The sequence below is a fragment of the Amblyraja radiata genome, chromosome 2 (genome assembly GCF_010909765.2).
Source record: "Amblyraja radiata isolate CabotCenter1 chromosome 2, sAmbRad1.1.pri, whole genome shotgun sequence".
NCBI lineage: Eukaryota > Metazoa > Chordata > Chondrichthyes > Rajiformes > Rajidae > Amblyraja > Amblyraja radiata.
In genome coordinates, this window is record NC_045957.1 from 140,423,582 (window position 1) to 140,495,670 (window position 72,089).

General features: G+C 44.9%; 1 long non-coding RNA gene across 1 annotated transcript; it reads left to right on the top strand.

Annotated features, from left to right (window-relative positions):
• The first annotated feature begins 19,911 nt into the window (after positions 1–19,911).
• Positions 19,912–41,053, top strand: LOC116969697. Its single transcript, XR_004410903.1, has 4 exons — positions 19,912–19,965; positions 21,426–21,430; positions 23,989–23,991; positions 41,043–41,053. It is a non-coding gene; the product is annotated as an uncharacterized LOC116969697 (long non-coding RNA).
• The last annotated feature ends 31,036 nt before the right edge of the window (positions 41,054–72,089 follow it).

Genomic DNA, 72,089 nt, shown 5'->3' on the forward strand with positions numbered 1-72,089 from the left:
AATTAACCTTGTAAATTTATGCTGCACTCCCTCAATAGCAAGAATGTCCTTCCTCAAATTAGAGGACCAAAACTGCACACAATACTCCAGGTGTGGTCTCAACAGGGCCCTATACAACTGCAGAAGGATATTTTTGCACCTATACTGAACTCCTCTTGTTATACATGCCATTCGGTTTCTTCACTGCCTGCTGTACCTGTAACAAATCCTTTTTTTTATGGATTACAGATGAAAGCAGGATTGCTTATGGTTGTGATGCTGTTTGTAGACAAGTAGACTGTCAATAATAGACGTATGATAGAGGATATTGCTGCTTGTGTAGAACTCTGGGTAGCAAGTGTTCACAGACCACAGCGAACAAGCAATACATTCAGAAGGAAAGGCCATGGAAAAAAAAAAAAAAAATAGTAAATTAATATGGAAATTAGTGGATGTCTCCTGGCAGTCTTCACAGTGAGTTGTGGCATCTTTAGTTAATAATAAAAGGATAAAAAGCAACATGAGTAAACTTAATTTCCAGAACAAAGGCAATGCAGAATAGATTTATATAAAGCTGGATGTCGTGGCCTTGTCACGATCAGACACTGAGTTTAATCATAGTAGACGTATGTGCAATCGATGTAATTAAACAGAAGACACTCAAACCAAAACATGGCTTTCTCTTCTGAAAGTATTGCTTGCTTGCTATGATCTGTGATCACTTGCTGCCCAGAGTTGTACACAAGCTGCAACTCTTCCTTTGAGATCATATGGCTATTCATGAGGTGGCATGGTGGTGCAGCTGCAGAGTTACTGCCTTATAGACAATAGACAATAGACAATAGGTGCAGGAGTAGGCCATTCGGCCCTTCGAGCCAGCACCGCCATTCAGTGTCATCATGGCTGATCATCCCAATCAGTACCCCGTTCCTGCCTTCTCCCCATATCCCCTGACTCCACTATTTTTAAGAACCCTATCTAGCTCTCTCTTGAAAGCATCCAGAGAACCTGCCTCCACCGTCCTCTGAGGCAGAGAATTCCACAGACTCACAACTCTCTGTGAGAAAAGTGTTTCCTCGTCTCTGTTCTAAATGGCTTACTCTTTATTCTTAAACTGTGGCCTCTGGTTCTGGACTCCCACAACATCGGGAACATGGTTCCTGCCTCTAGCGTGTCCAAACTCTTAACAATCTTATATGTTTCAAAGAGAACCCTCTCATCCTTCTAAACTCCAGAGTGTACAAGCCCAGCTGCTCCATTCTCTCAGCATATGACATTCCCACCATCCCAGGAATTAACCTTGTCAACCTAGGCTGCACTCCCTCATTGGCAAGAATGTCCTTCCTCAAATTAGGGGACCAAAACTGCGCACAATACTCCAGGTGTGGTCTCACTAGGACTCTGTACAACAGCAGAAGGACCTCTTTGCTCATATATTCGATTCCTCTTGTTATAAAGGCCAACATGTCATTCACTTTCTTCACTGCGTGCTGTACCTGCATGCTTACTTTCATAGACTGATGATCAAGGACCCCCAGATCCCGTTATACTTCCCCTTTTCCCAATTTGACGCCTTTTAGATAGTAATCTGCCTTCCTGTTTTAGCTACTAAAGTGGATAATCTCATATTTATCTGCATTAAACTTCATCTGCCATGCATCTGCCCACTCCCCCAACCTGTCCAAGTCACTCTGGATTCTCATACCATACTCCCTTCATCCAAATCATTGATGTATATTGTAAATAGCTGCGGTCCCAGCACCGAGCCTTGTGGTACCCCACGAGTCACTGCCTGCCATTCTGAAAGGGACCCGTTAATCCCTACTCTTTGTTTCCTGTCTGCCAACCACTTCTCTATCCATGTCAGCACTCTACCCCCAATACCATGTGCCCTAATTTTGCCCACTAATTCTCCTATGTGGGACCTTATCAAATGCTTTCTGAAAGTCCAGGTACACTACATCCACTGGCTCTCCCTTGTCCATTCTCCTAGTTGCATCATTAAAAAATTCCAGAAGATTAGTCAAGCATGATTTCCCCTTCGTAAATCCATGCTGACTCGGACCGATCCTCTTACTGCTATCCAAATGTTTGGCTATTTCATCTTTTATAATTGACTCCAGCATCTTCCCCACCACCGATGTCAGGCTAACTGGTCTATAATTCCCTGTTTTCTCTCTCCCGCCTTTCTTAAAAAGTGGGATAACATTAGCTACCCTCCAATCCACAGGAACTGATCTTGAGTCAAAAGAACATTGGAAAATTATCACCAATGCATCCATGATTTCTAGAGCCACTTCCTTAAGCACCCTGGGATGCAGACCATCAGGCCCTGGAGATTAATCAGCCTTCAGTCCCATCAGTCTATCCAACACCATTTCCTGCCTAATTGTGGATTTCCTTCAGTTCCTCCGTCACCCCAGAATCTCTGGCCACTACTATATCAGGAAGATTGTTTGTGTCCTCCTTAGTGAAGACAGATCCAAAGTACCTGGTCAACTCTTCTGCCGTTTCATTGCTCCCCATAATAGATTCACCTTTTTCGGTCTTCAAGGGTCCAACTTTGGTCTTAACTAATTTTTTCCTCTTCACATACCTAAAGAAGCTTTTACTATCCTGCTTTATATTCGTGGCTAGCTTACCTTCGTACCTCATCTTTTCTCCCCGTATTGTCTTTTGAGTTATCTTCTGTTGTTCTTTAAACATTACCCAATCCTCTTGTTTCCCGCTCATCTTTGCTATGTTGTACTTCTTCGCTTTAATTTTTATACTGTCCCTGACGTCCCTTGTGAGCCATGGTCGTCCCTTTCTCCCCTTGAAATCTTTCTTCCTCCTCGGAATGAACTGATCCTGCACCTTCTGTATTATTCCTAGAAACACCAGCCATTTTTGTTCCACTGTCATCCCTGCTAGTGTATCTTTCCAGTCAACTTTGGCCAGCTCCTCCCTCATGGCCCCATAGTCCCCTTTATTCAACTGTAACACTGACACCTCCGATCTACCCTTCTTCCTCTCCAATTGTAGATTAAACCTGACCATGTTATGGTCACTACCTCCTAATGGCTCATTAACCTCGAGGTCCTTTATCAAATCCGGTTCATTACATAACACTAAATCCAGAATTGCCTTCTCCCTGGTAGGCTCCAATACAAGCTGTTCAAAGAATCCATCACAAAGGCACTCTACAAAGTCCCTTTCTTGGGGTCCAGTACCAACCTGATTTTTCCAGTCTACCTGCATGTTGAAATCTCCCATAACAACCACAGCATTACTTTTGCTACATGCCAATTTTAACTCCTGATTCAACTTGTGCCCTATGTCCAGGCTACTGGTTGGGGGCCTGTAGATTAGTCCCATTAGTGTATTTTTACCGTTACAATTCCTTAGTTCTATCCATACTGACTCCACATCTCCTGTTTCAATGTCACCCCTTGCAAGGAACTGAATTTCATTCCTCACCAACAGGGCAACCCCACCCCCTCTGCCCACCTGTCTGTCTTTTCGATAAGAGGTATATCCTTGAATATTCAGTTCCCAGCCCTGGCCCTCTTGCAGCCATGTCTCAGTAATTCCCACAACATCATACTTGCCAGTTTCTAACTGAGCCTCAAGCTCGTCCACTTTATTCCTTATACTTCGTGCATTCATATACAGCGCTTTGACCTCCGTATTCACTTTCCCCCTCGCACCGCTCCCAATTGGCCCTGACCTTACTCTGTTGTCCCTTCTCGAGCTTTCCTTCCCATTAATTCGAGAATCTTTTGTAATTTTTCCTGCAGCCACTTCCCCTTCAACTCCATCTTTATACTCCCAATTTGTCAATCCCTCCCCCCCACTATTTATTTTAGACCCACACATGTAGCTCTAGGAAACCTGCCTGCCAGAATGTCGGTCCCCCTCCAGTTGAGGTGTAACCCGTCCCTTTTGTACAGGTCACCCTAACCCAGAAGAGATCCCAGTGGTCTATACATCTAAATCCTTACACCCTGCTCCAGCCCCTCAGCCACACATTCAGATCCCCTATCTCCCTTTTCCTGTCCTCACTCGCACGAGGTACTGGAAGCAATCCAGAGATAACCACCCTAGAAGTCCGACATTTCAGTCTTCTTCCCAACTCTCTGAACTCATGTTGGAGAACTTCCTTCCTCTTCTTCCCGATGTCGTTTGTGCCCACGTGCACAACTAACGCCGACTGTTCACCTTCTCTCTCGAGGATGTTCTGAATTTGGTTCGTGACATCCTGAACCTTATAGCGCCAGAGACCCGGGTTCGACTCTGACTATGGGTGGTGTCTATACGGCTTTTGTATGTTCTCCTTGTGACCACATGGATTTTCTCCGGGTGCTCCGGTTTCCTCCCACACACCAAAGACGTGCAGGTTTGTAGGTTAGTTGGCTTTGGTAAAATTGTAAATTGTCCCTTGTGTGTAGCATAGTGTTAGTGATCACTGGTCAGCACGGGCTCAGTGGGCCGAAGAGCCTGTTACCGCGCTTAGAGTCATACAATTTGCGAACAGGCCTTTAGGCCCAACTTGCCCACACCGACCAACATGTCCCATCTACACCAGTCCCACCTGCCTGCGTTTGGCCCATATCAATCTAAACCTGTTACATCTACTTACCTGTCTAAATGGGGCCAAGGAAAGAGCGTTCACGTCGCGGCCCTGTTTCAACCAATCTTTCCAACACCACGCGCAAGAAGCACAAGAAGCGCAAGACAGACACCATTGTGCAGATGCCGAGAAGTGTGTTCAGCTCTGGCTGAACAACTTCTAATCTTGTGTGTGGACTCGATAAGAAGAAGAAGACCTGTCTAAATGTTTCTTAAAAGTTGTGATAGTACTTGCCTTAACTACCTCCTCTGGCAGCTCATTTCATACACGCACCACCCTATGTGTGAAAAAGTTACACCTCAGAATCCTATTAAATCTTTCCTCCCATCACTTTGTGAGGAAAAATAATTACATAGTGTTTGACTTGCTGTTTGATCAGTGCAGACTAGTGAATGGAGCTAATTTTGGTAATATTTTCATTAAGGAAATAGGATACCTGAGCTAATTAACAAAACTCTATAAATCAGCATCTTCAGGCCAACAAACATATCTGAGATTAGAAAAAGCAATTTTCAGAAAGATGAATCCAAACATAAAACAAGGAAACAATTATGCTCTTTGTGTTACATTAGCTATAACAATTAATAACTGCAAGCTCCACATTTGAGAAAGGGTCCCAAGACTTGTCAAAATAGCCCCATAGACAGCTGACACCACAGCAGTATGAATATTGACATCTCTAACTTCAAGTAACTTTTGCCTTATCTCTCTCTCCATCCCTGCCCCCTTCACAGTTCTCCAATGTCTGACTGTCCTCGTTAACATTTCATCTCTGTTTGCTTTGTTGTTACCTTCTGCTAGCTGACAATGATCTCTTCTACATTTTCCTTGAACTCCATCCTCTTTGTCTCATTTTCACAATTTACATTTCCTTATCTCTGTTTCTCTGATTACCCTGATTCAGAATGAAGAAGGGTCTCGACCCGAAACATCGCCCATTCCTTCTGTCCAGAAATGCAGCTTGTCCCACTGACTACTCCAGCATTTGTGTCTATCTTCGGTTTAAACCAGCATCTGCAGTTCCATCCTACATCATTTGCAAGGGTGTTTGGTGTTTAGACAGGTGCTTAAAGGGCCTGTCCCACGAGCATGCGACTCCATGCGGCAAGCGCGACCTAAGGGCCAGTCCCACCAGCATGCGCCTGCATGCGGCAAGCGCGACCAAACCAGAAGCGGGGGGCCGCGCAGAGGTCGAGTGAGTGACATGAAGTTCGAGCGAAGTCCGCGGGAAGTTCGCGCGTGACGTACGGCGTCGAGGCGGCTGTGGGCCGGCAGGCCATTGCTGCGCGGAATTTTTGAACACGGTCAATTTGTTCGGAGCCCCGCGCGATGTCGGGACCAGCTCCGCACAAACCCATACGGCTCCAGCGATCGAAGTGGACCGGCCCCACGAGGCCGTATGGCTCAAGCGACCACGTTAGGTCGCGCTTGCCGCATGCAGGCGCATGCTTGTGGGACAGGCCTTTTAGGTCACGCTTGTCGCATGGAGTCACATGCTCGTGGGACAGGCCCTATACCACTGAATATGATACTAGCGATATTGAAGATAGCCACAAAATGCTGGAGTAACGCAGAGGGCCTGTCAGCGTCTCTGGAGAAAAGGAAGAGGTGACATTTTGGATTGAGACCCTTCTTTCAACACTAAGAATTTATTAAGACTTTTGCAGTTTTTGTTTTTTATATATTTTGAATAAAGTTTATTTTTGATATTAAAAAATGTCCAACATCACCTCTGTATTCCCCCCGACATATGCGATTTCCTTCTACCAAATACAATTCACTCTTTTGTACATCTGCGTCTGCCCCAATCTAATTGAATCATGGATGAGCCCTACTTTATCATTGAATGCACTGACATCAGAGACTGAAGTAGTTGAAATTATAATGCTGGGTAAGGTGGTTGCCATGGTTTTGGAATTTGAAGAGAAGGATACAAAGAGGTTACTTTACTGTATTGGAAATAGTGAATCTGAACATATTATTACAAACAAAGGAAATTATAAATTGAAGAAAAACAAGTGGTCAAAAGGAAATGGAGGCAATGCTTATCTAACTTGAAAAAAATTGCAAATGTTGACTAATCTGTAATGGCTGAATAGCCTCTTCTGCATCTTATGTTCTTGTGTTTTACAAATCCAGTTGAAAGCCCTGGGAATAGAACACTCATAATATTTTGACATTTTGATATATTATGCTGTTTAAATTTCCCGATCACCATAATCTGCTTTTGTTCATAATGCAATAACTGTTAATTAACTGGAAAAGTAAGCCTTTTGACAATGTTAAACATACAATCTCACATAGCCCACTTTAAGTCAAAAGGTTACTAGTTTTTTTTAAGGGACAATGTAACAGTTGAAAAATTTGCTAAATGAGAATGAATGCATATTGATACATTTTTTTGTAGATTTTGTTAAATAAGCCCATTGGAAAATGTTGTTAAACTAAACACATGATCAATTTTTGCATATTTTTGCAATATGTGTAGAATATTTTGTTTAGCTTATATTCCTAGTTGCAGTTAGACATGTCTAAATTAATAAATAACCTATTAATCTGAAATAGATGCAAAATGCTGGACTAACTCAGCGAGAAAGGCAGCATCTCTGGAGTGAAGGAATGGGTCATTTTTCGGGTCAAGACCTTTCTTCAGTCTGACCCTGTCCCGCTGAGTTACTCCAGTATTTTGTGTCTATCTTCGGTTTAAACCACCATCTGCAGTTCTCTCCTACGCATCAATTAATCAGACACGTTCTTCTTCTTCACCATTCCTAACAAAATGGATGCATTGTTGCCATTTTGAGATTATGACAATTCTAACTGGAAATTCTTTGTCTGTTAATGTGTCCATATATCTAATCTAATCTAATCGCTATTCGTTGCAACTGAGCTTAATTTAGAAATTGTTTCGCATCTAGCTAAGAGAGAGAGTGAACAGTATTCTATTGTCATATGTCCCCAAATGGAACAATTAAATTACTTGCAACAGATATGAAGAAGGTCTGAAGATATGAAGAAGGTCTGAAGAAGGGTTTCGGCCCGAAACGTTGCCTATTTCCTTCTCTCCATAGATGCTGCTGCACCCGCTGAGTTTCTCCAGCATTTTTGTGCACCTTCGATTTTCCAGCATCTGCAGTTCCTTCTTAAACACAGATATGTAAACATAGTGTGTTGGAAGGAACGCAAATGCTGGTTTAAACTGAAGATAGACACAAAAAGCTGGGGTAACTCAGCAGGACAGGCAACATCCCTGGAGAAAAGGAATAGGCGACTATTCAGGTCAAGGCCCTTCTTCAGGTCTGACCCGCATAGATGCTGTCTGACCCGCAGAGTAACTCCAGCTTTTTGTGTCTATCTTCAGTTTAAACCAGCATTTGCGTTCCTTCCAACACACTATGTTTACATATCTGTGTTTAAGAAGGAACTGCAGATGCTTCTTATGTGAACGTAGTACCCTGTGAACACCACAATAAACAACGTCTATGTCCCCAACTCTATGTGGTTCAGAGCTTGATAGAAGTGTCGAGTGCTTAATAGCATGATTATTCAGAAACATCTGCTCCTGAACCTTGATGCTACGTTTTTCAAGCTCCTATACCTTCTTCCCGTTGACAGGAGTCAAATGTGAGTGTGGCCAACGTGGTGTGGGACTGATCATGCTGGCTGCCTTTTTGAGGCAGCGACTCTGATAGATTCCTTCATTGGTGGGGAGTTCATTACATGTCATGGGCCAGGTTGTATTCACCACTTTTTGCAATCTTCTTAATTCCCGGCTGTTCGAGTTGTTGAACCAGGCCATGATACAACCAGTCAATGTGCTCTCTACTGAACACCTGGAGGTTCAAGAAACTATTCGTCCACATGCTGGATCTCCTTAATTTTCTAAAGGGCCTGTCCCACGGGCATGCGACTCCATGCGGCAAGGGCGACCTAAAGGGCCAGTCCCACCAGCATGTGCCTGCATGTGGCAAGCGCAAACTAACGTGGTCACTTGAGCCGTACGGCCTCACGGGGCCGGTCCCACTTCGATCGTATGGTGTTATGCGGAGCTGGTCCCGACATCACGCGGGGCTCCGAAAAATTGACCGTGTTCAAAAATTCTGCGCAGCAACGGCCCTCCGGCCCACAGCTGACTCGACGCCGTACGTCACGCGCGAATTTTCCGCGGACTTCGCACGCACTTCATGTCACTCACTCGACCTCCGCGCGGCCCCCGCTTCTGGTTAGGTCGCGCTTGCCTGGTGGGACTGGCCCTTTAGGTCGCGCTTGCTGCATGGAGTCGCATGCCCGTGGGACAGGCCCTTAAGGCATTAGAGGCATTGATGGACTTTCGTTATGATTGCATCAATGTGCTGGGTCCCACACAGATCTTCAGAGATATGCATGTCCAGAAGTTTTTGACTCTGCACCACCATCCCCTCAAGGAAGACAGATTTATGGATGAGCAACTGTTCACATGACAAGGGTATAAAAACAAATGTTACACATAAAGGCTAAATACTATAAATGCTCCTTGTAAATCTCCTTAGTTTGAAATTGGTATTTTAGTTTGAAATTGTTATTGTATATTTCAAATTTACTGAACACAAATGACTCATATCACTGTGCTAAACTGGCAAATGGGACAGAGTTTACATTATTTATTTTACACATGCTTGTTAGAATCGGTGTCGAAACATTCCTAATGTCAAACGATCATGTTGAAATATTGAGATCTAAACCTTTTATATAATGAGGATGGACAAGAAACAAGCTACAAAATGGCACTGCTGCTTTAGTAAAGATAAATCAATTTATTTTGTGTATAACAATTTGAAAACTATCAGAACTATATCTCAATTGAAGCATCATTCATATAAGAAACATTTATTTTTTCTGACTGATCACAATTTAAGCATAGAAACATAGAAATTAGGTGCAGGAGTAGGCCATTCGGCCCTTCGAGCCTGCACCGCCATTCAATATGATCATGGCTGATCATCCAACTCAGTATCCCGTACCTGCCTTCTCTCCATACCCTCTGATCCCCTTAGCCACAAGGGCCACATCTAACTCCCTCTTAAATATAGCCAATGAACTGGCCTCGCCTACCCTCTGTGGCAGGGAGTTCCAGAGATTCACCACTCTCTGTGTGAAAAAAGTTCTTCTCATCTCGGTTTTAAAGGATTTCCCCCTTATCCTTAAGCTGTGACCCCTTGTCCTGGACTTCCCCAACATCGGGAGCAATACTTCCTGCATCTAGCCTGTCCAACCCCTTAAGAATTTTGTAAGTTTCTATAAGATCCCCTCTCAATCTGCTAAATTCTAGAGAGTATAAACCAAGTCTATCCAGTCTTTCTTCATAAGACAGTCCTGACATCCCAGGAATCAGTCTGGTGAACCTTCTCTGCACTCCCTCTATGGCAATAATGTCCTTCCTCAGATTTGGAGACCAAAACTGTACGCAATACTCCAGGTGTGGTCTCACCAAGACCCTGTACAACTGCAGTAGAACCTCCCTGCTCCTGTACTCAAATCCTTTTGCTATGAAAGCTAACATACCATTCGCTTTCTTCACTGCCTGCTGCACCTGCATGCCCACTTTCAATGACTGGTGTACCATGACACCCAGGTCTCGCTGCATCTCCCCTTTTCCTAGTCGGCCACCATTTAGATAATAGTCTGCTTTCCTGTTTTTGCCACCAAAATGGAGAACCTCACATTTATCCACATTATACTGCATCTGCCAAACATTTGCCCACTCACCCAGCCTATCCAAGTCACCTTGCAGTCTCCTAGCATCCTCCTCACAGCTAACACTGCCCCCCAGCTTAGTGTCATCCGCAAACTTGGAGATATTGCCTTCAATCCCTCATCCAGATCATTAATATATATTGTAAATAGCTGGGGTCCCAGCACTGAGCCTTAAGCATTCTAAAGCTGTTCTTAAAAAATCAAATTCAGCTGCTATCGCTTAGCCAGTTTAAGTTGAACAGAAAATCGGTACTTCCAGTCAGTGCATTAATTAGAAATTGGATATCATCATGCTTTTTATTTCTATGCAAAGGGGTCACAATTGAATTAGTAAGTGACAAAATGGCAACAACAGTGTTACTTCTATTTTCTTAATTTCAGTCTACATTTGATGTCCAAGTAAGAACTTCTAGTCATCTTCCACCTTTGGCAGATGTTGTAATCTAAGTGATTCAAGCGTTGCGACTCTTGGTAGATCCTTCTCTGGGAATAGCGAGTAACCATCTGATATGATTGCTCAACTCTCCTCAATCTCTTACCTATCTGTAAGTATAGCACCATTTGTAAATGTTCTAATGATATTTTCTTTACTATTCTGCAGGTTTGCCAATCCTACGACCCCCAGGACCGAAGGCCTTACCTGACAAACCAGTGAGGCCTACTATGACTGGCGAAGCCTGCAGCCTACACATGTCCCCAGAAGCCTCAACCTTATGTACTGATGACCCAATGGACCATGAGGCCTGACCGAGTGCCGGCCTCGATGCCATGGAAACACCATCCTGAGCCAACCTCCACGCCCAGCCGAGTGCAGGCCTTGAACTCCTGGAGCACCTGATGCCGTGCCTTAATGTCAAGGCTTAATCAGGCCAAAGGCTTGACTTGCTGGATCTAAACTAAATTAAATTTAACTCTAAGCCGCATATTCTAAAAAAGGACAAATTAGGTACTTTGCAAGGAACGGGTTTGCAGATTAGCGTAGTTTTAGTTTAGTTTACTATTATTTTCATGTCTACCAAGGCACAGCGAAAAGCTTTTGGTTGCATGCTATCCAGTCAGCAGAAAAACAATACATGATTACAATATAATGGTTATGATTACAGATACATGATTAAGGGAATGACGTTAAGTGCAAGGTAAAGCCAGATCTGAGAGGAATTTAAGAAGATCATAGTTAAAGTAAGACATTTTGCTGTAGGAATAGAGATTTAAGAGGGTGGAGTGATTGTAATATGAGTTTGCAGATTTGCTTCTATGGCTAGCACGCCAATAGTCACCTAGGATGGGCGCCATTGGAGTTAGAAGGGCAAAACATTTTAAGGATGGAAACCCAGAAATATCATCTTTAATATTGGAAATAAAAGAAGATTTAAAGCATCTTTTTTCCAACCCATAAATGCCGTAAATTGTTTTATGTACAATTAAGTATCAGTTGGCGTGTATTCAGCAGTGTAACTAAGGGGATTGCAGCCACTTTTTGCACAGTTGCTTTGCCATTAGACCAATTACATTTGGGGAAGTTCAAGAGATATGAATTGAGGAAATGTGCATATATTGCAGTGAATCATAGAACTTGAAAGGGTAGTAGGGACGTCAAACCCATGGAGGTATTTGAAAAGAAGATGAAAATAATAAAATGGAAGCATTGGATCTGTTGACTTCTAGATAAGGTCATAAGTAATAGTAGTAGAATTAAGTCATTTGGCCCATTCAGTCGACTCCGACTTCCATCATGGCTGATCTATCTCTCCCTCCTAACCCCATTCTCCTGCCTTCTCCCCATAACCTCTGACGCCTGTACTAATCAAGAATCTATCAATGTCTGCCTTAATAATATTCATTGGCTTGGCCTCCACAGTGTTCTGTGGCAAAGAATTCCACAGATTCACTGTCATCTGACTACAAAAATTCCTCCTCATCTCCTTCCTAAAGAAATGTAATTCTGAGGCAATGACCGCTGGTCCTAGACTCTCCCACTAATGGAAACAAGGGAAGTCAAGGATAGTATAACAATAAAAGAGAAGACGTACAACATGGCAAAGATGAGGGGGAAGCCAGAGATTGGGAACGTTTTAAAGATCAACAGAAGGTAACAAATAAGGCAATACGAGGAGAAAAGATGAAGTACGAAGGTAAGCTAGCCAAGAATACAAAGGAGGATAGTAAAAGCTTCTTTATCTATGTGAAGAGGAAAAAATTAGTTAAGACAAATTTGGGTCCCTTGAAGACAGAAACTGCTGAATTTATTATAGGGAACAAGGAAATGGCAGATGAGTTGAGCAGGTACTTTGGTTCTGTCTTCACTAAGGAGGACACAAACAATCTCCCACTAGGGGACAGAGGACCTGGGGCGATGGAGGAAATTAAGGAAATTCACATTATTCAGGAAATTGTGTTGGGTTGACTGATGGGACTGAAGGCTGATAAATCCCTAGGGCTTGATGGTCTGTGTGATGTATGGGTAATGTAATATGTAATGTAATATGTAATGTAAATGCCAGAGCCCCTTGAGGCCAAAAGCTGAAGCTGGCAAATGTACCTGTGCCTCGTGACTGAGGTCAATGAGCTTCTGGAGGTTTCAGTAATTGCAGATTAATCCTCAAGGGCGAAGGTGAACATCCGGAAGTGGTAGTGCATGTCGGCACAAATTATGTCGGAAAGAAGGGGATGAATATTCTGCAGCGTGACTTTAGAGAGCTCGGAAAAATGCTGAAAAGCAGGACCTCCAGGGTTGTTATCTCCGGTTTGCTTCCAGTTCCTCGTGCTGGCGAGAGCAGGAACAGGGAGATACGGGACCTGAACGTGTGGCTGAGGAACTGGTGCACGGGGCAGGGATTTAGATTCTTAGATCACTGGGATCTGTTTTGGGGTAAGGGGGAACTGTACAAAAGGGACAGATTGCATCTTAACAGGTGTGGGACCAGCATTCTGGCAGGCAGGTTTGCCACTGCTAAACGGGTGGTTTTAAACTGAATAAGGGGGGTGGGGTGTCGAATGGGATAGTGGAGGATGGAGTTAAAGGGAAAGGGTTTCTTAAATGTGTGAGCGTAGAGACAGAGGGGTGTAAAATGAGGGTAGAAGCAATAGGTAGCAAGGTGAAAAGTAAAAGTGGCAGGCCGGCAAATCCAGGGCAAAAATCAAAAAGGGCCACTTTTCAGCATAATAGTATAAGGGGTAAGAGTGTTGTAAAAACAAGCCTGAAGGCTTTGTGTCTCAATGCAAGGAGCATTCGTAATAAGGTGGATGAGTTGAATGTGCAGATAGCTATTGATGACTATAATATAATTGGGATCACGGAGACATGGCTCCAGGGTGACCAAGGCTGGGAGCTGAACATCCAGGGATTTTCAATATTCAGGAGGGATAGACAGAAAGGGAAAGGAGGTGGGGTAACGTTGCTGGTTAGAGAGCAGATTAACGCAATAGAAAGGAAGGACATTAGCTTTGAGGATGTGGAATCGATATGGGTAGAGCTGCAAAACACTAAGGGGCAGAAAACGCTAGTGGGAGTTGTGTACAGGCCACATAACAGTAGTAGTGGAGTTGGGGATGGCATCAAACAGGAAATTAGAAATGCGTGCAACAAAGTTAAAACAGTTATAATGGGTGACTTCAATCTACATATAGATTGGGTGAATCAAATTGGCAAGGGTGCTGAGGAAGAGGATTTCTTGGAATGTATGCAGGATAGTTTTCTAAACCAACATGTAGATTAGATTAGATTAGATATAATTTATTGCCACACAGCCAGGCTGGTGGAAATTTGGGTTGTCTGCAGCGATACAATAATAAAGAACACACAACCACATTAAAACTGTAACACAAACATCCACCACAGCATTCATCACTGTGGTGGAAGGCACAAAATTTGGCCAGTCCTCCTCCATTCCCCCCCCCCCCCCCCCGTGGTCAGGACCAGAGTCCAGAGTCAGTCCAGGATCGGCTCTTCCTCACCGGAGACCGCGGCTTTAAGTTGTTGTAGGCCGCAGACCGGCGGTCAAGATTTAAGTCCCCGCCGCAGCCAGAAGCACCGTAGACTGCAGGGCCGGCGGTCGAAGCTCCCCTCCAGGGGTGATGGTAAGTCCATGCCGGACCCGCGGTAGAAGTCGGCCGCGGGCCGGCAGTGATGGCTTCTTCTTCCCCCAGGTCCCCAACGTGAGATCCCGGGCTGTAGACGCTGCACCAGCTGGAGCTCTGCAGACCGCGACTTCAGGCTGCGACTTCAGGCTGCCGGCTGCCCCGGGCCAGCGAAACGGAGCGCTCCCCTCCAGCGAGCCCCAGCGAGGGCTCACCCGCTCCACGCCGAGAGTCCACGCTGCGCCCGCCGCTGAGCCCCAGGCGCGTCTCCGGGAAAGGCCGCGTCGATCCTTGATGTTAGGCCACGGGGGAGGCGACCTGGAAAAACTCGCCTCTCCGTGGAGGAGGCGACCGAAGCGGTTCCCCCTTACCCCCCCACACCACCCCCCACACAAAACACACAAAGAAACATTAGAGGAACCAACGAGAGAGCAGGCTATTCTAGACTGGGTATTGAGTAATGAGGAAGGGTTAGTTAGCAGTCTTGTTGTGCGTGGCCCCTTGGGCAAGAGTGACCATAATATGGTTGAGTTCTTCATTAGGATGGAGAGTGACATCGTTAATTCAGAAACAAGGGTCCCGAACTTAAAGAAAGGTAACTTTGAGGGTATGTGACGTGAATTGGCCAAGATAGACTGGCGATTGATTCTTAATGGGTTGACGGTGGATATGCAATGGAAGGCATTTAAAGACTGCATGGATGAACTACAACAATTGTTCATCCCAGTTTGGCAAAAAAATAAATCAGGGAAGGTAGGGCATCCGTGGATAACAAGGGAAATCAGGGACAGTATCAAAACAAAAGATGAAGCGACAAATTAGCCAGAAAAAGCAGCCTACCAGCGGACTGTGAGAAATTCAGAGACCAGCAGAGGAGGACAAAGGGCTTAACTAGGAAAGGGAAAATAGATTATGAAAGAAAACTGGCAGGGAACATAAAAACTGACTGCAAAAGCTTTTATAGATATGTGAAGAGAAAAAGATTAGTTAAAACAAATATAGGTCCCTTCCAGTCAGAAACGGGTGAATTGATCATGGGGAACAAGTGGAGAAACTGCTAGAATCAGTTATTAAAGATGGGATAGCAGCACATTTGGAAAGTGGTGAAATCATTGGACAAAGTCAGCATGGATTTATGAAAGGTAAATCATGTCTGACGAATCTTACAGAATTTTTCAAGGATGTAACTAGTAGAGTGGATAAGGGAGAACCAGTGGATGTGTTATATCTGGACTTTCAGAAGGCTTTCGACAAGGTCCCACATAAGAGATTAGTATACAAACTTAAAGCACACGGTATTGGGGGTTCAGTATTGATGTGGATAGAGAACTGGTTGGCAGACAGGAAGCAAAGAGTAGGAGTAAACGGGTCCTTTTCACAATGGCAGGCAGTGACTAGTAGGGTACCGCAAGGCTCAGTTCTGGGACCCCAGCTATTTACGATATATATTAATGATTTGGACAAGGGAATTGAAGGCAACATCTCCAAGTTTGCGGATGACACGAAGCTGGGGGGCAGTGTTAGCTGTGAGGAGGATGCTAGGAGACTGCAAGGTGACATGGATAGGCTGGGTGAGAGGGCAAATGCATGGCAGATGCAGTATAATATGGATAAATGTGAGGTTATCCACTTTGGTGGCAAAAACAGGAAAGTAGATTATTATCTGAATGGTGGCCGATTAGGAAAGGGGGAGATGCAACGAGACCTGGGTATCATGGTACACCAGTCATTAAAAGTAGGCATGCAGGTGCAGCAGGCAGTGAAGAAGGCGAATGGTATGTTAGCATTCATAGCAAAAGGATTTGAGTATAGGAGCAGGGAGGTTCTACTGCAGTTGTACAGGGTCTTGGTGAGACCACACCTGGAGTATTGCGTACAGTTTTGGTCTCCTAATCTGAGGAAAGACATTCTTGCCATAGAGGGAGTACAGAGAAGGTTCACCAGACTGATTCCTGGGATGTCTGGACGTTCATATGAAGAAAGACTGGATAGACTCGGTTTGTACTCACTAGAATTTAGAAGATTTAGGGGCGATCTTATAGAAACTTACAAAATTCTTAAGGGGTTGGACAGTCTAGATGCAGGAAGATTGTTCCCGAAGTTGTGGAAGTCCAGAACAAGGGGTCACAGTTTAAGGATAAGGGGGAAATCCTTTAGGACCGAGATGAGGAAAACTTTTTTCACACAGAGAGTGGTGAATCTCTGGAATTCTCTCCCGCAGAAGGTAGTTGAGGCCAGTTCATTGGCTATATTTAAGAGGGAGTTAGATGTGGCCCTTGTGGCTAAAGGGATCAGGGGGTATGGAGAGAAGGCAGGTACAGGATACTGAGTTGGATGATCTGCCATGATCATATTGAATGGCGGTGCAGGCTCGAAGGGCCGAATGGCCTACTCCTGCAACTATTTTCTATGTTTCTATGTTTCTAAACCTTTCCTGCTAGATGTCGGACGTGTATTCATTGTGCTAGTCATAACAAGGTCTTACAGAAGACATTACAGTCTGCATCTCAGGGTACCCAAGGAGGTGGCTCTAGAAATCGTGAACGCATTGGTGAAAATTTTCCAATGTTCTATAAATTCTGGATCAGTTCCTGTGGATTGGAGGGTAGCTAATGTTATCCCACTTTTTAAGAAAGGAGGCAGAGAGAAAGCAGGGAATTATAGATCATTTAGCCTGACATCGGTGGTGGGGAGGATGCTGGAGTCGATTATTAAAGATGTAATAGTGGCGCATTTGGATAACAGGATCGACCCAAGTCAGAATGGATTTACGAAGGGGAAATCATGCTTGACTAATCTTCTGGAATGTTTTGATGATGTAACAAGTAAAATGGACAAGGGAGAGCCAATGGATAAGGTCCCACATAAGAGAATAGTGGGCAAAATTAGAACACATGGTATTGGGAGTAGTGTATTGACATGGATAGAAAATTGGTTGGCAGACAGGAAACAGAGAATAAGGATTAACAGGTCCATTGCACAATGGCAGGCCTTGACTAGTGCGGGGCTGCAAGGCTCAGTGCTGGGACCGCAGATATTTATAACATACTTAATGATTTAGATGAAGGTATTAAAGTATAGTATTGAGTATAGAAGTTGGGATGTAATGTTAAAATTGTACAAGGCATTGGTGAGGCCAATTCTGGAGTATGGTGTACAATTTTAGTCGCCTAATTATAGGAAGGATGTCAACAAAATAGAGAGAGTACAGAGGAGATTTACTAGAATGTTGCCTGGGTTTCAGCAACTAAGTTACAGAGAAAGGTTGAACAAGTTAGGGCTTTATTCTTTGGAGCGCAGAAGGTTAAGGGGGGACTTGATAGAGGTCTTTAAAATGATGAGAGGGATAGACAGAGTTGACGTGGATAAGCTTTTCCCACTGAGAGTAGGGAAGATTCAAACAAGGGGACATGACTTGAGAATTAAGGCACAGAAGTTTAGGGGTAACATGAGGGGGAACTTCTTTACTCAGAGAGTGGTGGCTGTGTGGAATGAGCTTCCAATGAAGGTGGTGGAGGCAGGTTCGTTTTTATCATTTAAAAATAAATTGGAAAGTTATATGGACGGGAAAGGAATGGAGGGCTATGGTCTGAGCGCAGGTATATGGGACTAGGGGAGAATACGTGTTCGGCACGGACTAGAAGGGTCGAGATGGCCTGTTTCCGTGCTGTAATTGTTATATGATTATATGGTTATATGGTTAAAAGTAACATTAGCAAACTTGCAGATGAAACAAAGCTGGGTGTCAGTGTGAACGCTGAAGAGGATGGTCTGAGGATGTAAGGTGACGAACAGCTTGGGTGAGTGGGCAGATGCATGGCAGATATAATCATATAACATATAACAATTACAGCACGGAAACAGGCCATCTCGGCCCTACAAGTCCGCGCCGAACAATTTTTTTCCCTTAGTCCCACCTGCCTGCACTCATACCATAACCCTCCATTCCCTTCTCATCCATATGCCTATCCAATTTATTCTTAAATGATACCAACGAACCTGCCGCCACCACTTCCACTGGAAGCTCATTCCACACCGCTACCACTCTCTGAGTAAAGAAGTTCCCCCTCATGTTACCCCTAAACTTCTGTCCCTTAATTCTGAAGTCATGTCCTCTTGTTTGAATCTTCCCTATTCTCAAAGGGAAAAGCTTGATCACATCAACTCTGTCTATCCCTCTCATCATTTTAAAGACCTCTATCAAGTCCCCCCTTACCCTTCTGCGCTCCAGAGATTCTGTATAATGTGGATAAATGTGAGGTTATCCACTTTGGTGGCAAGAACAGCAAGGCCAATTATTATCTGAATGATGCCAGGTTAGGAAAATTGGAAGTATAACGAGCCCTGGATGTTCTTGTACATCAGTCACTGAAAGTAAGCATGCAGGCACAGCAGGCAAAGAAGAAAGCTAATGGCATGTTGGCCTTCATAACAAGAGGAGTTGGCCTTCATAACAAGAGGAGCAAAGAGGTCCTTCTGCAGTTGTACAGGCCCCTGGTGAGACCACACCTGGAAAATTGTGTGCAATTTTGGTCTCCTAATTTGAGGAAGGACATTCTTGCTATTGAGGATGTGTAGCATAGATTCACAAGGTTAATTCCCGGGATGGCGGGACTGTCATATGAGGAAATAATGGAGAGACTGGGCTTGTATTCATTGGAATCTATAAGGCCGAGATGGGATCTTATAAAAACATATAAAATTATTAAGGGTTTGGACATGCTAGATGCAGGAAATGTTCCCGATGTTGGGGGAGTCCAGAACCAGGGGCAACAGTTTAAGAATAAGGGGTAGGCCATTTAGAAATGAGATGAGGAAAAACTTTTTATTCAGATAGTTGTGAATTTGTGAAATTCTTTGCCTCAGAAGTGGAGGCCGATTCACTTGATGCATTCAAAAGAGTGTTAGATAGAGCCCTGAAGGGCCTGTCACATTTTGACGATTTTTCAGCGGACTGCTGGCGACTGGCATTTTCGCGGCACTCACCTGAAAAACCGGGACTGGAACGGCGACTGTCGGAGTGTAACACACTCACACACACACACAAACACATCGCAAAGGCGGGGGGCCAGGGAAAGCAGGGGAGCGCTGTCTGAAATTCACAAGGTGCAAAGACAAGGTGATACAGACACACACCACGATGAACAGGAAGGTTAAGACGGCTAGCACAGTGTACGGTAGGTCTGCTAAAAGAGGGGGGGGAAGGCGATGAAGAGAGAAGGAGGAAAGGGGGGGAGAAGGGGGAGGGGAGAATGGGTGCAGAAAAGGGTGGGAGAAGGAGTGGAGACACGTTTAAGAAGCCAGACAACTTTTAATAAGCCAAAGATACACAACTGTGAAGTTTGGCGGACATTTAACATTACCGGTTGGTTATCCTTGGTTCTGAAAACTCGTGCTTACCTTTTTTTTTCCCTCAATGAGCCAATGAAAATGCCCGGTCAGCAAAGGCGATTAACTTAAACTATCTACGACTACCTCACCAACCCATAACTACATGGCGACCACACTACAACTGCACCTACGACTACAGGATTATCGATTTTCTCTATGGCGACAAATTTTTGGTCACAGAATAATTTTCAACATGTTGAAAAATTTGCGCCGACCATACTGAAGCCGCGACTAGTTCCCAGAATTCTGGAACTCCTCGCGACCATGAAGGAGACCCACCAGAGACCACCAGCGATCATGTGGCGACCATGTGGCGATCATGAGGCGAGCACAGAGTCTCCTGCACTCGCCTAAAAAGTTGTCCAAGTGGGACAGGCCCTTGAGGGCTAATGGAATGAAGGGATATGGGGAAAAGGCAGGATTGGGGTACTGATTGTGGATGATCAGCTATGATCATATTGAATGGCGATGCTGGCTCGAAGGGCCGTATGGCCTACATCTGCACCTATTGTCTATGTATCTATGTAACTACTCTATCCAAGCATTTCACTATTCGGTAAGTTTCAATGAGGTCAACCCTCTTCCTTCTAAACTCCAATATAGGCCCAGTGCCGTCAAACGCTCATCATATGTTAACCCACTCATTCCTGGGATCATTTTTTGTAAACCAACTCTAGATCCTCTTCAGAGCCAGCACATCCTTCCTGAGATATGGGGCCCAAAATTGCTCACAATATGCGGCCTGACCAGTGCCTTATAGAGCCTCAACATTACATCCCCCTATTTGTATACATGCCTCTCAATGTAAATGCTAGCATTGCGTTTGCTTCCCTTACGAACGATTCAACTTGCATATTAACTCTTTGGGATTCCTACATCAGCACTCCCAAGTCCCTTTGCACCGCCAATTTCTGGATTCTCTCCCCATTTAGAACATAGTCTACTCCTTTGTTCCTACTACCAAAATGCATAACTCCACACTTTACTATATGGTATTCCATTTGCCACTTCTCCGCCCTCTCTCCCTACCTGTCCTTCTGCAGAGTCCCTGCTTTTTCTACACTAACCCCCTCCACCCTCCACCTATTTTCGTATCATCTGCAAACTTGGTCACAAACCCTTTGATCCCCTTGTCCAAATCATTGGTATACAACGTGAAATTAGCAGCCCCAGTCCTGATACCCTGTGGAACTCCGCTGGTCACTGGCAGTCAACCAGAAAAAGCTTCCTTTACTGCCACTGCTTTCCATGCTAGTATCTGCCCTTTGATACCATGGGCTCTCATCTTCCTTAGCAGCCTCATGTTTGGCACCTTATCAAAGGCTTTGTGAAGATCTAGGTAAACACCATCCACTGAATTTCCTTTGTCTGTCCTGCTCTTTACTCCTTCAAAGAATTCCAGCAGATTCGTCAGGCAAGATCTTCCCTTCACAAAACCATGCTGACTTTGTCCTATTTTATCATGAACTTCTAAGTACTCCATAACCTCATCCTTTATATGAGACATCAAACCTAGCTGATGTTCGTTCTTTCAGTTGATCGGGATATTAAAGAACCCATGGATCCATCGAAAGTTGAAAAGCAACAAATGGTCTATATTCCTGTGTAATATTCACATCTCAAATAACAACAGTAGAAGTATATCATTGCAATGTTATTTGGAGATCAATGCTGTGCAAAAAGTGGCTGCCATTTTCCTAGGTTACACTACACTTCAACAGATACTTAATTGTCCATAAAACAATTTGTGGCAATCTGAGGTTAGAAAACGATTCTATAAATCTTCTTTTATATTCAAAATTATATGATTTATTTCTGCAAGCATGAAGACGGGTATTCTTAAACATTATCTTGCAGGTCACAACACCGTGTTGTAACACAGTCCGTGCTGCATCAAAGTGTTCATTTCATCAAGAAAAAAGTAAGAATCATTATATATGCCAATCTTTGTAACTCGGGGGTGGAGGGAAGTGGAGAGGGAGGATGGGGAGGAGGCTTACCCGTCTCATCAATAGGAGCCTAATCACACTGTCAAATGGACTGTCTCTCATCTCCCACACAGCAATCTTTTGATGCAAACAAATGCACCAGTGCAGAGGCTGAGAGATCCTATCATCCTCTTAGACCTCCCAGCGAACTGTTGTGACAGTCAGTCAAACTTTAGCAGTATCATGGAAGCATGTTTCCAGATGAATAAATATAGCTGGGGGAAAAAAACACCTCTTCTGGCATGATTTGGACAGAATGTCACAAAATTTTAATAATGGCCCTTTCAAATAATCTTTGGCCTGAATCTTCCAAATTGACAGCAACAGCAGCGCTGGGACTTAGCTCCTCCACCTCGTCATTTTGTTGCCCCGATTCGGTACAGATGACAATAAAACACTCTTGACTCTTGACTCTCTCTTGAAGTCCCTGTTCCCAGCTCTGGTGTGGTCTTACCTGACAGCAGCATTTTCCATCTTCCCTCTTGGGGTGACGGAATTGCCCTGCTTGGCGTTGCCCTGGAAGACTTCTTGTAAACCTCTGTAGGCGTTTATTTTATTTTAAATGACTTTATTCATAAATAATAGATACAAGAAGCACAAAAGCATGCATGGCTCCCTTTGCATTTGAAGTCTCATCCAGTCTATATATATTCACGGTGTTGTCAAGTCTTTACATGCGTAATGTCATCAAGTTAATACATCCCATGTACAAAGCACTAATGCTGGAGGGCCTTGAGAGCTAGGAAGTCTGCCCAGTGAAGCTGTGCAAGGATAAGCCCAGCATAAGCCCAGCATAAGCCCAGCAGTCCCTTCTAACATTAATAGATTTAGGTTGCTGGGAGAAAATTAAGTAGTGTCAAGTTTTATAATTTAATTAAATAGGCTGCAATGGTTGCACCTGCTATTCAATGCGTTTCCATTGTGAAATGTAAAAATCAAGTATTTTAGCTTTTAAAACAACATTATTTGTTTAACTGCTCGGAGTGGTGGTGGTGGTGGTGGTGGAGGTAGATACAATAGTGTTTTTTAAAAGGGTTTTAGATCTGCACTTGGAAATATGGAAAAGGGAGGGTTAATGATCATTGCAGGTTGAGGAGATTAGGTTAACCTGGCACTATGGTTTAACACAGATATCGTCGGCTAAAGGCCTGTTTCTGTGCTGTACTGTTCTATGTTCTAATCCCGTGGGGCTTTTCCCCCCTTAGACTAGGAACTTTTAAGAGTAGATTTAACAAAAAAGATTCAGAATCAGGAGAATAGATGGTAAACAAAGGAGTTGAGGAGAGAGACGTATCTGCAGACAGCGGACAGTGGTGGGGAGGGGAAGGGGGGGGGGGGGGGGGGGGATAAGATGTGACAGGTGGTAGGAGGTGTCGGAAATGGTGGAGAATGATGTGTTGGTTGGAGTCTGGTGGGTGAAAGGTGAGGACCAAGGGAGCTCGATGCCGTTCCTGTCTGGAAGAAGTAGTGAGAGCTGAAATGCTTGAGATGGAGGAGGCATGGGTGGTTACTGCATCCACAAGTGTAGAGTTACTTACTGAAGAAGTAGGAAATTACTTCTTCTTCTTACGTTTGCCGTGCACAGCCTAAAGTTGTAGGTCAACTTGTTCTATTTGACATTGTTTGTGCACGTCGTGTTGATTGCGTTAGTCGAAATAGGGTGGACCACATGAAGGTTGCAATCTCGCATCCCAGGAAATTACTGAAGATGACAAATCAGATACCCAAGTGGAAATCCTCATTTGAGAGCAGTTAGAAACATAGAAACATAGAAAATAGATTGGCATATAAAATGATTCTTACTTTTTCTTGATGAAATGAACACTTTGATGCAGCACGGACTGTGTTACAACACGGTGTTGTGACCTGCAAGATAATAGAAACATAGAAACATAGAAAATAGGTGCAGGAGTAGGCCATTTGGCCCTTCGAGCCTGCACCGCCATTCAATATGATCATGGCTGATCATCCAACTCAGTATCCTGTACCTGCCTTCTCTCCATACCCCCTGATCCCTTTAGCCACAAGGGCCACATCTAACTCCCTCTTAAATATAGCCAATGAACTGGCCTCAACTACCTTCTGTGGCAGAGAGTTCCAGAGATTCACCACTCTCTGTTGCGGTGGAGACGGAGAAACTGAGAGTAGCTATTTGCAACATTGCCAGATTCAGGGTGGGAGTAGATGAGGTCAAGGTATTTGTGGGAGAAAGTGGGTCAACAGATAGCCTTTCCCCTCAGGTTTAGGTTCAAGTTTATTATTGTCACATGTAACCAGGTACAGTGAAACAGCTTGTTTTGCATGCTATACAACAGATCAGATATGTCTTACATAAATACAACGTCAAGCTCGTATAATAGACAGAGCAAAGGGGAAGATACAGATGCAGAATATAGTTCTCAGCATTGTAGCACATCAGTTCCATAGACAAAGTCCAATGTCCACAATGGGGTTGCGGTGAATTGAACAGCACACTAGCTTTTCAACAGACTGTTCAGAAGCCTGACAACAGAAGGGAAGAATTGTGTTTGAGCTTGTTGGTGTAAGCTTTCAAGTTATTGTACTTTCTGCCTGAGGGGACCAGGGAACTGAAGGAATGCCTTGGGTGCGATGGGTTTAATTATGTTGACTGCTTTTCTAAGGCAGTATGAAGTGTAGAGAGTGATAGAGGCATACAGCATGGAAACAGGTCATTCACCCCAACATGCCCATACCAACCAAAATAGCCCATCGATGCCAGTTCCACCTGGTCATGTTTGGCCCATGTCCCTCTAAATCTTTTTTGTCCCTGTGCATGTCCAAATGACTTTTAAATGTTGTTATAGTCCTTGCCTCAACCATCTCCTCTGGCAGTTCATTCCGTACACCCACCCTATGAAAAAGTTGTTTGTCAGGTTCTCAAATCTTAACATAAACCCATGTCCTCTAGTTCTTGATTTCCCTACTCAGCCTACCTATTCCCCTCATGATCTTATAGACCTCTATAAAATCACCCCTCAGCCTCCTGTGCTCCAAAGTATGAAGTCCCAGACTGCCCAACCTCTCCCTATATCTCAGGCCCTGAACATTCTTATACATCTTCTCTGAACCCTTTCCAGAGAGCATCAGCTTCCTTCCAAGAGCAGGGTGACCAAACCTGAACACAATATTCCAAATGCGGCCTCAACAATGTCTTGTGCAACTTTAATAAAACATCTCAATCTTTATACTCAACACCAAAATCAATGAAGGCCATAGTATCAAAAGCCTTCTGGACCAGCCTATTGACCAGTGACTCCACTTTCAGGGAGCTATGTACTTGCACAGCTCGACCCCCTCTGCTCTACAACACTCTCTGGGGAGCTGCCATTCATTTTGAAGTCCCTAACCTGGTTTGACTTCTCAAAATGCAACACCACAAACTTACCTCCATGTTGATGGTGGGAAACCTGGTCTGTGTGATGGACTGTGTACAACTATAACCATATAACCATATAACCATATAACAATTACAGCATGGAAACAGGCCATCTCGACCCTTCTAGTCCATGCCGAACACGTATTCTCCCCTAGTCCCATATACCTGCACTCAGACCATAACCCTCCATTCCTTTCCCGTCCATATAACTATCCAATTTATTTTTAAATGATAAAAACTAACCTGCCTCCACCACCTTCACTGGAAGCTCATTCCACACAGCCACCACTCTCTGAGTAAAGAAGTTCCCCCTCATGTTACCCCTAAACTTCTGTCCCTTAATTCTCAAGTCATGTCCCCTTGTTTGAATCTTCCCTACTCTCAGTGGGAAAAGCTTATCCACGTCAACTCTGTCTATCCCTCTCATCATTTTAAAGACCTCTATCAAGTCCCCCCTTAACCTTCTGCGCTCCAAAGAATAAAGCCCTAACTTGTTCAACCTTTCTCTGTAACTTAGTTGCTGAAACCCAGGCAACATTCTAGTAAATTTCCTCTGTACTCTCTCTATTTTGTTGACACCCTTCCTATAATTAGGCGACCAAAATTGTACAACAGACTGCAGAATTGGCCTCACCAATGCCTTGTACAATTATAACATTACATCCCAACTTCTATACTCAATGCTCTGATTTATAAAGGCTAGCACACCAAAAGCTTTCTTTACCACCCTATCTACATGAGATTCCACTTTCAGGGAACTGTGCACAGTTATTCCCAGATCCCTCTGTTCACCTGCATTCTTCAATTCCCTACCATTTACCATGTACGTCCTATTTTGATTTGTCCTGCCAAGATGTAGCACCTCACACTTATCAGCATTAAACTCCATCTGCCATCTTTCAGCCCACTCTTCCAACTGGCATAAATCTCTCTGTAGACTTTGAAAATCTACTTCATTATCCACAACCCCACCTATCTTAGTATCATCTGCATACTTACTAATCCAATTTACCAAACCATCATCCAGATCATTGATGTACATGACAAACAACAGTGGACCCAACACAGATCCCTGTGGCACCCTACTAGTCACTGGCCTCCAACCTGACAGACAGCCATCCACCATTACTCTCTGGCATCTCCCATTCAGCCACTGTTGAATCCATCTTGCTACTCCACCATTAATACCCAACCATTGAACCTTCTTAACCAACCTTCCATGAGGAACCTTGTCAAAGGCCTTACTGAAGTCCATATATACAACACCCACTGATTTACCCTCATCAATTTCCCGAGTAACCTCTTCAAAAAATTCAAGAAGATTAGTCAAACATGACCTTCCAGGCACAAATCCATGTTGACTGTTCCTAATCAGACCCTGTTTATCCAGATGCTTATTTATATTATCTCTAAGTATATATAACATTCTGTAATTTCCTGTATATATGTATATATAACAAGTCTATAACATTCTGTAATTTCCTACAGTCTTGAGCAGAGGTTCCCAAAGCAAGCTCCGATGCAACCTGATGGTAGGCTTTGTGCGGTGTATCTGAAGATATTTATAAGAGTCACTGCAGACATGCCACTGTAATAGAGACAGGAAGATCAAGAGTGGGGAGAGAGAGGTGTCAGAGACAGTCCAAGTGAATTCTATGGCAGAGTAAAAGTTGGGAGTGAAGTTGAAGAAATCAAAGGCCTTTGCACATTTATAGAAGACAGCCCCAATGCAGTGGAATTTATATTAAGTGAAAATGAAAGGTATTGGAACAAAACACTAAATTCAAAGACCAAGCACAGGCAAATAGCTGGGCAGCCTCTTACACTGTTGGACCATTTTAGTTTTCTATATCTTTCTTCAATGAATTGAGTTCAATTTTCCTGGCTGCATGCTACAATGGATTTAGGAAAATTCCCTTGCATCTTCTAATTTATAATTCATTTGGTCGAACATTTCCCTTTTAAATTTTTAATTAAAATAAACCTGATGCATCAGACAGTGCAGATTTATTTCCGGGCATGGTTCAGAGCACAACATACAAACCACTTCAGAAAAGGTGTCTCGACCAGAAACGTCACCCTTTTCTTCTCTCCGGAGATGCTGCCTGTCCCGCTGAGTTACCCCAGCTTTTTGTGCCTATCTTTGGTTTAAACCAGCATCTGCAGTTCCTTCTTATGCAGACAAACCACTTCATTGTTCATAAATTAATTGGATTAATCAGCTCAGCTCGTAGCTTTCCTTTCATCACCATCCCTATCAGCATTGAATCAGCACTGAACAAAAATATCAACTGGAAGAACAATATTTCTCTGCTTTCTGTTGACACGGGTCATTATCTGTACTACGTGTTGTGCATATTTGCTCGTGTTTGTAAAGGAACAAGAATGAATACTTCCCAGCTACAGATGAAACACTGCATATAACTGAATAAAAGATCATGGATGTTCAATCTGGATGAAATTTAATCTGTTATTAACTGAAAGAGGTGAAAGAAGTCAACGGAAAAAGCAATCAATATACAGGAATAAAATCACTGGTCAAAAACACTTAATCACTCTCTCCCTCTTTCTCACCCTCTCTCCCTCACTCCCCCCCCCTCCCCCCCCCCTCTCTCTCTCTCTCTACCTCACACTCTCTTGATTATATCTCTCTACCTCTCTGTCATTCTTTCTCACTTTCTCTCTCTTACACACAGACCATATACACAGACAGAGGACTGGGAGAAATTCAGAGTCCAGCAGAGGAGGACAAAGGGCTTAATTAGGGAAGGGAAAATAGATTATGAAAGAAAACTGGCAGGGAACATACAAACTGACTGCAAACGTTTTTATAGATATGTGAAGAGAAAGAGATTAGTTAAAACAAATGTAGGTCCCTTGCAGTCAGAAACAGGTGAATTGATCATGGGGAACAAGGACATGGCAGACCAATTGAATAACTACTTTGGTTCCGTCTTCACTATGGAAGACATAAACAATCTGCCGGAAATAGCAGGGGACCGCAGGTCAAATGAGATGGAGGAACTGAGTGAAATCCAGGTTAGCCGGGTAGTGGTGTTAGGTAAATTGAATGGATTAAAGGCCGATAAATCCCCAGGGCCAGATAGGTTGCAACCCAGAGTACTTAAGGAAGTAGCCCCAGAAATAGTGGATGCATTAGTGATAATTTTTCAAAACTCTTTAGATTCTGGAGTAGTTCCTGAGGATTGGAGGGTAGTTAACGTAACCCCACTTTTTAAAAAGGGAGGGAGAGAGAAAACGGGGAATTACAGACCAGTTAGTCTAACATCGGTAGTGCGGAAACTGCTAGAGTCAGTTAGTAAAGATGGGATAGCAGCACATTTGGAAAGTGGTGAAATCATTGGACAAAGTCAGCATGGATTTACAAAAGGTAAATCATGTCTGACGAATCTTATAGAATTATTCGAGGATGTAACTAGTAGAGTGGATAAGGGGGAACCTGTGGATGTGTTATATCTGGACTTTCAGAAGGCTTTCGACAAGGTCCCACATAAGAGATTAGTATACAAACATAAAGCACAGGGTATTGGGGGTTCAGTATTGATGTGGATAGAAAATTGGCTGGCAGACAGGAAGCAAAGAGTAGGAGTAAACGGGTCCTTTACAGAATGGCAGGCAGTGACTAGTGGGGTACCACAAGGCTTGGTGCTGGGACCCCAGGTATTTACAATATATATTAATGATTTGGACGAGGGAATTGAATGCAACATCTCCAAGTTTGCGGATGACATGAAGCTGCGGGGCAGTGTGAGCTGTGAGGAGGATGCTAGGAGGCTGCAAGATGACTTGGATAGGCTGGTTTAGTTGGCAGATGCATGGCAGATGCAGTATAATGTAGATAAATGTGAGGTTATCCACTTTGGTGGCAAAAAGAGGAAAGTAGACTATTATCTAAATGGTGGCCAATTAGGAAAAGGGGAGTTGCAACGAGACCTGGGTGTCATGGTACACCAGTCATTGAAAGTAGGCATGCAGGTGCAGCAGGCAGTGAAGAAATCAAATGGTATGTTAGCATTCATAGCAAAAGGATTTGAGTATAGGAGCAGGGAGGTTATACTGCAGTTGTACAGGCTATTGGTGAGACCACACCTGGAGTATTGTGTACAGTTTTGGTCTCCAAATCTGAGGAAAGACATTCTTGCCATGGAGCGAGAACAGAGAAGGTTCACCAGACTGATTCCTGGGATGTCAGGACTTTCATATGAAGAAAGACTGGATAGACTCGGCTTGTACTCGCTAGAATTTAGAAGATTGTGTGGGGATCTTATAGAAACTTACAACATTCTTAAGGGGTTGGACAGGCTAGGTGCAGGAAGATTGTTCCCGATGTTGGGGAAGTCCAGGACAAGGGGTCACAGTTTAAGGATAAAGGTGAAATCCTTTAGGACCGAGATGAGAAAAACATTTTCACACAGAGAGTGGTGAATCTCTGGAACTCTCTGCCACAGAAGGCAGTTGAGTCCAGTTCATTGGCTATATTTAAGAGGGAGTTAGATGTAGGCCTTGTGGCTAAAGGGATCAGGTGGTATGGAGAGAAGGCAGGTACAGGACACTGAGTTGAATGATCAGCCATGATCATATTGAATGGCGGTGCAGGCTCGAAGGGCTGAATGGCCTACTCCTGCAAATATTTTCTATGTTTCTATGTTTTTATCCCTCCTGAAAATTGAATATCCCTGTTCAGCTCCCAGCCTTGGTCACCCTGTCTCCGTGATCCCAACTATATCATATTCATTAATAACTATCTGCACATTCAACTCATCCACCTTATTACGAATGCTCCTTGCATTGAGACATGAAGCCTTCAGGCTTGTTTTTACAACACTCTTACCCCTTATACAATTATGTCAAAAAGTGGCCCTTTTTGATTTTTGCCCTGGATTTGTCCGCCTGCCACTTTTACTTTTCACCTTGCTATCTATTGCTTCTACCCTCATTTTACACCCCTCTGTCTCTCTGCTCACTCATTTAAGAACCCCACCACCTCTTATTCTCTGTTTATTATAATTTTCTTCTCTCTCCCCTATATATTGGGTCTGAGTGCTTCCCTTCTCTGCCTCCTGCCTCACACACTGTCTAATAGCTTTCTCTATTTGAGTCCCTCCCCCCAACCGTTCTAGTTTAAAGTCATCCCAGTAGCCTTTGCAAATATCCCCGCCAGGATATTGGTCCCCCTCAGGTTCAAGTACAATCTGCCCTTTTTGTACAGGTCGCACCTTCCCCAAAAGAGGTCCCAATGATCCAGAAACTTGAATCCCTGCCCTCTGCACCAGTCCTTCAGCCACGCATTTATCCTCCACATCGCTCCATTCCTACTCTCACTGTCGCCTGGCAGAGGCAGTAATCCTGAGATTGTTACATTTGCAGTTCTTCTCCTTAACTCTCCTCCTAACTCCCTAAATTCTCCTTTCAGGACCTCTTCTCTTTTTCTACCTATGTCATTGGTACCTATATGTACCACGACCTCGGGCTCCTCTCCCTCCCAATTCAGGATATCTTGGACATGTTCAGACACATCCCAGAACCTGGCACCAGTGAGGCAAACTACCATCCGGGTCTCCCGACTGCATCCACAGAATCGCCTGTCTGACTCCCTAACTATAGAGTCCCCTATTACTAATGCCCTCCTCTTCTTTTCCCTACCCTTCTGAGCAACAGGACCGGTCTCTGTGCCGGAGGCCCTGCTGCTGTTGCTACCCCCAGGTAGGTTGTCCCCCCCAACAGTACTCAAACAGGAGTACTTATTGTCAAGGTGTACAGCCACTGGGGTACTCTCTAATCCCTGCCTCTGCCCCTTGCCCCTCCTAACTGTGACCCACTTGTCTGCCTCCCGTGGTCTTGGAGTGACCACATCTCTGTAACTCCTCTCAATGACTTCCTCGCTCTCCCTGACTTGACAGAGGTCATCGGGCTACTGCTCCAGGTTCCTAATACAGTCCCTAATGGCCAGTTCTCACAGTGCGACCTGAAGCAAGATGTCACCCGAGTGAAGTGGGCGTGGTCCAGCACGAGTTCCGCTCGATATAACGGGGGTAGATAAAGAGTTCCCACAGTACTCGGCATTTCTGTTATTTGTGCGAGTGACTTGTCCGTCTCCCGATCTTTCCCGTTAATCTTGAATGAACATCGTGGACTGTAGTGTTGTTAATCACGTGGTACAAATGATGTTACTTTTTTTCACACACTATATTGGTTTTTTTCACCCGAGCTCTTTAATGAGCTGAAGAATAATCTGTTTTTTTTAGACAAATGTTGTTTGGTGTGATGCACCTTCTCTCAATATGTGCAAGAAGTCGTCTTTTTATTTTGTCAAATAGGAATAAAGACTGTGTCTCACATTGACCGTGATGATTGTCTTATTTTATTATCTACTGAGAGGTGAAACTTTCAGTCTGAAGAAGGCTCTCGACCCGAAACGCCACCCGTTCCTTCTCTCCAGAGATGCTGCCTGTCCCGCTGAGTTGCTCCAAGCAACTGGTGTATATCATCAAAGGACTGACCACCGGGCTGGATGTCGGGGCTGGCGTGTTGCGTTTCACAGACCGAACTGTCCAATTAATAGTAACAGATGGGCACTCCCTCTCAACCACATTCTCTTGCCTTCTCCCCATAACCTCCTGACAGCCGCACTAATCAGGAATGTATCTATCTCTGCCCCTATTCTTCACCCTTTTGACAGTAGTTTTGTTTTATTGGAGGCGCGAGAGACAGCGGATGCTGGAATACTGAGCAAAACACGAAGTGCTGGAGGAACTCGGTGCATTTGTTTAAGAAGGAACTGCAGATGCTGGAAAATCGAAGGTACACAATGATGCTGGAGAAACTCAGCGGGTGCAGCAGCATCTATGGAACGAAGGAAATAGGCAACGTTTCGGGCCGAAACGTTGCCTATTTCCTTCGTTCCATAGATGCTGCTGCACCCACTGAGTTTCTCCAGCATTCGTGTGTGTGGGTGGGAGTTGGGGGGAGGGGGGGGGGGGGAGAGAGATAAGGCAGCCTAAAGAAAGGGTCGCCTGTCCATTTCCCTCCGTAGATGCTGCCTGGCCCGCGGAGTTCCTCCAGTCATGCCTGTGTGAGAGGGAGGGATGGAGAGAGAGAGAGAGAGAGAGAGAGAGAGAGAGAGAGAGAGGCACACACAAGGTGGATGTGAAATCTCACCTGCCTGTTTCAGTGACAGACACCCACCGCCAGTAAATGAAGACACCCCCATCTGTCTCCCCCTCCTCTCCCTCGACTCCCCCACCTTTCCCTCCCAACTCCAGTCCCGTCCCGACCCCCTGGGAAACTGAAGGGAGTTGCCTGCCCGCTGTAATTAAAGAGTTCCCACGGTAGACTGTAAAACTGGGACCCTGGTTCTGGACTCCCCCAACATCGGGAACATTCTTCCTGCATCTAGCCTGTCCAATCCTGTAGATACGGATTAGACCGGTATCTAGTTATTTACTTTATTAATGATTTCAATTAAATATTGGGAACATCAGGCCGCAAACGTTATTTCTTGAGTGTTAGTGCTGCACTTTGACTCGACCTTCCTAGTTAGCCGGCGCCTGAGACTGAGCCAAGCAATGTCCAGACCTGACTTCAACACAAAGTGATGGCCAAAGGGTCAGGCTCGTCCAACGCTCTGTGTTTTGCTCGTGATTCCTCCATCTGCAGTTCCTCGTGTCTACAGACCAGAGTTGCCACTTGACTCCGAGATGACCATCACAGAGCATACGGAAGATAGACACGAAATGCTGGAGTAACACAGCGGGACGGGCAGCATCTCTGGAGAGAAGGAATGTGTGACGTTTCGGTTAGAGACCCATCTTCAGAGTCTCATCCCGAAACGTCACCCATTCCTTTTATCCAGATGCTGCCCGTCCATGATGTTATGTCTGTCTCCAGTATTACTGTGTCTATCATCGGCGCAAACCAACATCTACAGTTCTTTCCGACACATTATGATTAGAGGATACCGTCTCGCCATCACTCGGATTACCCGCTTCATTTCCAAAACGTTGCCACCTCTCTTTACTTTGCTTACTGAAGCCTGATCCTTGTCAGACCCAGTGCTCTATCGCCCAGCCTCTCATCTTTCAATCGGGTTCGGCCAGGAAGGAACTGCAGATGCTGGATTAAAACGAAGATAGACACAACATGTAGCTCAGCGGGATAAGCAGCATATCAGAAGGGTCTCGACCCGAAATGTCACCCATTCCTTCTCCCCAGAGATGCTGCCTGCCGTCGATTTACTCCAGCATTCTCTTTAAACCGGCATCTGCTGTTCCTTCTGACACATGCACAAGAAATAGGCAACTTTTCGGGCCGAAACATTGCCTATTTCCTTCGTTCCATAGATGCTGCTGCACCCACTGAGTTTCTCCAGCATTTGTGTGTGGGGGTGGGAGTTGGGGGGAGGGGGGGGGGGGGGTGGGGAGAGAGATAAGGCAGCCTGAAGAAAGGGTCGCATGTCCATTTCCCTCCGTAGATGCTGCCTGGCCCGCGAAGTTCCTCCAGTCTTAGAAACTGCTTTAGACAAAAAGAGACACAAACTGCTGGAGTAAAATAGCTCAGCAAGTGAGGTACCTGAACACTCAAAAATGAAAAAGAATGAAAATGTGATTATTTCACCTCCCTTCAACTATTTTGTGTTTCAGCATGAGAGGAATTATAACATTAGAGACATTCATCTTGTAGTGATGTGTTAATGAAGAATTGCAGACATCAATCTGATAGTAAAAAATATATTTATTTAACAATGAGGTAAAACAAGCACTGACAATCAAACTGCTCAGTTACTCACCGTTCGCAGGAGTTCCCACGGTACCCGCAAGAGTTATTACGGATATCGCACTGGCCACTATGTTCATACAATGTTGCAATGCTGCTCAAGTCACTCTTGGAGAAATTCAAAATTTTTTGAATTTTCTCCCGACCTTACCAAGTCACACGACTACCTGCCGTTAGCGCCACGGAGGTCCTCGGTGGTCCACAAATGCCGTACTGCTATCGCAGAAGGTTCCCACTATGTTAAATCTTGTTAAGTCTTGCTTCAGGTCGCACAGTGAGAAAGCCCTTTTAGGAGCCCCATCTCGACACACCTGGCGCAGATGTGGACGTCTGAAGGGCTATCAGACTCCATGACCTCCCACATCTGACATTCAGAACAGTAAACTGCCCTGGGCCTCATACTCCCCTCTTACCCAGGATACAATGCAAACTGCTGGAAGAAATCAGCAGGGATCCGACTTCCAATCAGCTGCTTTCACTAGGCCGCTTCCACCAATCAGCGGCTTCCTCAAGCCCACTTGTTTTGAAATGCGAATGGAACATTACAGATTTTGGTTCCTCCCGCACCAATGGCTCCTGGGCCTCTATAGAAACAAAGCCCCGCGCTCGGGTTTTAAGCCCACCGCTCGGACGTTGCTCCTACCGCTGTAACCACTCCAACGGCTCCAGGGCCTCTCCGGATTCAGGATCAGTTCATGTGGATTGGAGGATAGATAATGTTATCCCAATTTTTAAAAAGGTGGGAGAGAGAAAGCAGGGAATTATAGACCATTTAGCTTGACACCGGCGGTGGTGAAGCTGCAGGAGACGATTATAAAAGATGAAATAGCAGCACGTTTGATAACAGTAACAAGATCCAAGTAACAAGTAAATCCAAGTCAGCATGGATTTACGAAGGGGAAGTCATGCTTGACTAAACTTCTGGAATTTTTTGAGGATGTAACTGGGAGAATGGACAAGGGAGAACCAGTGGATGTAGTGCAACTGGACTTTCGGAAAGTATTTGATAAGGTCCCACATAGGAGATTAATGGGCAAAATTAGGCCACATGGTATTGGGGGTAGAGTGCTGACATGGATAGAAAATTGGTTGGCAGACAGGAAACAAAGAGTAGGGATTAACGGGTCCCTTTCAGAATGGCAGGCAGGGACTAGTGGGGTACCGCAAGGCTCAGTGCTGAGACCGCAGCTATTTGCAATATACATCAATGATTTAGATGAAGGGATTCAAATTAACATTAGCAATTTTTCAGATGACACAAAGCTGGGTGGCAGTGTGAACTGTGAGGAGGATGCTAGGATAATACACGGTGACTTGGACAGGTTGGGTGAGTGGGCAGATGCATGGCAGATGCAGTTTAATGTGGATAAATGTGAGGTTACCCACTTTGGTGGCAGGAAGGCAGATCACTATCACAGGATCTGCAGCAAGGCAGATCACTATCTAAATGGTATTAATTTGGGAAAAGGTGATCTGGGAGTCCTTGTTCTTCAGTCAATGAAAGTAAGCATGTACGTATAGCTGGCAATGAAGAAAGTGAATGTCATGTTGGCATTCATGACACAGGATTTGAGTACAGGAGCAAAGAGTCCCTTCTGCTGTTGCATAGGGCCCTAGTGAGACCACACCTGGAGTATTATGTGCAGTTTTGTTTCCCTAATTTGAGGAAGGACATTCCTGCTATTGAGTGAGTGCAGCGTAGGTTTACAAGGTTGGTTCCCGGGATGGCGGGACTGAGAGATGTCATATGATGAGAGAATGGAGCGGCTGGGCTTGTTTAGAAACATAGAAACATAGAAAATAGGTGCAGGAGGAGGCTATTCGGCCCTTTGAGCCAGCACCGCCATTCATTGTGATCATGGCCCAATCAATAACCCATGCCTGCCTTCTCCCCATATCCCTTGATTCCACTAGCCCCTAGAGCTCTATCTAACTCTCTCTTAAATCCATCCAGTGATTTGGCCTCCATTGCCCTCTGTGGCAGGGAATTCCACAAACTCTGGAGTTTAGAAGAATGAGTGGGAACTTATTGAAACATATAAGATTATTAAGGGTTTGGTCACACTAGAGGCAGGAATCATGTTCCCGATGTTGGGGAGTCCAGAACCAGGGGCCACAGTTTAAGAATAAGGGGTAAGCCATTTAGAACGGAGACGAGGAAACACGTTTTCTCACAAAGTTGTGAGTCTGTGGAATTCTCTGCCTCAGAGAGCAGGGGAGGCCGGTTCTCTGGACATTTTCAAGTGAGAGCTAGATAGGGCTCTTAAAGATAGCGGAGTCAGGGGATATGGGGAGAAGGCAGGAACAGGGTACTGATTGAGGATTATCAGCCATGATCACATTGAATGGCGGTGCTGGCTCGAAGGGCTGAATGGCCTACTCGTGCACCTAATGTCTATTGTCTATTAAATGGTGTTAAGTTGGGAAAAGGGGAAGTATAACGGGATCTGGGGAGTCCTTGTTCATCAGTCACTGAAAGTAAGCATGCAGGTACAGCAGGCAGTGAAGAAAACGATTGGCATGTTGGCCTTCATAACACGAGGAGTTGAGTATAGGAGCAACAAAGTCCTCCTGCAGTTGTACAGAGCCCTAGTGAGACCACACCTGGAGTATTGTATGCAGTTTTAGTCTCCAAACTTGAGGAAGGACATTCTTGCTATTGTGGGAGTGCAGCGTAGGTTCACAAGGTTAATTCCCGGGATGGCGGAACTGTCGTATGTTGTTAGATTGGAGCGGCTGGGCTTGTACACTCTGGAAAGAAGGATGAGAGAGGATCTTATTGAAACATATAAGATTATTAAGGGTTTGGACATGCTAGAGGCAGGAAACTTTCCCAATATTTGGGGAGTCCAGAACAGGGGTCATAGTTTAAGAATAACTGGTAAGCCATTTAGAACGGAGATGAGGAGAAACTTTTTCACATAGAGGATTGTGAGTGTGTGGTATTTTCTGCCTCAGAGGGCGGTGGAGGCTGGTTCTCTGGATGCCTTCAAGAGAGAGTTAGATAGAGCTCTTAGGGATAGCAGAGTTAAGGGATATGGAGAGAAGGCAGGAACAGGGTACTGATTGTGGATGATCAGCTATGATCACATTGAATTGCGGTGCTGGCTCGAAGGGCTGAATTGCCTACTCCTGCACCTTTTGTCTATTGTCTAAAGCATCAATACCATAAGTTTCTAAATTGTTGCAGTGATATTTGTGTTGATTATTCTCTGTCAAATAATCAAAATAAAACTAATTCCATTTTGCAACCTACAATACATTATTAATACAATACAATATTATTAACAAATGGTCATTAGTGTCCTCTATGTGTAAATCAGAGGAAGACATTTATTTGAAAAAGTTACTTGAATTTTTGTATGCTTTGAAAGCTTTAAATTTAACATATTAATACTGGTATTGTAGAAATATATTGCATTCTACACATGACAATGTAGTGAACCTGGGATAGTTGAAGAAATGTCATTGGAGCAGATAAACAAAGACATTGTCCTGCAGAATGAGACAAGGGATAATTAAAATGTAAATGCATTTGCTACCAGTTGCATTAAGGCTGTCTATATGCAAATCTAGCATTCTATTATTTTTACTTTATTTTAAACATTCTACTTAAAACACACAATACTATAAAGCTACTTAGAATTAAATTGAATAATTCAGCAGCAGGAGACTTTTCAATACATCACATCTAGTAATATATAAGTGAGTATTAGGAGATTTAATGACATTGTCATGGTCAGGAAAGGATAAAAGGTGCACAATAGACTTGTCAACTAAATACTTTGGCTAAATAATTTCAGAAATACAGAAAGAAGGGTCTCCCCCTGAAATGTCACCTATTCCTTCTATCCAGAGACGCTACCTGTTCTGCTGAGTTACTGCAGTATTTTGTGGCTATCTAAACCAGCTTCTGCAGTTTCATCCGACACAATATAGGTGCCAATTTGCACACAGAGAGTTCATAAGATCATAAGACATAGGAACAGAATTTGGCCCATCGAGTCCGCTCCATCATTCAATCATGGCTGATCTATTTTTCTCCCTCAATCCCATTCTCCTTCCTTCTCCCTGCAACCTTTGGCACACTTTTTAATCAAGAACCTGTCAATCTCCACTTTAAAACTTGGCCTCCACTACTGTGAATTCACCGATTCACCACCCTCTGGCTAAAAAAATCCTCCTCATCTCCATTCTAAAGGTACGTCCATTTATTCTGAGGCTGTGCCCACAGGTCCTGGTCTCTCCCACTAATAGAAACATCCACTCTCCACATCCACTCTCTCCAGATCTTTCATTATTCAGTAAGTTTCAATGAAATCCCAAAAATCGCAAATTACATTGAACTATTTTAATATTGTTGATGTTACACACACACTGAACTTTTTTTTCTCTCATATATTATACTGTTTACAGTGCACTATATTTACATATTCTGTTGTGCTGCTGCAAGTAGGAATTTAATTGATCTATCTGGGACACATGACAATTAAACACTCTTGACTTGGATACACTGCTCTTTTGAAACTAGTGCCATGACAATATTACGTTCATCTGGAGAGAAGACAGGACCTTGGTTTTTGATCTAAATTTAAAAGCAACATTCTCTCAGCACTGCAGGAATCTGTCAGCTGGATTTCTGTTCTAGTTCCTGGAGCAGGACTTGTCCAAAAATCACTTGACTCTTTTAGTGATAGAGTTACTGTCTTAAAGCGCCAGTGACCTGGGTTCGATCCTGACGTTGGTTGCCATCTGTATGGAGTTTGTACGTTCTCCGTAAAACCATGTGTGTTTTTGCTGGGTGCTCCGGTTTCCTCCCACATCCCGACGACGTGCAGATTTGTAGGTTAATAGGCCTCTGTTAATTGTCCCTAGTATAGAGCTAGTGCATGGGGTGATCATTGGTCGGTGCGGACGTGATGCGTCGAATGGTTCAATAAAATGGCCTGTTTCCATGCTGTATCCCTAAACTAAACCAAAAAAACTGAACTAAGTATACACAGTTCAAAATATAAGTGCTGGAACCTATAGTGAAAGATATAATTATAGAACACTTTAACAGAAAAATAGGATTTAGCATATTCAGTCAATGAAAGTAAGCGTGCAGGTACAGCAGGCAGTGAAGAAAGCAAATGGCATGTTGGCCTTCATAACAAGAGGAGTTGAGTATAGTAGCAAAGAGGTCCTCCTGCAGTTGTACAGGACCCCAGTGAGACCACACCTGGAGTATTGTGTGCAGTTTTGGTCTCCAAATTTGAGGAAGGACATTCTTGCTATTGAGGGAGTGCAGCGTAGGTTCACAAGGTTAATTCCCGGGATGTCATGCTGAGAGAATGGAGCAGCTGGGCTTGTATACTCTGGATTTAGAAGGATTAGAGGGGATCTTATTGAAACATGTAAGTTTATTAAGGGTTTGGACTCGCTAAAGCAAGGGGTCTCCAAACTATGGCCCGCGGGCCACATCCGGCATGCCACGAGATTTTATCCGGGCCGCAACAAGCTCTTAACACGTTCCGTGCAGCGGACTATTTAGCGGGTTCTGTGCTAGCGAGATAAAACAGTGTCCCCACTTGCCCTGACCCACCCGTCTTTACTTGACTGGCGTCAAAACCTTTTTTCCCCCCTCATGGACCCGACAGCTCCACAAATAATTTTCCTTTTCTGCTACGCCACGGGAAGAGAGAGAGAGAGAGAGAGAGAGAGAGCGACAGACAGACAGAGATAGCGAGACAGAGAGAAGCCATAACCTGAGAGACGGTGAATGACCAACATGCACATATGTACGCACACACTGTTTTCAAAAGGGGACTGCAGATGCTGGAATATCGAAGGTACACAAAATTGCTGGAGGAACTCAGCGGGTGCAGCAGCATCTATGGAGCGAAGGAAATAGGCGACGTTTCGGGCCAAGGGTTTCGGCCCGAAACGTCGCCTATTTCCTTCGCTCCATAGATGCTGCTGCACCCGCTGAGTTCCTCCAGCAATTTTGTGTACCTACGCACACACTAATTGACATTAACTGACACTAAGAAATAGTAAGATTAAACGAGAACTTACCAGTTTGAAGTTTGATCTGTATTTTATGAGGAGTTACGATGAGGGATTACGTGAAGAAGCCCGCTTGGACGCATGCGTGTCATTCTTCAAAGCAGCGGTGTGAGATCACAGATAACTGTAATGACTAAACATAGTAAGATTAGAGAAGAGGTACCAGTTAAGTATATATGATCTGGGTGGGAGCGGAGGGCACGTAATCCCTCATTGTAACTCCTCATAAAATACAGATCAAACTTCAAACTGGTAAGTTCTCGTTTAATCTTACTATTTTACTTCGGAGTCACGTGAGTGACTACGTGAAGACTTCAAAGCTCTGTGATCTCATGCCGTAGAAACGTCCATGCACACGTCTGCCTTGACTGTGGGAGGAATAGTGTTAACATAATTGCACATGATTTGTTATTGAAATCATAAAATGTATTAACACAAATATAACCCTATTTATGGGTTTTGATTAATTTACAGAATTTAAAGTTCTTTCTGCAAATATTCCAGTCTCTCTCACTGGTTTGTTATAAAATAACTGGAAGTTCTTTCCCCTGACCATCCTGCTGCTTCGAGGACTTGGTCCATGGGCACATCCAGTCGTACTGCCGCTGATGTAGCTGCGGCCCTGGTGGAATGAGATTTGAACACATTAGTATCCACCCCAGCCCGCGTCAGTACCTTTTTCAGCCATCTCGAGGTCGTTTGGACCGTCACTTTTTTGTGAGGTTTCTTATGGCTGATCAGCAGTCCCTTCTCATGCCTCTCAGGTATTTAATTTTCACCATGTATAGTGATAGATGTTTAACTATACAGAGGCGGTCATCTGCAGGGTATGACCTACATTGAATATTGAGGCCTGCTGATCCCTGTCTGTTCTGTTTTACTAGTTGGTAAATGTGGAACGTAATATTGTCAGGTGAGGAGTTCATGTTGTCCAGTCTGTGCAGTGACTGAACCCTCTGTGCCGTGACCAGTGCCATTACCATGACTGTTTTTTAAAACGTTAGACTGTATGGGGACAGGGTAGATGCTGGTGACCAGTTCCTGAGTACTTTCAGGACAATGCTTACATCCCATACATGGGAGTACCTGTTTTTTTGGGGGTTTGTGTTAAATATTCCCCTCATGAGCTTGGTTACCAGAGGGTGAGTCCCTACCGTGTAACACTCTGTCCCTTGCCATAGGTATGTCGACAGGGCACTTCTGGCGCTGTTGATGGCACTGTAGCTGAGCCCCTCATCATAGTGGAGGCCTGCCAGATATTCCAGAACAGATGGGATGTTGATATTTCTGTTTGTGGTTTTATTCTTATGGTAGTACGTTTCCCACTTTCTGATGTAGACCAGATATTGCTTCTTGGTTGACTCTCTTTGGGCCGCCGAGATGATGTTTGCTGTTCGGTCCGTGAGTCCCAGTTGTAGAAGCGGTGTTTTTAACTCTACAAATTAGCAGGTTCCAGCTTTATGGCTTGGATGGCTATCCCGTCACGGGATGTAGTAGTAGATCTGGTCTGTGTGGGATTGTAATACATGGTTTGGGTGCCATGTTTTGCACCAGTGGGAACCATGGTTGAGTAGGCCAATCGGGTACTCCCAAATACCAGACGCAGAGTCTTGTTGTATTTTCCTTCATACCCGACTGATGAGGCAGGAGGGAGGGAATGCGTAAATAAACCATTTCCCCCAATGCAACGAAAATGCATCTGTTGCCATTGCCCCAGGGTCTGGTTCCCATAAAACCTAGTTAGATATCTTCTGAATGCGACAAAATCGATATCCGGTTTCCCGTATTTTGCTGTGATTTCAGCAAACCCTGTTTTGTTTAACATCCATTCGGTGTTTTCATTAAATTTGCGTGACCTGGTGTCTGCCACTAAACTTAGTCTCTGCGGTAGGTAAGTGGCTGATATCCAAATATTTCTTTGGATGCACCATTGCCAAATTGAATTAGCGAGATTGTCACATGATATCGATTTGTTGCCGCCCATGTGGTTGATGTATGCTACCACAGTGGTATTGTCTATTTGTAATCTAACATGCTGGTGGTGTGTAAGTCCATGAACTGCACCCAACATTTCCAAGTAATTTATACCCAGTGTCAGTAGGAAGGATGCCTCCTGCACTGTCCATCTATCTCCACAGCTGGTGATGGTATTGGTGGCTCCCCACCCCAGTGCACTGGCATCCGTTTGTAGTACCATCGAAGGGTTACTGACAATGATAGGTTTGGAACAAAGCCAGATGATATCGATCCACCATTTTAGCTCCGTTTTGGCTTGAATTGGTAGTCTCATAGGTCTGTTAAAGTGACCTGCATTGATTTTTAGAGCTTGAATTTTAGCTCTCTGTAATTTTTGGTAATGTAATCCAAATTGTGTGGCTGGGAAAGCAGCCACCATTTTACCAATTACTTTGGCTACCAATCTGATGGATGGATTTGTGATGTCAATGAGGTTGCTACAACCTCTATTATTTCTCTGACCTTTCCCTTGGGTAGTGTCACCATTGTGAACTGAATCAATGGTGAATCCCAAGTAGTCCATAGTAGTGGACGGTGTTAGTTTAGATTTAATTGGATGGATGATAAATCCCAGTTTTTCCCAAACAACTGCTTTTGTGGCTGTTACAGTTAGTATGGCCAATTCCAAAGTTATGCCCACATGAGTATGTCATCCAAATATGCCATAACCATATGTTTGCGTTTGCGTAGAAACGCTAGGCCTGGTTTTTAAATTTTTGTGTACAGCCTGGGCTGATGTTAGTACATTTGGCAGCACTTTATATTGCCAGTGTTGTCCCATCCAGTTAAATTTTAAGTAACGTCTGTGGTCACCTCGTATGGGTACTGAATAGTATGCATCTTTTAAATCGATGCTAGCCATGAAGTACCCTTTGGAAATTAGTTGTTTAGCAGTAACAAAGGTTTCCATTTTGAAGTGAATATATTGTACAAATATATTCAATTTGTCAGATCTATGATGATGTGACAACCACCATCTTTTTTGGTTTTAGTACATATATTGGACACGAATTCTAATGGTTCGTGTTGTGTTGTCTGAATTACACCGTTTATGTAAAGTCGCTCCAGTTCAACTTGTGCTTCTGTTTTTTACCTATCAAAGAGCACAAATTCTCGGTTTGGTTTGTGTTGAACTGGAGGGTTGTTTTTGGTGTACCAACTCTATGGCATATCCCTGGATACTGCTTAAGACGTAAGTATCGGATGTTAGCATGCTCCATGCATTTAAACCTAATACAGTCTTCCCCCAACCTCCATGCTTCCCATATTATTTGGGGAACCAGACCCCCTACCTCCATTGTTACCAGTGGCAGGACTACTTCTTCCTGAAGTTCTTCCGTTGCTGTGCTGGTGGTTGGTTCTTCGGGTTGGTTGCTGGTGTTATTGGGGTTACCCGCATCTTCCAGGAGGGTCAGCCTGGGCCATGGCCTAAAAGACTCATGTTTAGAGTGCCGAGCCATCGAAATTCCACCAGTTCTGCCAGTGGGTGCATGCACTGGTGTTTTCTTCCGCGGTCCCCTCTTCCAAGTCAGCCCAGAACTGACTCGAGGTGCTCCCCTCTGATAAGGTGGAGACATCGTGCAGCCCTTGAAAGGTGCTGCTGTGGGTTTGATATATGCCCACAGTGGCCTGACTCCAAATCCCGGAGCCGGTCACACTGGAGCAGATGCTCCAAACACCATTCCATGCGGGTCCAGCGCTCTCGGTCGCTGGCCTCCCGTGGTGTATCAGAGTCGGACTCCTCCGAGTCCACGACTCTGTTTGTTTTGTGTTTTGCCTGCCGCCCGGCCGCGTTGATTTGGCCAGCGCGGCGGCTACACAGGGCACAGCTGATCCCACTACGGGTGATCTTAGTGCCGACGGCTGCTTTGCTGGCTGTCCGCTGCTCCGCGGTCCTCCCTGACCAGCTTCGTCGCAGCCCTCGTTTACTTTTTGCCTTTCTCCTGTAGTGGGCAAAAAGACGGCAGAGTAAGAAATCTTACCTGCAATAGCGGCTTTTCAAATTGCCGCCGCGGGGGAACGTCCTTCCACCGCGTCTGATGTTTCACAATGCGTGTAGCGTAATGACACGCATACGTCCAAGCGGGCTTCTTCACGTAGTCACTCACGTGACTCCGAAGTAAAATTAATATTGAATTGCTAAACTTGCTATTCTGTTGTACTGCTTACAGCTGCAAGAACGTGTAGCAATCAATAAAGGGCTATAGGCCTATTGCGAGTTTATGTACAGGGACATATCTATCCATGCACTTTATACTTGTATTTATACTTAGGCATTTTAAATATGTATGTCATGTTTTATACTTTGGCAATATAACAATGTATTTTTTATCATGCCAATAACGTTTTTAAATTGGGAATTGAAATTGAATTGAATTGAGAAGGAGAGACAGAGAGAGACAGAGAGAGCAAGAGAAAGAGACAGAGAGAGAGAGAGAGAAAGACAGAGACAGACAGACAGAGAGAGACATACAGAGAGAGAGAGAGAGAGACAGAGATAGCTAGACAGAGAGAGCGAGACAAACAGGTAATTACAGACCAGTTAGCCTGACTTCGGTGGTGGGAAAGATGCTGGAGTCAATTAATAAAGAGGTAATAATGGGGCATTTGGATAGCAGTAAAATGATTAGTCCAAGTCAACATGGATTTATGAAAGGGAAATCATGCTTGACTAATCTTCTGGAATTTTTTGAGGATGTGACAAGTAAAATGGATGAAGGGGTGCCAGTGGATGTAGTGTATCTAGACTTTCAGAAAGCCTTTGATAAGGTCCTGCATGGGAGACTGGTGACTAAAATTAGAGCACTGAAAGACTGCATGGATGAACTACAACAATTGTTCATCCCAGTTTGACAAAATAATAAATCAGGGAAGGTAGTGCATCCGTGGATAACAAGGGAAATTAGGGATAGTATCAAAATAAAAGATGAAGCATACAAATTAGCCAGAAAAACCAGCCTACTAGAGGTCTAGGAGAAATTCAGAGACCAGCAGAGGAGGACAAAGGGCTTAATTAGGAAAGGGAAAATAGATTATGAAAGAAAACTGGCAGGGAACATAAAAACTGACTGCAAAAGTGTTTATAGATATGTGAAGAGAAAATGATTAGTTAAAACAAATGTAGGTCTCTTGCAGTCAGAAACAGGTGAATTGATCATGGGGAACAAAGACATGGCAGACTAATTGAATAACTACTTTGGTTCTGTCTTCACTAATGAAGACATAAATAATCTGCCGGAAATAGCAGGGGACCAGGGGTCAAATGAAATGGAAGAACTGAGTGAAATCCAGGTTAGCTGGGAAGTGGTGTTAGGTAAATTGAATGGATTAAAGGCCGTTAAATCCCCAGGGCCGGATAGGTTGCATCCCAGAGTACTTAAGGAAGTAGCCCCAGAAATAGTGGATGCATTAGTGATAAATTTTCAAAACTCTTTAGATTCTGGAGTAGTTCCTGAGGATTGGAGGGTAGCTAATGTAACCCCACTTTTTAAAAAGGGAGGGAGAGAGTAAATGGGGAATTACAGACCAGTTAGTCTAACGTTGGTAGTGGGGAAACTGCTAGAATCAGTTATTAAAGATGGGATAGCAGCACATTTGGAAAGTGGTAAAATCATTGGACAAAGTCAGCATGGATTTATGAAATGTAAATCATGTCTGACGAATCTTATAGAATTTTTCGAGGATGTAACTAGTAGAGTGGATAAGGGAGAACCAGTGGATGAGTTATATCTGAACTTTCAGTAGGCTTTCGACAAGGTCCCACATAAGAGATTAGTATACAAACTTAAAGCACACGGTATTGGGGGTTCAGTATTGATGTGGATAGAGAATGGCTGGCAGACAGGAAGCAAAGAGTAGGAGTAAACGGGTCCTTTTCACAATGGCAGGCAGTGACTAGTGGGGTACCGCAAGGCTCATTGCTGGGACCCCAGCTATTTACAATATATATTAATGATTTGGACGAGGGAATTGAATGCAACATCTCCAAGTTTGCGGATGACACGAAGCTGGGGGGCAGTGTTAGCTGTGAGGAGGATGCTAGGAGGCTGCAAGGTGACTTGGATAGGCTGGGTGAGTGGGCAAATGTTTGGCAGATGCAGTATAATGTGGATACATGTGAGGTTATGCACTTTGGTGGCAAAAACAGGAAAGTAGACTATTATCTGAATGGTGGCCGATTAGGAAATGGAGAGATGCAACGAGACCTGGGTGTCATGGTACACCAGTCATTGAACGTAGGCATGCAGGTGTAGCAGGCAGTGAAGAAAGCGAATGGTATGTTAGCATTTATAGCAAAAGGATTTGAGTATAGGAGCAGGGGTGTTCTACTGCAGTTGTACAGGGTCTTGGTGAGACCACACCTGGAGTATTGAGTACAGTTTTGGTCTCCTAATCTGAGGAAAGACATTCTTGCCATAGAGGGAGTACAGAGAAGGTTCACCAGACTGATTCCTGGGATGTCAAGACTTTCATATGAAGAAAGACTGGATACACTCAGCTTGTACTCGCTAGAGTTTTGAAGATTGAGGGGGGATCTGATAGAAACTTATAAAATTCTTAAGGGGTTGGACAGACTAGATGCAGGAAAATTGTTCCCGATGTTGGGGAAGCCCAGGACATGGGGTCACAGTTTAAGGATAAGGGCAACATCTTCTAGGACCGAGATGAGAAAAAACATTTTTCACACAGTGAGTGGAGAATCTGTGGAATTCTCTGCCACAGAAGGTAATAATAATAATAATAATAATAATAATAATAATAATAATAATAATAATAATAATAATAATAATAATAATAATAATAATAATCATAATCATAATAATAATCATAATAATAATAATAATCATCATCATCATCATAATAATAATAATAATAATAATAATATATATTTTATTGTCATTGCACGTCAGTGCAACGAGATTTAGTATGCAGCTCCAACCGATGAAAAAGAAAAGTAAAATAAATAAATAAGCTGTGTTACGTGACCATCCGAGGGAGACAGTCCAGGGGGGGTGGGGGGCACTCAGCAGGGCTGGTTCAGAGCCGCTATAGCTCTGGGGATAAAGCTGTTTCTGAGTCTGGAGGTTCGGGCGTAGAAGGCCTTGTAACGTCTGCCGGAGGGAAGTAGTTCAAATAGTCCGTTACAAGGGTGTGAGGAGTCTTTATGGATGCTGACGGCCTTCCTGAGGCACCGTGTGTGGTAGATGCCCTCCAAGGCTGGTAGCTCTGTCCCAATGATCCTCTGCGCTCTGTAGACGACGCGCTGAAGAGCTCTCCTCTCCGCCTCCGTGCAGCTGAGATACCATACAGAGATGCCATACGTTAATATGCTCTCTGTGGTGCAGCGGTAGAACGTTGTCAGCAGCTGTTGGGGCAGACCAGTCTTTTTTAATGTCCTCAGGAAGAACAGTCGTTGCTGTGCCTTCTTGACCAGCGCAGTGGTGTTGGTGGAGCATGCGAGGTCCTCTGAAATGTGAGTGCCCAGAAATTTAAAGCTGGACACTCTCTCCACACTTTCCCCGTAGATGGAGATTGGGGCACATTCTCCATTATGGGACCTCCTGAAGTCAATAATCAGCTCCTTGGTCTTGGAGGTGTTTAGTGACAAGTTGTTACGTGCGCACCAGTCCGCCAGGTTCTGCACCTCCGCTCTGTATTTTGTTTCATCACCAGTAGTTGAGGCCAGTTCATTGTCTATATTTAAGAGGGAGTTAGATGTGGCCCTTGTGGCTAAAGGGATCAGGGGGTATGGAGAGAAGGCAGGTACAGGATACTGAGGTGGATGATCAGCCATGATCATATTGAATGGCGGTGCAGGCTCGAAGGACCGAATGGCCTACTCCTGCACCTATTTTCTATTTTTCTATGAGAGTTTTGTGAGTAAAGTGTGAGTCATTTGCTCAAGAATCTTCGGTGAAGAGGCTGAGGCGAGGAGGCTACGCATAAAGCTCAAGAGGACGGAACGCGGTGAACACATGTCAGTGCAGATGAGACAGTGTGAGGCTTGCAGAATGTGGGAGCCCAGGGACACGGATGGAGCCTCTGGTTGCTACAACTGTGGCAAGTGCGTCCAGCTTCAGCTCCTAAAGGACCGTGTTGGGGCACTGAAGAAGCAGTTGGATGGCCTCAGGGCCATCCGGGAAAAGAAGAGTTTCCTGGACAGGACCTACAGTGAGGTAATAATAATAATACATTTTATTTATGGGCGCCTTTCAAGAGTCTCAAGGACACCTTACAAAATTTAGCAAATAGAGTAAAAACATGTAAGCGGAATGAAATAAATAGTAAAGACATCACCAGTACACAAATTAAAGACAGAATTCAATCCAAAGACAGAGAGAGCAGCGGCAGCTAAAGCGCGCCAGCGTACACTCTCCCTTCTGGCAGCCATCTTGGACACAGAGTAAAATAATCATTTACACACAAAAAACATCCCCCCACAATGGTTACCACTGTGGGGGAAGGCACAATGTTCAGTCCCCATCCCCAGTTCTCCCATAGTCAGGCCTATTGAGGCCTCCGCTGTTGCCTCTACGGAGGCCTGATGTTCCTGGCCGTTCTCGCCGGGTGGTGTTGCTCCGGCGTCGGGAGAGTCCTCACAGCGGCTGGGACGGCTGGAACGGCTGATTCCCTACCGGAGTCCGTGGCATTCCGAAGCCGACAGGGCCGCGTCGGTTCGTGCTCCGAGGCTCCTGATGTTAAAGTCGGCGCCGCCGCCCACGACTGGCCGCTCCACAGTCCCGCAGCTTGACGGTGTTGGTCAGGGCGGTCTCAGCATACCGGAGCTCCAGCGTGGCGACCCAACGCAGCGACCCAGGCAAGGCATCGCCCGCTCTGCTCCGCGATAGCGCTCCAGCGCTGTGCCGCCACCGAAGCTGAAGCTGCTGGCCAGTCCCCGCCAGGAAAACGCCGCTCCACTCCCGCTGGTAGGCCGCAAGGACGGGTCGACGGTGCAGCCCGGGGAAAAAGCTGCCTCACCGACCAGGTATGGACCTAGAAAATAGTTTCCCCCTTCCCCCCCACATAAAAAAGTCAAATTCCCCAACAAACATAGGACAAAATTCACTACAAACTAATTTAAAAAAGTGAATTGAACGGACAGCTGCTGGTTAGCAGCTGTTCCCCAGGATGGCTCCTCCTCCAGGACATGCCGAGGATACGGGAAGAGCCAAACGGAGAGAAAGGGTGGAAATCATGGAGTGCAGAAGACTTAGGTGGCTGTGCCTAATGAAAACGGGAACGCCCTCTTGGGAACTGTCCTGGAAGACGATGTTTCCAGTCCGAGCGGCGGGCACGTCGGTGGCTCCAATCCTAGACATGGGACTCGACCGGCGAGACCGACGTCGGGCTGAGCCCAGGTGATGGGTGACTCCATTGTCTGAGTGAGGAGTGGACAGGAGATTCTGTGGCAGCAGACGAGATGCGAGGATGGTCTGTTGCCTCCCTGGTGCCACGGTTCAGGATATCACGAGCCGATTTCAGAACATCCTCGATAGAGAAGATGAACAGCCGGCAGTAGTTGTGCACGTCGGCACAAACCACATCGGGAAGAAGATGAAGGAGTTTCTCCAACATGACTTCAGAGAGCTGGGAAGAAGATTGAAATGCCGAACTTCTAGCGTGGTTATCTCTGGATTGCTTCTAGTACCCCGTGCTAATGAGGACAGGAACAGGGAGATTGGGGATCTGAATGTGTGGCTGAGGGGCTGGAGCAGGGAGCAAGGATTTAGATTTATAGACCACTGGGATCTCTTCTGGGGTAGAGGTGACCTGTACAAAAGGGACTGGTTACACCTTAACTGGAGGGGGGCCGACATTCTGGCAGGCAGGTTTGCTAGGGCTACACGTGTGGGTCTAAACTAAATATTGGGGGGGTGGGGGGGGGGGGGGGGGGGGGGAGGGATTGACAAATTGGGAGCATGCACATATGTACACACACACACTAATTGACATTAACTCACATTAAGAAATTAATATTGAATTGCTAAACTTGCTATTCTGTTGTACTGCTTACAGCTGCAAGAACGTGTAGCAATCAATAAAGGGCTATAGGCCTATTGCGAGTTTATGTACAGGGACATATCTATCCATGCACTGTATATTTGTATTTATACTTATGCATTTTAAATATGTATGTCATGTTTTATAATTTGGCAACATAACAATGTATTTTTTATCATGCCAATAAAGTTTTTAAATTGAAAATTGAAATTGAAATTGAATTGAGAGAGAGAGAGAGAGAGAGAGAGAGAGAGAGACAGACAGACAGACAGACAGACAGACAGACAGACAGACAGACAGACAGCGACCGAGAGAGAGATACAGACGGAGAGATAGAGACAGACAGAGAGAGAGAGACAGACAGAGACAGAGAGAGAAGAGGATATATTTGAAACTCTCCACAGGGAAATCAATCATTTCCAGGCCCAGGGAAATGTGCTACTGTGTGGAGACCTGAATGCAAGGACCGGATGTGAACCCGATTCCATAGAACCACAGGGCAACAACCATGTGTTCGGTCAAACCCCCTTGTATGTCACACCAACTATCATTATCTGAAACAACCTTGACTGTGAAATAAATAAAAGTGGTAGAGAGGCAGTGCATCTCTGTTGATACCTTGGGCCTGTACATAGATAATAGTAGGCTCAGAGGGGACTTGCATTGTTTTATACTTTGGCAATATAACAATGTTTTTTTATCATGCCAATAAAGTTTTTAAATTGAAAATTGAAATTGACAGACAGAGAGAGAGACTGAGAGAGAGGCAGACAGAGCGAGACAGAGACAAAGAGACAGAGAGAGAGAGACAGAGAGAGAGAGACAGAGGGACCCCCCATTCTTTTGTTACCTGTCTGTTACCTGCCTGTCTGTTACCTGCCTGTGCCTGTGCCTGTGCCTGTGCCTGTGCACCATCGACGCTAGACAGCTCCCTGCACCAGTGACGCTTGATCCTCTCTGCACCCGCACCGCTGGACAACCTCTCTGCACCTGCACTGCTGGATACTCTCTGCACCCTCATCGCTGGACTACCTCTACACCCGCACCGCTGGACAACCTCTCTGCACCCTCACTGCTGGACACCTCTCTGCACCCTCACTGCTGGACACCTCTCTGCACCCTCACTGCTGGACACCTCTCTGCACCCTCACCCTCAGAGACAACCTCTCTGCTGCTTCCTGCAGCTGCTCGGGCTCCTCATCATGCTCAAATACTCAACTCTGCAACTGATTGGTTTCTTCAACAACTACATCCCATCCTGCATCCAAGTCATTAAACAGCTTAGACTTCTGCGTCGACCCCGTTTCATCCACAGAGGCTCTCGGCGCAGGCGTGTTTACTTCAACCACGGACATTCCATTCCATCCATCTGCTCACTACCACGCTCTGCCCCCCCCTCAACCGCGTCACCCCCCATCCCAGCTGACCGCACGCACTGTCAACCGGGACAACCTCAGATCTCTCCAGCCTGCCCCCATCCCTCCACCCTCTCATAATGCCAACTTTGCCCTCCTCAACACCAGGTCGCTCAACAACAAAGCCCTTGCCCTCCATGAACTAATCCTTGACAACACTCTGGACTTCCTTCTGCTCACTGAAACCTGGCAACAACCCAATGTCTTCTTCTCCCTCAATCAAACATCCCCACCTGGATTTAATTACATCTCCAAACCCCGCCCCTCCCGCCATGGAGGTGGCCTCGCTGTTATTTTCAACCAGAATTTTCGTATCACTGAACTCACCTTCCCCCAAGTAGCATCATTTGAATTCCTCGCCTTCAAAGCCCTTTCCTCCATGACAGTCATCCTCATTTACCGGCCACCTAAACCAAACCCCTCCTTCCTATCTGACTTCACTGAACTCCTCACACTTGCCTCATCCCTCTCCCCACGTCTGCTGCTACTTGGTGACTTAAATATTCACATGGACTCCCCCACCTGCAAGCTTGCATCTGAATTCGCCTTTTTACTGGACAACTTCTCTCTCACTCAGCACGTCACCTTTCCCACCCATGACAAAGGTCACATCCTTATCCTGGTCTGCTCCACAAATCAACCGGTACTCGACCTCCATCCATGCCTCTTCCCACTCTCTGATCATAAGCTTATACGGTTCACCATCCCTTCTCCGACACCTCGCCCCCGCTTCCTCCGAGAAATCACCTTCCGGAATCTAAAATCCATTAATTCCCACCATCTCTCTGACCTGCTCTCCACCACTCTCCCCATGGACTCAACCCCCATCTCACCTGATGATCTCACAAACCATCTCAACTCCACCTTGTCTACCTCCCTCAACACTATTGTCCCCCTCAAAACAAGAACCGTAACTTTCAACACATCTTCACCCTGGTACACACCTGCACTTCATAAGCTGAAACAGACTGGTCGCCGACTTGAACGACTCACAAATAAATCATCTCTCACAGTCCACCATGAAGCTTACAAACTCCACCTCACTGACTACAAAGATGCCCTCATTGCTGCAAAATCTGCCTACCTCTCCTCCATATTCACCGATCCCTGCCTAAACCACAGAACCCTCTTCTCCACAGTGGGCAACCTCCTCAAGCCTCGAGCCAACACTCTCCCTACCTCTACTCCGGTTCTCTGCAACTCATTCCTCCACTTTTTCGCTGATAAAATCAGCACCATCTATCAATCTTTATCCCTGTACCCGACTCCCCAACATCTACTCCACCACCTACCAATCCCCCTCCTTTCAACATCTCCACTGACCTCCTTACCCCTCCTCCACACTGCTTCCTCTCCCAGTTTGACCTGGTCACCCCTACTGAAATCTCCAAACTCACCAGCTCTTCCAAACCCACTACCTGCTCCCTCGACCCTCTCCCCACTCCCCTGCTGAAGTCCTGCCTCCCCGTTCTCTGCCCCTACCTCACTAATCTCTTCAACTCCTCATTGTCCCAAGGAATTGTCCCCTCCGCTTTCAAAACTGCTGCTGTCACACCAATCTTAAAGAAACCTGGTCTTGATCCCTCCTCTCTCATTAACTACCGCCCAATCTCAAACCTCCCCTTTCTTTCAAAAACCCTGGAGCGTATCGTTGCGTCGCAACTTCATTCCCACCTCCTTGCGTATAACCTACTTGAACCCCTCCAATCTGGCTTTCGCCCCCTCCATAGCACAGAAACTGCTCTCCTCAAAGTCCTCAACGACCTCCTCACCTCTGCTGACATTGGTTCCCTCAACATCCTCATCCTCCTCGACCTGAGTGCAGCCTTCGATACAGTGAACCATAACATCCTGCTCACCAGACTCAAAGACCTCGGCATTGAAGGTTCTGCACTCAACTGGCTCTATTCCTACCTTTCCAACAGATCCCACCATCTCTCTCCACAACCACACCTCTGCTACAGCCACAGTCACTCAAGGCGTTCCCCAAGGCTCCGTACTCGGCCCCCTCCTCTTCATCATCTACATCCTTCCCCTTGGTCAGATACTCCGCCACTTCAACCTGGACTTCCACTGTTATATCGATGACACCCAGATCTACCTCGGTACCAAATCCCCTCACAACCCCCCCCCCCCCCCCCCTCCCATATCAACTCCTGTTTGTCAGCTATAAAAACCTGGATGCAACAAAACTTCCTCAAACTCAACAGCGATAAAACAGAATTCCTCCTCATAGGCTCCAAATCCACACTCAGCAAAATCAATAACCCCACTCTCACCATCGACGGCACCACTGTCTCCCCATCTCCCCAGGCCCGCAACCTTGGCGTGATCTTTGATTCCACCCTCTCCCTTGAGCCTCACATCCGCCATTTTATTAAAACCTCCTTCTTTCACCTCCGCAACATCGCCAAACTCAGACCCTCTCTCACACCTCCCGCTGCTGAAAGACTCATCCATGCATTCATCTCCTCCCGATTGGACTACTGCAACTCACTTCTCCTTGGCATCAGCTCCACCTACATCAACCGACTCCAACTGGTCCAGAACGCAGCCGCCCGACATCACCCACACCAAATCCTGGCATCACATCACTCCAGTCCCCAAACAACTTCACTGGCTTCCCATCTCCCACCGGATCACCTACAAAATCCTGGTCCTCACCTACAAAGCCCTCCACCATCTGGCCCCCCCATATCTCACTGACCTCCTCTCCCCCTACCAACCCTCACGGTCCCTCAGATCCACATCAGCCGGTCTCCTCTCCATCCACAAATCCAACCTCCGCAGTTTTGGGGACAGAGCCTTCTCCAGGGCAGCTCCCAGGCTCTGGGACTCCCTCCCCCAACTGATCCGCAATTCCGTGTCCCTCACCATCTTCCAGTCCCGCCTCAAGACCCATCTCTTCACCTCTGCCTATCCTTAGCCCCACGTCCCCCTCCCTTTTCATCTGTGCTTGAATTGCCTCATATTGTGTTTTGAATTGAATTCTGTCTTTAATTTGTGTACTAGTCATGTCTCTACTATTTATTTCATTCTGCTTACATGTTTTTCCTCTACTTGCTAAATTTTTGTAAGGTGTCCTTGAGACTCTTGAAAGGTGCCCATAAATAAAATGTATTATTATTATTATTATTAGACGGAGACAGAGAGACAGAGTGAGACAGAGACAGAGAGAGACAGAGAGGCAGGGAGAGAGCGAGAGGGACAGAAAGAGGGACAGAGAGAGGGACAGAGAGAGGGACAGTTTAAAGCCCTTCAAACACAAGAGGGGAACCCAGAAAAGAGCTCCCTGTGTCAGTTGGTACTGAGACTCATTACTCCTATTCAGTTAAACCCTATCCAGTTAAACCCTGACCGGCCCCAGATCAATACTGGCCCCCCAATCACCAATTAGAGTGAACCAAATTATCAAACAATGTAAAGAAACGTACTTGGAACATTGCGATAAAGAAACCAAAAGCCAAAGCAGATTAGAATGTTACCGTTTCCTAAAAAGAGACTAAATTGGCAGACTATCTCTCAACTGTTAGAGACATAAAGCGGAGACAGACCCTCACCAAATACAGGTTAAGTGACCACTATTTGGCAGTTGAAAAAGGAAGACAGAAGAGATTCTGGCAACCAAGAGAAAACAGAATATGCGGCCACTGTTTGACAGATGAGGTTGAAACAGAGGTGCACTTCCTACTAAAATGCAATAAATTTGACAAAATAAGGCAAATTTTAAAGAACTATATGATACATCAAAACTAAGAATAATCGTTGGCGAAGGAAATACGGCACATCTTGGTGCACAATACACAACAGCATGCCATAACCTGAGAGACGGTGAATGACCAACATGCACATATGTACGCACACACTAATCGACATTAACTAACACTAAGAAATTAATACTGAATTGCTAAACATGCTATTGTGTTGTGCTGCTTACAGCTGCAAGAACGTGTAGCAATCAATAAAGGGCTATCGGCCTATTGCAAGTTTATGTACAGGGACATATCTATCCATGCACTGTATACTTGTATTTATACTTATGCATTTCAAATATGTATGTCATGTTTTATACTTTGGCAAAATAACAATGTTTTTTTATCATGCCAATAAAGTTTTTAAATTGAATTGAAACTGAATTGACAGAGAGAGGGACAGAGAGAGGAGACAGAGAGAGGAGACAGAGAGAGAGACAGAGAGAGAGAGTCAGAGAGAGACAGACTCTCATAAATGTCATGTTTTATACTTTGGCAATATAACAATGTTTTTTTTATCATGCCAATAAAGTTTTTAAATTGAATTGAATTGAATTGAATTGAAACTGAATTGACAGAGAGAGGGACAGAGAGAGGAGACAGAGAGAGGAGACAGAGAGAGAGAGAGAGAGAGAGAGAGAGAGAGATAGAGAGAGAGGGAGAGAGAGAGAGGGGGAGAGAGAGAGAGGAGTAGATGAGCGATCGATGCGAGTACGTCTCGAGACCGGGAGTAGAGTGCAGGAGCGAGTAGGAGAGTAGACTCTAGAGAGCTCTCTCCCATTCCCTTCCGGATCGAGAGGAGAGAGATGAGAGAGAGTTAGCTACAGAGAGGAGAGAGATACAGGAGAGAGACAGACAGAGACAAGAGACAGATGGCAGAGGACAAACCAGAGGGACAGACAGAGAGACAGACGAGAGAGAGAAGGAGAGAGGACAAGACAGATCAGAGAGGAGAGAGAAAGACAGAGAGAGAGACAGAGACATCTTGGATAGAAGGAATGGGTGACGTTTCAGGTCAAGCCCTTCTTCAGACTGACGCCAGGGGGGAGGGAGAGATAGATAGGAAGTGTGAAGGTGAGAAAACAGGGCAAAGGGAATGGAGATCAAAGAAATGTAGAATAGATCACTGTGAGCTGGGAGAAGGTAACAACAAAGCAAACAGAGATAAAATGTAGTTGGAGACAGTAAGACTGGTCGGTGAACTGGGAAGGGGGAAAGATGGTGAGAGAGGGGAAGCAAGGGTTACTTGAAGTTAGAGAAGTCAATGTTCATATGGCTGGGGTGTAAGCTGCCCAAGCAAAATATGAGATGCTGTTCCTCTAATTTGCGCTGAGCCTCACTCTGACAATGGAGGAGGCCCAGGACAAACAAGTCAGTGTGGGGATGGGAGGGGGAGATAAAGTGTTCAGGAGCCGAAAGATCGGGTAGGTTCAAGCGGACTTAGCGGAGGTGTTGAGCAAATGGATGTCTAAATATTATCTGTTATTGGTATGTATTACCTGTTCTTCAACAGTCGTTTTTGAACTGCTTTGTTATTATACCAAGACCGAGCTAAAGTGTATAAATTATTCAAGGTATATTAATGATGCGGCTGCCTTGATAGCCTCGGGTGTACCTGCACCAGTGGTTACTGTGGCAGATGTAAGGTCGGCCTTCCTGAGAGTGAACATGTAGATAGCGGCTGGCCCAGATGGAGTTCCCAGCAGTGTCCTCAGAATCTGTAAACTAGCTTGCAGGAGCATTCATAGACATTATTAACCTCTCCCTACTCTAATCTAAGGTGCAACCTGCTTCAAAAAGATGGCCACTAACCCAGTGCCAAAGAAGAAACATCATAAAGTGCCTTTAATGAGTATCCCCCCTGACATCTGCTATCACTGCAAATTGCTTTTGTTCACAACAGATCCATGACAGACCCCATCTCCATGGCCCTACACTCCTGCCTGAATCATTTAAATAACAAGGGCATGTACGTCAGGCTCCTATTTATTGACACAAAGTGCTGCTACTTCCTTAGAAGGCATAGGAAGTTTGACATGTCCCCTAGAAGTCTCAACGACGTCTACAAATGCACCATAGAAAACATTTTATCAGGAAGCATTACAGCTTGGTTTGGGAACAGCTCCATCCAAGACTGCAAAAAAATTGCAGAAGTTTGTGGACACAGCCCAGACCATTACACAAACCAACCTCTCTTCTGTTGACCATTTATGTCTCATGCTGCTTCGGCAAGGCCAGCAGCATAATTAAGGATGTTGCACCTTGGCTACTCCCTATTCTCCTCTCTCCCACGAGGCCAAAGGTATAGAAGTGTGAAAACGCATACTTCCAGATTCAGGGACAGTTTCTTCCCAGCTGTTATCAGGCAACTGAATCATCCTATCACAACCAGAGAGCAGTGCTGAACTACTATCTACCTCTGGTGACCCTCAGACTACCCTTGATCGGATTTACCTTGCACCAAATGTTATTCCTTTATCATGTATCTATGCACGGTAAATGGCCCGATTGTAATCATGTATTGTCTTTCTGTTGACTGGATTGCACGCAACACAAGCTTTTCACTGTACCATGGTACACATGACAATGAACTAAATTGTACAGGACCAACTCAGTGGGTCTGGCTCCAAGATGCATGGCCCACTAAGTTACTCCAGCTTTAGTAGTTCCTTGTGAATTCTATTTATTGGCTACAGTTCCACTCTCAACACTACAATTCCAACCAAACTCATCACTAACCTCCTGGTTTCAAAAAATTACAAGGGCGAAACAAAATATTAGAGAAAAATTGAGGTGAAAACTGTATGTGTGCAAAATAAATTAAGTAAGAAACTCCTTAATATTCACATTAAATTTCACAGGAAAAATAAATCTTTATGACAATGACAATGACTATCTCTGTTCCTTCATGTTTGGGATTCCTAGATTTAATCTACAATCAGTACCCCATTCCTGCCTTCTCCCCATATCTCCTGACTCCACCATCTTTAAGAGGTCTATCTATCTCTGTCTTGAAAGCACCCAGAGAACTGGCCTCCACTGCCTTTAGAGGCAGAGAATTCCAGAGACTCACAACTCTCTGTGTTAAAAAGTTTTTCCTCATCTCCGTTCTAAATGGCTTACCCCTTATTCTTAAACTGTGATAATTTAATATTCAAATTATGAAGAGGGCCAGGATCTAGACTAAAACCAAGTTCCCAGAAATTAAAAACATATAAAATTATTTTGAGATTAGAAAAATATTAAATTCTTCAGGGATTAGAAACCATATATATAACCATATAACAATTACAGCACGGAAACAGGCCATCTCGACCCTTCTAGTCCGTGCCAAACACGTATTCTCCCCTAGTCCCATATACCTGCGCTCAGACCATAACCCTCCATTCCTTTCCCGTCCATATAACTATCCAATTTATTTTTAAATGATAAAAACGAACCTGCCTCCACCACCTTCACTGGAAACTCATTCCACACAGCCACCACTCTCTGAGTAAATAAATTCCCCCTCATGTTACCCTTAAACTTCAGTCCCTTAATTCTCAAGTCATGTCCCCTTGTTTGAATCTTCCCTACTCTCAGTGGGAAAAGCTTATCCACGTCAACTCTGTCTATCCCTCTCATCATTTTAAAGACCTCTATCAAGTCCCCCCTTAACCTTCTGCGCTCCAAAGAATGAAGCCCTAACTTGTTCAACCTTTCTCTGTAACTTAGTTGCTGAAACCCAGGCAACATTATAGTAAATGTCCTCTGTACTCTCTCTATTTTGTTGACATCCTTCCTATAATTAGGCGACCAAAATTGTACACCATACTCCAGAATTGGCCTCACCAATGCCTTGTACAATTTTAACATTACATCCCAACTTCTATACTCAATGCTCTGATTTATAAAGGCCAGCACACCAAAAGCTTTCTTTACCACCCTATCTACATGAGATTCTACTTTCAGGGAACTGTGCACAGTTATTCCCAGATCCCTCTGTTCACCTGCATTCTTCAATTCCCTACCATTTACCATGTACGTCCTATTTAGATTTGTCCAGCCAAGATGTAGCACCTCACACTTATCAGCATTAAACTCCATCTGCCATCTTTCAGCCCACTCTTCCAACTGGCATAAATCTCTCTGTAGACTTTGAAAATCTACTTCATTATGCACAACCCCACCTATCTTAGTATCATCTGCATACTTACTAATCCAATTAACCACACCATCATCCAGATCATTGATGTACATGACAAACAACAGTGGACCCAACACAGATCCCTGTGGCACCCCACTAGTCACTGGCCTCCAACCTGACAAACAACCATCCACTATTACTCTCTGGCATCTCCCATTCAGCCACTGTTGAATCCATCTTGCTACATATAAAATTCTTAAGGGACTGGACAGGCTGGATACTGGAAAAAAAGTTCCCTATGTTGGGGGAGTCCAGAACCAGGGGTCACAGTTTAAGAATAAGGGGTAGGCAATTTAGGACTGAGATGAGCAGAAACCTTTTCACCCAGAGAGTTGGGAATCTGTGGAATTCGCTGCCACAGTGGAGTCCTATTCACTGGATACATTCAAGAGAGAGTTAGATGTAGGGACAACGGAATCAAGGGATATGGTGAGTAAACAGGAACGGGGTACTGATTTTTGATGATCGGCCATGATCATATTGAATGGCGGTGCTGGCTCGAGGGGCTGAATGGCCTACACTTGCATCTATATTCTATGTTTCTATGTTTCTAACCAGGATGAAGTCAAGATCTGGATGTTCTCAGCACCAGGGAATTGGATTAAGGGAGGTCACCAGGGCCAGGGTCAGAAACATGAGGGAAGGAGGAGAACTGAGTTATCAGGCCTTGGGCCAGAATTAACATTCACAGTCAGATTCAGAGCCAGAATCAGGACAACAGGGACACACCTAGGGTTGAATTAACTTGTACAGTCGTAGAGCCATAGAGTGATGCAGTGTGGAAACAGGCCCTTCGGCCCAACTTGCCCACACCAGCCAACATGTCCCAGCTACACTAGGCCCACCTGCCTTCGCTTGGTCCATATCCCTCCAAACCAGTCCTATCCATGTTCCTGTCTAACTATTTCTTAAACGTTGGGGTAGTCCCAGCCTCAACAACCACATCTGGCAGCTTGTTCCATACACACACCACCCTTTGTGTGAAAAAGTTACCCCTCAGATTCCTATTAAATCATGTAGCATTAAGAACAATTGTTAATGGCACTTTAACTTTTCTGTGAAGTAGTGATCAAATGAGCTTCAGACCCATGTCATCAAGCCATGACTAGACCACTGATTTCCACATGCATAACGTTACTCAACACCGTTGAGTGTAAGAGCAGGGAGGTCCTACTGCAGTTGTACAGGGTCTTGGTGAGACCACACCTGGAGTATTGCATACAGTTTTGGTCTCCTAATCTGAGGAAAGACATTCTTGCCATAGAGGGAGTACAGAGAAGGTTCACCAGACTGATTCCTGGGAAGTCTTTTAGGACCGAGATGAGAAAATCATTTTTCACACAGAGAGTGGTGAATCTGTGGAATTCTCTGCCACAGAGGGTAGTTGAGGCCAGTTCACTGGCTATATTTAAGAGGGAGTTAGATGTGGCCCTTGTGGTTAAAGGGATCAGGGGGTATGGGGAGAAGGCAGGGATGGGATACTGAGTTGGATGATCAGCCATGATCATATTGAATGGCGGTGCAGGCCTGAAGGGCCGAATGGCCTACTCCTGCACCTATTTTCTATGTTTCTATGTTTCTATGTTGCTGCCTCAACTCACTGCCATGGCTTGGTTTCCTCAGGCCTTCATTCTTCAAGACCATTCCTTGCCCCTTTGTCATTCTCCATTGGAAACAATACACTCATTTATCCACTCATCAACCCTCAAATCATTTGGTGGCCTCATTGACCAACAAGTTAAGCCAGATTTTCACAATCACACAATCATAACAATACTTTATTAGCCGAGTATTTAAGAAAGAACTGCACATGCCTGAAAAATCGAAGGTAGACAAAAATGCTGGAGCAACTCAGCGGGTGAGACAGCATCTATGGAGCGAAGGAATAGGCGACGTTTCGGGTCGAGACCCTTCTTCAGACTGATGTTGGGGGGGGGGAAGAAAAGAAGAGGCGGAGACAGTAGGCTGAGGGCGAGCTGGGAAGGGGAGGGAGAAAGCAAGGACTACCTGAAATTGGAGGTCAATGATCATTCCGCTGGGGTGTAAGCTACCCAAGCTAAATATGAAGTGTTGCTCCTCCAATTTGCGGTGGGCCTCACTCTGGCCATGGAGGAGGCCCAGGACAGAAAGGTCGGATTCGGAATAGAAACATAGAAATTAGGTGCAGGAGTAGGCCATTCGGCCCTTCGAGCCTGCACCGCCATTCAATATGATCATGGCTGATCATCCAACTCAGTATCCCGTACCTGCCTTCTCTCCATACCCTCTGATCCCCTTAGCCACAAGGGTCACATCTAACTCCCTCTTAAATATAGCCAATGAACTGGCCTCGACTACCCTCTGTGGCAGGGAGTTCCAGAGATTCACCACTCTCTGTGTGAAAAAAAATGGGAGGGGAAGTTGAAGTGCTGTGTCACCGGGAGATCAGGTTGGTTATTGTGAAGGTGTTGGGCGAAGCAAATGCCTAGCCTGCGCTTGGTCTCACCGATGTAGAGCAGTTGACTCCTGGAACAGCGGATGCGGTAGATGAGGTCGGAGGAGGTGCCTCACCTGAATCTCTGCCTCACCTGGAAAGACTGCTTGGGTCCTTGGATGGAGTCGAGGGGGGGAGGTAAAGCGACAAGCGTAGCAAATCCTTCGGTTGCAAGGAAAAGTACCAGGGTAGGGGGTGGTTCGGGTGGGAAGAGAGGAATTCACCAGGGAGTTACGGAGGGAAGGATCTCTGTGGAAAGCAGAAAGGGGAGGAGATGGGAAGTTGTGGCCATTAGCAACAAATAAGGAATTTCATTTGCCAAGTCAGTCATACAAATAAAAAGCAACGGAACACACAAAACACATTTTAACATAAACATCCACCACAGTGACTCCTCCACATTCCTCACTGTGATGGAAGGTGAAAAAAAAGTTAAATCTCTTCCCTTCTATGCTCTCCCATGGTCAGGGGCCTCGAGCCCCCCGTTGACAGGGTGATCTTGACTCCCGTAGCCGGCGGTCAGGCCCTCCGCATCGGTGCAATCAGCTCCTGCATCGGGGGATCTCAGCTCCCCCGTGCCAGGGATCGAACACTGCATCAGGGCTGTTCGAACCTCTGCATCGTTGGAGCTCCCGACATTCATAGTCTCTTCTGAGACAGGCAAGGGATTGGCTCTGATGTTAAGTCCACACCCCGTGGTGGGGCTCAAAGTCAGTCCGAGGAGTCCTCCAGGTTCATCGATGTTAGGCCGCATGGCGACCGGAGATGTGATTTGGAAAATAATTGCATCTCCGGCAAGGTAAGAAACTGAAAAAAGTTTCCCCCTCCCCCCACCCCATCCCCCCACATAAAACAAACTGGAAAACATTTACACAGTCTTTTAACACACAATAAAAAAATGTTAAAAAGACAAAAAAACAGACAGACGGTTGAAGATCATTCTTGCTTTCAAATCCTTCCACAACCTCATTACTCCTCATCACTGTAATCTTCTCTGACATTATAACCCTCCAAGCTATTTCAGCTTTAGTAATTCTATCACCTCTGTTCTCTATTATGTGCGGCACTGTGGCACAGCAGTAGATTTGTTGCTTATAGCGCCAGAGACCCGGGCTCGATACTGAGTAGTGCTGCTGTCTGTATGGAGTTTGTACGTTTTCCCTCAGACCATGGGTTTTCTCCGGGTGCTCCAGTTTCCTCCCAAATTCCAAAGACGTACAGGTTTGTAGGTTAATCGGCTTCAATAAGACTGTAAATTGTCCCTAATGCATCGGATAGTGTTAGTGTATGGGGTGATTGCTTGTTGGCATTGTGGGCCGAAGGACCTGTTTTTGCATTGTATCACTAAAGACCTTGCCTTAGTGAAAGTGTTCCTTCATCAGTGATTTGTCTTCAGGGCCCACAGCCTGTAATTGCCTCCCTAAGCCGTTCTGCAACTTTTTCTCCTCCTATTTCTTCATGCCAGGTGTTGCTCAACTAAACTCAAATCCCCCTAGCATTATGTTTAACTGAAAAATACTCTTGCAAATTGCCTGAAGGTGCCTTGATATGCTAAAGATACAACATACATGAAAGTTATTATTGCTGATGTGCAACAAAGAGAAACACAGTCGTGGGCAGGCAACATAAGATCGAAGGGAAGATACAGATTAGTTTATTGACGGCCTGCTCAACTTGGGATAATGAGTGATGATGGAGCTTTCTGTATGAAGATAATAAAGAAGATTGAATCTTCAAATTACTAAGGCATTTTCATAGCTATCTGATGTTACTTTCTGTGCTTAAATAAAGACGCATTGATTCGATAATAGCTGAAGGAACAATTTAATTTATTGCATTCATAACTGCAGAATGCTCACAGCTTTATTTGAGATAATAGTGTTCGTTTTGACTTTAGATGCCTTTCTATCTATAATTATGTCTGGCTGTTCTACATTATTAGATCTATAACTATCTCAATCACTGGATCGCATATCTATTTTCAAAGGATTATATATTAATAATTATTTGAATGCCTGCGCTTAAATAAGATGATAAATCAAGAACAGATCTATCGTGACATATGATTCACGCTCCCTCATTTGCACCCTATCCAGGCTATGTTCAGAAAGGATAGAAAAAGAGTCCACCCATATCTTTTCTAAGGCCAACACATTATAACTTTATCTATACAAAGGAGACAATGGTTGGACAAAATATAAAAGTTCATTCAAAGCGCCCAGCAGACTGAAATGATGGCCAACGTAAAAAGGATGGGTGCCTGTCGGATCCACGCCTCGATCTGATTATAATAAATATGCTTCAAGGACACTGAACACTAACATGCTATTTTATTCCTCCATTCATTACATCCAACCTACTTGTGTCTGACCTTTTTGACTCATAGTAACACGTGATAGATTTAAATGTGACATCCGTTTCCGTGAGTTACCGTCAGTTTGCCCATTCAATTAAATAGCGAGCCCTTATAACTATAAAACTCTGATCTTCTTTGTGGATGTGTGTGTGTGCATTTATTTGTTTGTGTGTTGTCATATCTTTTCTAAAAAACGACGCGCTAACGGTAACATTTTTGCATGTTCGGGTAGAAATTGACCCCCTGGGGTCTGAAATCGCCTTATCTGAAGATTTTGTGCTTTATTTCTTGAGTTATTAATGAAAATGTTCACAAATCTGATCAAACTTTGAAATCAAACAGCCTGTTTTCGCTGACGACGTCTCAATGGATCTGCCTGCGTGCCTGCCATCTGCTCGCACTGCGAGGGACGTCACACCCCCACCCCTCCCTCCTCCCCTGGTATTCAAAAGTCGGCCCGTCAACTGAAGACCGAAGATCATAGCTGAAGACTGTGCTGCTAGTGAAGAAAGAGCAAGTTGGGCCCTGTACTAGAGCTCTCGGGTCTGTCTCTGCTCGGGTCTGTCTCGGGTCGGGTACCTCTCCCCCCTCCACCACCTCTGCCCCGTCTTTCTCTCCCCCCTCCTCCTCACCCCCCTCCTCTCTCTCCCTCCCCTCCCCTCCTCTCCCTCCTACCCGCCTCTTTCCTTCTCTCCCCCCCCTCTCTCCCGCTACTCCCCCTCTCTCCAACCCCCCTCTCTCCCCCCACTCTCCCCCTCTCTCCCCCTTCTCTCCCCCTCTCTATCTCCCCCCTCCCCCTTTCTCTCCCCCTCTCTCTCCCCCCCTCTCGCTCCCCTCCCTCCCTCTTCCTCTCCCCCCTTCTTTCCCCTACTCCTCTCCTGCCTCCCCCTCTCCCACCTTTCCTCCCCTCCCCCTTCCCCCTTACCCCCCTTTCCCCCCACTCCCCCACCCTCCCCCTCTTTCCCCCCCTCTCTCTCCTCCCTCTCCCCCCTCTTCTCCTCACCCCACCTCTCTGATGAAGGAGAGCCAGTGGATGCAGTATATCTGGACTGTCAGAAAGCCTTTGATAAGGTCCCACACCGGAGTTTAGTGGGCAAAATTAGAGCACATTGTATTGCGGGTAGTGTATTGACATGGATAGAGAGTTGGTTGGCAGACAGGAAACAAAGAGAGGGAATAAACGGGTCCATGTCAGAATGGCAGGCAGTGGCGAGTGGAGTCCTGCAATGCTCGGTGCTGGGGCCGCAACTATTTACAATATATATTGATGATTTAGATGGTGGAATTAAAAGTAACACTAGCAAATTTGCAGAAATTTGACACAAAGCTGGGTGGCAGTGTGAACTGCGAAGAGGATGCTCGGGAGATGCAGGATGACTTGGACAGGTTGAGTGAGTGGGTCGATGCATGGCAGATGCAGTGTAATGTGGATAAATGTGAGGTTATCTATTTTGGTGGCAAGAACAAGGAGGCAGATTATTATTTCAATGGTGTCAGGTTAGGGAAAAGGGAAGTGCAATGACACCTGGGTGTCCTTGTACACCAGTCAATGATAGTAAACATGCAGGTTCAGCAGGCAGTGAAGGAAGCTAGAGGTATGTTGGCCTTCGTAACAAGAGTATTTGAGTATAGGAGCAAAGAGGTTCTTCCACAGTTGTACAGGGCCCTGGTGAGACCACATCTGGAGTATTGTGTGCAGTTTTGGTCTCCTAATTTGAAGAAAGACATCCTTGCTATTGAGGGAGTGCAGCATAGATTCATGAGGTTAATCCCCGGGATGGCGGAACTGTCATATGAGGAAAGATTGGAAATGCTGAGATTTGTATTTCCAATCTTGTATTCACTGGAATTTAGAAGAATGACAGGGGATCCTAAAGAAACATATAAAATTATAAAAGGACTGGACAAGCTAGATGCAGGAAAAATGTTCCTAATATTGGGGGAGTCCAAAACCAGGGGCCACAGTTTAAGAATATAGGGGAGGCTATTTAAAACTGAGATGAGAAAAAACTTTTTCACCCAGAGAGTTGTGAATTTGTGGAATTCCCTGCCACAGAGGGCAGATGAGGCCAATTCACTGGATGGATTTAAAAGAGAGTTAGATAGAGCTCTCGGGGATCGATGGGGCTAGTGGAATCAAGGGGTATGGGGAGAAGGCAGGTACGGGTTACTGATGGTGAATGATTAGCCATGATCACAATGAATGGCGGTGCTGGCTCGAAGGGCTGAATGGCCTCCTCCTGCACCTATTTTCTATGTTTCTATGTTTTCCATGTTTCTATGATTTTATACACCTCTGAAAAATCACCCCTTAGTCTCCTGTGCTACAAGGAATAAAGTCCTTGCTTGCCCAACCTCTGCTTATAACTTAGGCCCTCCAGTCCTGGCAACAGACTCGGAAAATCTTCTCTGCATTCTTATCAGCTTAATGATATCCTGTCTGTACCAAAACCAAACACAATACTACAAATGTGGTCTCATCACTATATTTTACAACAATAATGTAACATCCCATCTTCTATACTCAGTACCCTGATTGTTTGCAAATGTTCCAAAAGCCTTCCTTAACACCCTATCTACCTGTGATGCCACTTTCTCTGGAAGGTTTATTGCATTGCAGTGAGCCGTGGCTGTATTATATAAAGGCTCCTCGATCTTGGATGGATGATTGATGATCCCACTGAGTACTCTTGAATGAAGATGGAAACTACAATTTTACTGCTCTACTCCATTGATTTGTTCACACAACTAGCTTATTTTGTTAAACATATAATTGTTTAGAATCTACACAGCAGCAATGGGCCATTCAGTCTAACAGGTCTGTATTGGTGTTAATACCTCTCCATTTCCATTTCGAACAAATCTTCCATAATTCTTACTTCCTCTTATTTTAGTGAAGTTCCAATTTTTTTCTTCTCTCGAAGAAGAAATGCTTCCCAATCTCTTCATTTGATGGCAATGATGACATAGAACATAGAAAGGAACAACACAAGAACAGGCTCTCCAGTGCATAATGTCCATGCCCACATGATGGCGAGACTAACTCCTTGCTTTCTCTCATTCCATCCTCCCCCATCTGATTTCTCCAACCAGTCTGACTGTCCACCTGATTACAAATTTACAATGTATGCCTCATGATATCACATGAGTTTGATCCACAAGTAGATCTAATAATCCATTATCAATGTAGCATGCTAAGTGAGTTGAAGTAAGGCTTTAACAAAGAACTGCAAAGCCAGGGCTGAAGCGGATAACAGTTGAAGCCGCTAAATCTACCAAATGGCTGAACTTCATTGTCATAAATCAAACTGATCAAAAAGGCGCAGCAGCACCTTTACTTCCTGAGGAGGCTCAAGAAAGCTCACCTGTCCCCCCAGATCCTGACCAACTTTTACCGCTGTACCATCGAAAGCATCCTGACCACCTGCTTCATGGTATGGTACAGCAGTTGCACCGCAGCGGATAGGAAGGCACTACAACGGGTGGTGAAAACCACTCAGCACATCATCGGTGCCCCGCTCCCTGCCATGGATGCCCTCCACCGCAAACGGTGTCTGAGACGGGCCAGGAAGATCATCAAGGACCCTTCTCACCCTAACCATGGACTGTTTGCCCTCCTCCCATCTGGGAGGCGGTACAGGAGCCTCAGGTCTCGAACTAGCAGGATGAGGAGCAGCTTTTTCAACAACACACTTACATTGCTGAACTCGGAGTCCCGTCGCTAGATATCTTTCGTCTCTCCATCCACATTGTTAACCAGTACTCTTCTTACCCTAATGTATGCTTGTTCTGTATTTTTTTAATTCCTATCTTGCACTATGACAATGACCAGACGCTAAACTGCATTTTGTTGTACCTATACTTGTATCTGTGCAATGACAATAAAGTTGAATTGAATTGAATAAAGGCGTCTTATAGCGTAGAAACCGGTCCATCGACCCAACTTGCCCACACCAACCAACGTCCCATCTACACGAGTCCCACCAGCCTGCATTTTGCCATATCCCTTTAAACCTGTCCTTTCCATGAATCTGTCTCATTGTTTCTCAAACACTGCAATAGTGCCTGCTGCAAATACTACCTCCTCTGGCAGCTGTTACTATGAGAATAAAGTCTAACGTATGCTTAAAAGCATGCCGGCTCTCATCTACTGCCTGTACTATAGAGATCTCCTGATCTCCTGATCTCCTGATTCCTGATCGAACTTTTCACGTGTCAGAGAATCATAGTGCTGTACAACATGGAAACAGGCTCTTCAGCCCGTTTTGTCAATGCCAACAAGATGTCATATTAATTGGCTGCATTTGGCCTAAAACCCTCTGAAATGTTTCTATCCATTTATCTGATCAAATGTCCTTTCAAAGCCAGACTAGATTCTGAGTAAAAACATTGCCTCTGAGGTCCCTCTTCAATCTCTCCCTTTTCACCTTAAGCCCGTGTCCTCTAGGTTTAGAATCATCCTCCCTCGGAAAAATAGTTCACTTTATCCATGTCCCTCAATACACCCCAATGAGATCACACCTCAGCTTCTTACATTCCAACAAGATGCTCTCTGCATAGTTCTAGCTTACAAGCTATGGGTAAAATCCTGGTGAGTCTCTTTTGTCCTCTTTGAAAACTAATGACATCCTTCCTATATCTGGAGGACCAGAACTGCACGGTGCTCCAAGATATCTTTCCTCACAGTTCACTGCACTACTAGTTTTGGTGTTATCTTCAAATTTCTAAATTTCCAACATGGACCTATCCATGTGTAGGGAGGAACTGCCGATGCTGGTTTAAACTGAAGATAGATGCAAAAAATGCTGGATAACAGCAGGTCGGGTGGCATCTCTAGATAGTAGGAATGGACCTATCCATGTTCTCTAGAGATGCTGCTTGATCAGCTGAGTTACTCCAGCACTTTGTGCCTTTTATCCAGTCAGCAGGCTTTTCCTGAATCTTCATGGAACTTACTTTATCTTCAAGTTTGAGTATGTTGAACCCCCGATGAGTTGGTTGGTCAAGCTTGCATACATCTTTTTTTCGTTGAAATTTCATTAACTTGGCAGACATGGCACCCATGCTTGTGGATCAGAACTTTTCTCTCCCCCCCCCCCCCCCCCCCCCCCCCCCCCGACTAACTTATATTGCAGCTGCTGAAAGATCTTCATCTCACCGCCACTAGAGAACACAGCTGACCTTCCCTTCATCACTCATGCCTTCCATTGAATAGAAACATAGAAACAGAAAATAGGTGCAGGAGTAGGCCATTCGGCCCTTCAATATGATCATGGCTGATCATCCAGAATCAGTACCCTGTTCCTGCGTTCTCCCCATATCCCTTGATTCCGTTAGCCCTAAGAGCTATCTAACTCTCTCTTGAATACATCCAGTCCGGTTACATGCTGATGTACATTTTCTGAGCTGCTCCATAGCCTTCCAGTTCTGGAGCTTTGCCCGCCTACTCAGTGTACGTAATCTCCACAGGTTAGTTTTGATTTTATTCAACAGTCTAATTCAGCGTTCCCATTGCTAAGGATGGCATGGAATTTTAAATCAGTAAACCACTGGAATCATGTCACATCTTGTTCTTCTTAGAGCTTGCTTCTTAATTATATTTTATAGGAATCATACCTGTGCCTTACAAAAATAAATGGCCTGCTCCCAGTTTATGTGGCTGACAGCTGAGGCTCTTTATTAGCACTCACATCGTATTTTGATCACACAGTTGTGAGCAACCGTATATTACTTGTGGTGCAGGATGAAGTACTCAATTGATTGTTGCACTTCTCAATCCTTGTACGATGATTGATTGCATGCTTAGCCCGACTCATTGACAATGCGCCGCTTCGATCTGTAGTTCGGACGCAACATTTTGTCTCGTTCACTGAAATTGCTGACACCGGTGAAAAATGATGCAGAAACTGAAGTGACCCTCATGTCACTTTCTGCATTAATTTACTGGAAGTAAACAGACATAAAAGGAATAATCGCAGTAGTAATGGGCAACGTTACATTTTGCTCGTGTAGACTGATTAAAGAATTCAAAAGGAGTGCTCCTTGCAAAGAAATTATTTCTGCTTTCTTGCATGCTAAATTACACAGTGTCCCTACCTCATGAATGAGTTCAATGCAACAACATTAGAGGCTCCAGGGTGTACTCACTGGAAGGTACAAAGAGTTTCAGGTTTGCCTCTCCTGTCTTTTGCTGTGTCTTGAAATGTGATTGAAATATGGGCGGTCACAGTGGGGCAGCGGTAGAGTTGCTACCTTACAGCGAATGCAGTGCCGGAGACCCGGGTTTGATCCCGACTACGGGTTCTGTCTGCACGGAGTTTGTACGTTCTCCCCGTGACCTGCGTGGGATTTCTCCGAGATCTTCGGTTTCCTGCCACACTCCATAGACGTTCAGGTTTGTAGGTTAATTGGCTTGGCAAATGTAAGAATTGTCCCTAGTGGGTGTAAGATTGTGCTAATTTGCGGGGATTGCAAGTCAGTGTGGACCCGGTGGACTGAAGGGCCTGTTTCTGCGATGTATCGCTAAACTAAACTAAACTAAACTACTGTAAATCAATTAGAAAGAGACCAGCAGTTGAAACATGAAGGCTGAGTGATTGGGAAAGCTGAGATCCGAAACATAAAAGTATTAATCCTTTGGAAAGGTGTAATGGAATACAGATAAGAGGCAAGGAACTGCGGATGCTGGAATTTTAAGCAAGAAACAAAGTGCTGGAGGAACTCGGTGGTCAGGCAGCATCTGTGGGGGGATTGACCAGGCATTTCAGGTTGGGACTCTTCTTCAGACTCACAAGCTAGTTCAGCTTAGTTTAGTTTATTGTCACGTGTAGTGAAGTACAGTGAAAAAAGAGGGAACCATCTCATTGTTACTGCACCCTTTGCCAACATATACTAGAGACATGGAAACATAGAAAATATGTGCAGGAGGAGGCCATTTGGGCCTTCAAGCCTGTACCACCATTCATTGTGATCATGGCTGATCATCCCCAATCAATAACCCGTGCCTGCCTTCTCCCCATATCCCTTGATTCTACCAGCCCGTAGAGCTCTATCTAACTCTCTCTTAAATCCATCCAGTGATTTGGCCTCCACTGCCCTCTGTAGCAGGGAATTCACCAAATTCACAACTCTCTGGGCAAAAAAAGTTTTTCTCAACTCAGTCCTAAATGGCCTCCCCTTTATTCTAATACTGTGGCCCCTGGTTCTGAACACGCCTAACATTCGGAACATTTTTCCTACATCTAGCTTGTCCAGTCCTTTTATAATTTTATATGTTTCTATAAGCAGCCCTCTCATCGTTCTAAACTCCAGTGAATGCAAGCCTAGTCTTATCAATCTTTCCTCATATGACAGTCCCGCCATCCCAGGGATCAATCTCGTGAACCTATGGTGTACTGCCTCAATCACAAGGATGTCCTTCCTCAAATTAGGAGAAAAAAATTGTACACAATACTCCAGATGTGGTCTTGCCAGAGCCCTAAACAACTGCAGAAGAACCTCTTTACTCCTATACTGAAATCCTCTTGTTATGAAGGTCAACATTCCATTAGCTTTCTTCACTGCCTGTACCTGCAGGTGCTGTACGTGCACGCCAACTTTCAGTGACCGGTGTACAAGGACACCCCGGTCTCGCTGTACCTCCCCCTTACCTAACCTAACCCCATTGAGATAATAATCTGCCCCCTTGATTTTGCCACCAAAGTGGATAACCTCACATTTATCTATATTATACTGCATCTGCCACAAATCTGCCCACTCACTCAACCTGTCCAGGTCACCCTGCAACCTCCTAACATCATCTTCACAGTTCACACTGCCACCCAGCTTTGTGTCATCCACAAACTTGCTAGTGTTGCTCCTAATTCCCTCTTC